Genomic DNA, 72,089 nt, shown 5'->3' with positions numbered 1-72,089 from the left:
CAGGAGGATTTTAAACGGTGTCCAAACGGAATAAAACTTCCAAAAAGATTTTTTCCGGAACAGAAGATACGCACGGGACGTGAGAACCAAGGCAGGGGCAACAGGGGACCCCACAAGCCCCCTAGGCATGGGAGGGGGGCGCGCCTAGCAGGCTTGTGGGCCCCCTATGGCTCGTCTGCCCTACCTCTTCCGCCTATAAATTCCTAAAAATTCCAAAACTGCGAGAGAGATCCACGAAAATACTTTTCCATTGCCGCAAGCTTCTGTCTCCGCAAGATCCCATCTGGGGCACGTTCTGGTGCCCTGCCGGAAGGGGATTCGGATACGGAGGTCTTCTTCATCAACACCATGACCTCTCCGATGATGCGTGAGCAGTTCACCATAGACCTTCGGGTCCATAGCTAGTATCTAGATGGCTTGTTCTCTCTCTTTGATCTTCAATACAAAGTACTGCATGATCTTCATGGAGATCTATCCGATGTAATCTTCTTTTGCGGTGTGTTTGTCGAGATCCGATGAATTGTGGATTTATGTTCAAATTATCTATGAATCTTATTTGAGTTTCTTCTGATCTCTTATATGCATGATTTCATATCCTTGTAATTCTCTTCGAGTTGTGGGTTTTGTTTGGCCAACTTGATCTATGATTCTTGCAATGGGAGAAGTGCTTGGTTTTCGGTTCATACCGTGCGGTGACCTCACCCAGTGACAGAAGGGGTAGCGAGGCACGCATCATGTTGTTGCCATCAAGGGTAAAAAGATGGGGTTTACATCATTGGTTTGGGTTTATCCCTCTACATCATGTCATCTTGCTTAAGGCGTTACTCTGTTCGTCATGAACTCAATACACTAGATGCATGATGCATAGCGGTCGATGTGTGGAGTAATAGTAGTAGATGCGTAAAGTATCGGTCTAGTTGTCTCGGACATGATGCCTATATGTATGATCATTGCCTTAGATATTGTCATGACTTTGCGCAGTTCTATCAATTGCTTGACAGTAATTTGTTCACCCACCGTATTATTTGCTATTTTGAGAGAAGCCTCTAGTGAACACTATGGCCCCCGGGTCTACTTCACACCATATTTTCAGCGTTACACTTTTACTTCGTTGCACTTTCCGCCTTTAGATCTCACTTTGCAATCAATCTTGAAGGGATTGACAACCCCTTTATAACGTTGGGTGCAATCTCTTTTGTGTTTGCGCAGGTACTTTGGACTTCACCTCGATTCTCCTACTGGATTGATACCTTGGTTCTCAAACTGAGGGAAATACTTACTGCTCCTGTGCTGCATCACCCTTTCCTCTTCAAGGGAAAAACCAACGCAAGTTCAAGAGGCAGCAAAAGGATTTCTGGCGCCGTTGCCGGGGAGGATCAAGTCAAGAACTCATCCAAGTAAGTGTCGCAAACTCATCTCTTGCATTTACTTTTTTGCCTGTCGTTTTCCTCTCCCCCACTTCTGAAAAACAAAAATTTACAAAATTTATTGCCTTTTTTGTTTGCCTTTCCTTTGCATGTGTGCTATGTGCCTTCAATATGATTGCATATTTGCTTGCTAAAAATCTATTGATATGGATCCTCACCCATTTGCTAATCTCTTTAAGAGATCCAATTATGTTGAACCATTTGCTAGTGTGTTGAGTGCACTTGACTTTCTCTATGGAGTTTTGCTTGAGATGCGTGAATCTGAAAATCGTGATGAAGAAATTTATGAAGTGATTCACAAGGGCTCCTTGAATGAAAAGCATGATTGCAATGATTTCATTATAAATTCTATTAATGACAATAATGCTAAAAATATGCAAAACCCTTAGCTTGGGGATGCTAGTTTTGCTTTGTCCAATACTTATTGCAATGATCATGATTGGGGTGATAATTTTTCTTATGATCTTGAAAATTTGTTTAACCCTCATGATGATTATGATGTTTGCAATAATATTGAAAGTGCGTTTGGAGAAGTCATGACTTTACTTGATGATAATCCCACTATTTTTTTAAGAACGTCAACTTTGCATGCATGTGGATCATGAAAAGAATATCCTTTGTGATAGATATATTGTTGAATTTTATTATGATCCCACATGTAATTGCTATGAGAGAGGAAAATATTGTGGTAGAAACTTTCATGTTACCAAATCACCTCTCGTTATGTTGAGATTGATATTGTCTCTTTCTTCTTCCTTGCATATGGTAACTATTGGTTGTCTTGACAATCTATTTTCCTATAAAATTCCTATGCATAGGAAGTATGTTAGACTTCGATGTGATTTTCACATGCTTTATGATGCTCTCGTTGTGCTTCAATTCTTGTCTTTTGTGTGAGCATCATTGTATTATCAATGCCTAGCTAAGGGCGTTAAACAATAGCGCTTGTTGGGAGGCAACCCAATGAATTTATCTTTGCTTTTTTCTTTCTGTTTTGTTGCGTCCACACCATGATAATTCTGTTATGATTGTCTCTTTTGTGTTTCTTTTTGTGTTTGAGCCAAGTAAAACCTTTATGACTAGTTTGGTGATGGTTGTTTGATCCTGCTGGAAAAAGACAGAAGCTTTTCTCTGACGAAATTATTTTTCATTTTTATCCAGAAAGTGATTTTGAATTGATTCTTTTTGCTTCTGGTTCATATGCCAATTCCCCAACCTGTCGTACTTTATCAGAATTTTTGAGATACCATAAGTATACGAAGTATACAGATTGCTATAGACTGGTCCGTTTTTAACAAATTCTGTTTTTGTTGTGTTGGTTGCTTCTTTTGATGAAACTATGGATAGTATCGGGGGGTGCTAGTCTTGGAAAAGTGAGACTACAGTAATGTAACACCAATATAAATAGAAATCAAGATTTCTACAGTACCTAAAGAGGTGGTAGTTTGTTTTCTTGTGCTAATGATATCACGAGTTTCTGTTTAAGTTTTGTGTTGTGAAGTTTTCAAGTTTTGGGTGATTATCTCATGGACGAAGGGATAAAGAGTGGAAAGAGCTCAAGCTTTGGGATGCCCAAGGCATCCCAAGCCAAATTCAAGGACACCAAAAAGCCTAAGCTTGGGGATGCCCCGGGAAGGCATCCCCTCTTTCGTCTTCAGTCAATCGGTAACATTACTTGGAGCTATATTTTTATTCACCACATGATATGTGTTTTGCTTGGAGCGTCTTGTATCATAGGAGTCTTTTCTTTTTTTATGTCACAATCATCCTTGCTACACACCTTTTGAGAGAGACATGCACTCATTGTGAATTTGCTAGAATGCTCATTGTGCTTCACTTAGATCTTTTAGAGCACGGCGGTGCGTGACTTGGTATTGGCTTGTGCTATGAAAGTAGTCCCAAAGGTGATAGGTACCCAAAGAGGATACAAAAACGTACATCTTCATGTGCATTGAGTATAAAGAGAAATTTGATTCCTCTCAATTAGTTTTGAGACGTGGATTTGGTAATATTAAGAGTTATGTTAGTAGGGTGTTGTGAATCTAGAAATACTTGCGTTGAAGTTTGTGATTCCCGTAACATGCATGTATGGTGAACCGCTATGTTAGGAAGTCGGAGCATAATTGATCTATTGATTGTAATCCTTTGTGTTGCGGTCGGGATCGCGCGATGGTTAACACCTACCAACCCTTCCACTAGGAGTATGCGTTTAGCACCTTGTTTTGATTACTAATAAAAACTTTCGCAATCAGTATGTGAGTTCTTCATGACTAATGTGAGTCTATGGTATAGATGCACTTTCAGCTTCCACCATTGCTAGCCTCTCTAGTACCATGCAATTTTCGCCTGTGCACAAACCCACCATATGCCTTCCTCAAAACAGCCCCCATACCTACCTACTATGACATTATCATAGCCATTCCGAGATATATTGCCATGCAACTCCCACCGTTTCGTCTCGTGACTTGTGCCGTCACTATCATATTGCCATTGCATGATCGTAAGATAGCTAGCGAGATGTTTCAACGTCATACGCCAAGCTAGATCATTGCACATCCTGGTACACTGCCGGAGGCATTTCCTATAGAGTCATCATCGTTCTCAGCTTTGAGCTGTGAGTAAATAAAAGTGTGATGATCATCATTATTAGAGCATTGTCCCATGTGAGGAAATAAAAAAAAGAGGCCAAAGTTACCCACAATAAAATAAAAATAAGAGAAAAAGAGGCCCAAGAGCCCAAACAAAAAAAGAGAGAGAAAAAGAGAGAAGGGACAATGCTACTATCTTTTCCACACTTGTGCTTCAATATAGCACCATGTTCTTCATGATTGAGAGCCTCTCGTTTTGTCACCACCATATACTAGTGGGAATCTTTATTATATAACTTGGCTTGTATATTCCAATGATGGGCTTCCTCAAAATTGCGCTAGGTCTTCGTGAGCAAGCAAGTTGGATGCACACCCACTAGTTCTCCTTTTGAGCTTTCACATACTTAGAGCTCTAGTGCATCCTTTGTATGGCAATCCCTACTCATTCACATTGATATCTATTAATGGGCATCTCCATAGCCCTTTGATACGCCGAGTCAATGTGACCATCTCCTCCTTTTTGGCTCACAACCACCACCACACTCTATTCCACCATAGTGCTATATCCATGGCTCACGCTCATGTATTGTGTGAGACTTGAAAAAAGTTTGAGAACGTAAGAGTGTGAAAACAATTACTTGGCCAATACTGGGGTTGTGCATGATTTAAATTAGTTGTGTGAGGATGATGGAGCATAGGCGGACTATATGATTTTGTAGGGATAACTTTCTTTGGCCTTGTTATTTCGAAAGTTCATGATTATGTTGCTAGTTTGCTTGAAGTATTATTGTTTTCATGTCAATAGCAAACTATTGTTTTGAATCTTACGAATCTGAACATTCATGTCACATGAAAGAAGTTACAAAGGACAACTATGCTAGGTAGCATTCCACTTCAAAAAGTCAGTCTTTATCACTTCCCTACTCGAGGACGAGCAGGAGTTAAGCTTGGGGATGCTTGATACGTCTCCAACGTATCTATAATTTTTGATGGTTCCATGGTATTATCTTGTCAAACTTTGGATGTTTTGTATGCCTTTTATATCTTTTTTGGACTAACTTATTAACTCAGTGCCAAGTGCCAGTTCCTGTTTTTCCGTGTTTTTGACCCTTTTTAGAGGAGGATTTTAAACGGTGTCCAAACTGAATAAAACTTCCGATTTTATTTAGGAACAGAAGATACGCACGAGACGTGACAACCAAGGCAGGGGCCACCAGGGGACCCCACAAGCCCCCTAGGCGTGGCCAGGGGGCCCGCGCCTAGTAGGCTTGTGGACCCCCTGTGGCTCGTCTGCCCTACCTCTTCCGCCTATAAATTCCTAAAAATTCCAAAACTGCGAGAGAGATCCACAAAAATACTTTTACGCCGCCGCAAGCTTCTGTCTCCGCAAGATCCCATCTGGGGCACGTTCTGGAGCCCTGCCAGAGGGGCGATTCGAATACAGAGGACTTCTTCATCAACACCATGACCTCTCCGATGATGCGTGAGTAGTTCACCATAGACTTTTGGGTCCATAGCTAGTAGCTAGATGGCTTCTTCTCTCTCTTGGAGCTTCAATACAAAGTTTTACATGATCTTCATGGATAACTATCCGATGTAATCTTCTTTTTGGTGTGTTTGTCGAGATCTGATGAATTGTGGATTTATGATCAGATTATCTATGAATCTTATTTGAGTTTCTTGTGATCTCTTATATGCATGATTTCATATCCTTGTAATTCTCTTCAAGTTGTGGGTTTTGTTTGGCCAACTTGATCTATGATTCTTGCAATGGGAGAACTGCTTGGTTTTGGGTTCGTACCGTGCGGTGACCTCACCCAGTGACAGAAGATGTAGCGAGGCACGCATCGTGTTGTTGCCATCAAGGGTAAAAAGATGGGGTTTAGATCATTGGTTTGAGTTTATCCCTCTACATCATGTCATCTTGCTTAAGGCGTTACTCTGTTCGTCGTGAACTCAATACACTAGATGCATGCTGGATAGAGGTCGATGTGTGGAGTAATAGTAGTAGATGCAGAATGTATCGGGCTACTTGTCTCGGACATGATGCATATATGTATGATCATTGCCTTAGATATCGTCATGACTTTGCGCGGTTCTATAAATTGCTCGACAGTAAATTGTTCACCCACCGTATTATTTGCTATTTTGAGAGAAGCCTCTAGTGAACACTATGACCCCCGGGTCTACTTCACACCATATTTTCAGCCTTACACTTTTACTTCGTTGCACTTTCCGCCTTCAGATCTCACTTTGCAATCAATCTTGAAGGGATTGACAGCCCCTTTATAGCGTTGGGTGCAAGCTCTTTTGTGTTTGCGCAGTAACTTTGCACTTGACCTCGATTCTCCTACTGGATTGATACCTTGGTTCTCAAACTGAGGGAAATACTTACTGCTCCTGTGCTGCATCACCCTTTCCTCTTCAAGGGAAAAACCAATGCAAGCTCAAGAGGCAGCATGTAGTAGGGCGCATGAAGTTGTTCCTGTGGATCCTACACCAATTGAAGTGGAAGTTGATGATATTGATCATGAAGCTTCAAGTCAAGTTACTACAAACCTCGTAGGTCGACAAGGTGACGTACTTCTCTAGAGTGGTATGTTAACCCTATCTTGGAGGTCATGTTGTTGGACAACAATGAACCTACGAGCTATGGAGAAGTGATGGTGGGCCTGGATTCCAACTAATGGCTGGACGCTATGAAATCTGAGGTAGGATCCATGTATGAAAACAAAGTGTAGACTTTGGAAGAACTACTTGATGGTCCTAAGGCTATTAGTTATAGATGGATCTTTAAAAGGAAGACGGGCAATGATGGTAAATGTCACCATTAGGAAAGCTTGACTTGTGACAAAGATGTTTCCGACAAGTTCAGAAAGTTGACTATGATGAGACTTTCTCACTCATTGCGATGCTAAAAGTCTGTTGGAATTATGTTAGCAGTTGCTGCATTATTTATGAAATCTTGCAGATAGGATGTCAAAACATTGTTTTCTCAACGGTTTCCTTGAAAAAAGGTTGTATGTGATACAACCAGAAGGTTTTGTCGACCCTAAAGGATGCTAAAAAGTATGCAAGCTCCAGCGATCCTTCTATGGACTGGAGCAAGCATCTCGGAGTTGGATATACCCTTTGATGAGATGATCAAAGTTTTTGGGTTTATACAAGGTTTATGAGAAACTTGTATTTCGAAGAAAGTGATGGGAGCACTATAGAATTTCTGATAAGTATATGGTTAACATAATGTTGATCAGAAATATTGTAGAATTTCTGGAAAACATAAAGGGTTCTTTGAAAGGAGTTTTTCAAAGGAAAACCTGGATTGAGCTACTTGAACATTGAGCATGAAGATATATAGAGATATATCAAAACGCTTAATAGAACTTTCAAATGAATACATACCGTGACAAGATTTTGAAGGAGTTCAAAATATATTAGTCAAATAAAGAGTTCTTGACTGTGTTATAATGTGTGAGTATTGAGTAAAGACTCAAAACTCGACCACGGCAGAAGAAAGAGAAAGGACGAAGGTCGTCCCATATGCATTAGCCATAGGCTCTATAGTATGCTATGATGTGTACGGCACCTGATGTGTGCCTTGCCATGAATATGTCAAGGGGTACAAAAGTGGTCCAGGAATGGATTACTGGACAGCAGGTGAAAAGTTATCCTTAGTAACTAGTGGGCTAAGGATATATTTTTTCTCGATTATGGAGGTGATAAAAGAGTTCGCCGTAAAGGGTTACGTTGATGCAAGCTTTGACACTAATCCGGATAACTGTGAGTAGTAAACCGGATTCGATAGTGGAGCAGTCATTTGGAATAGTTCCAAATGACGCGTGGTAGCAGCATCTATAGGATGACATAGAGATTTGTAAAGAACACATGGATCTGAAAGATTCAGACCCATTGACTAAAAACCTCTCTCACAAGCAAGATATGATCAAACCCCATGGGTCTTAGATTCATTACAATCACATAGTGATGTGAACTAGATTATTGACTCTAGTGCAAGTGGGAGACTGTTGGAAATATGCCCTAGAGGCAATAATAAATTGGTTATTATTATATTTCCTTATTCATGATAATCGTTTATTATCCATCCTAAATTTGTATTGATTGGAAACTCAAATACATGTGTGGATACATAGACAACACACTGTCCCTAGTGAGCCTCTAGTCGACTAGCTCATAGATCAAGGATGGTCAAGGTTTCCTGGCCATAGACAAGTGTTGTCACTTGATAACGGGATCACATCATTAGGAGAATGATGTGATGGACAAGACCCAAATTATGAACGTAGCATATTATTGTTTTAGTTTATTGCTACTTTATTCTGCATGTCAATGTATCTGTTCCTTTGACCATGAGATCATGCAACTCCCAGACATCGAAGGAATACCTTGTGTGTATCAAACGTCGCAACGTAACTGGGTGACTATAAAGGTGCTCTACAGGTACCTCCGAAGGTGTCTATTGGGTTGGCGTGAATCGAGACTGGGTTTTGTCACTCCGTATGACGGAGAGGCATCTCGGGGCCCACTCGGTAACACAACATCACAATAAGCCTTGCAAGCAATGTGACTAAGGATTTAGTCCCGGAATCTTGTATTATGGAACGAGTAAAGAGACTTGCCGATAAGGAGATTGAACTAGGTATGGAGATACCGACGATCAAATCTCGGGCAAGTAGCATACCGATGGACAAAAGGAAAAACATACAGGATTAACTGAATCCTTGACAAAGAGGTTCAACCGATAAAGATCTTCGCAGAATATGTAGGAGACAATATGGGCATATAGGTCCCTCTTTTGGTTATTAACCATAGAGTGTCTCACGTCATGTCTACATAGTTCTCAAACCCATAGGGTCTGCACACTCAAGGTTCGGTGACGTTTCGATATAGTTGAACTATTGATGTTGGTAACAGAAAGTTGTTCGGAGTACCGGATGAGATCCCGGACATCATGAGGGTTTCCGAATTGGTCCAGAGACGAAAAATGATATATAGGAAGTATCTGTTTGGCTTCCAGTAGGTTTTCGAGCATTACCTGTAAAGTACCGGGAGTGACAAATGGGTTCCGGAGTTCCACGGGAGGGGCCACCCACTCATGAGTGAACCAAAGAGGCCCAAGGGTGGCACACGAGCTCTTAATGGGCTAGTGTACAGCCCAAAGGAGGCCTATTTCAGCTAAGGGAGAAAAGGAAAGGAGAGTGGTGCAAAACCGAATTTGGGACGGACGACTCCTCCTTCCAAGTTGTATTGCAGGAGGACTCGTCCTCCTCCTCTTGGTTCGGCCGAACCCTAGGGCCTTTCCCTAGGGTACCACCCCTCCCCTCCCTCCAATATATAGTGGAGGTGAGAGAGGCTTTTGGCACCTCAAGCAAAGGCGCAACCCTCTCTCCCTTCACCACTTCGTGGCACCCCGTAGCTAGTTCCGTGCGGTACTGTGAAGCCTTGCCAGAGTAGCTCCCCCACCATCGCCGCCACGACGCCGTGCTTCCGGAGAATTCAGCTACCTCTTCGTCTCTCTTGCTGGATCAAGAAGGCGGAGATCATCATCGAGATGCACGTGTGCTGAGCTCGGAGGTGCCGTCTGTTCGGCAATAGATCGGGATGGATCGCGATGGGACCGCAGGACGGTTCGTGATGAGATCGCGGGACGGACTGCAATTTGGATCAGGAAGAAGTTCGACTACATCAACCGCATTATATACACTTCCGCTTAGTGATCTACAAGGGTATGTGGATCCAAACTCCCCCCTCGTAGATGATCATCACCATGGATAGGTCTTGCGTGTGCGTAGATTTTTTTTGTTTCCCATGCAATGTTCCCCAACAGCGCCTTCCTCACGTATGGTCTGTCGGGGACTGGACAGATGATGATGACGAGCTATAGGTGTTGGATGCACCACCGACCACTCAGGGTCGTCGCCGCAGAGGGAGCATGGAGCTGCCGATTGGAGGTTGGTTGGCTATCACCCAAACGGCCCATCACCAGAAGGCAGAGGAACGCCATCGCGAGAAGCGGCCGGCCGATGGCTCGGCAGGCGGCCCGGTTACCAAGAAGAAGCGGTCAGTGGCCTTGCCGGCCGGCACCCCTCTGCCAGCGTGGAGGAGGCTAAGGCGCGGGCCCTGTGTGATCCCCTTCGGTAGGTTTTTCTTCAGGCTCGTGCCTTATTTTTTTCATTTCTTGGTTGATGCGCGGCGTTTGAGCTCGTGCCCATATATTATGTCTTGCAGTGTTGCTATTGAGATGCCGAAGGCCGAGACATCGGCCCTCGAAGCCGAGAAGGTTGCGTCACTCGCCGCGGAGCACGCGGTGACGGCACGGCTCGAGCGGGAGCGGTGCGCGAAGGCTAAGGCCGCGCCAACTATGCCAGCCAACAACGACGGCTCCTCGGCTGAGGCTACGAGGGACGCCATGACGCCGTCGCTGTCCGAGGCTCCTGACGCGAGGACCTCGACCGCGCCCGTGGATACCCATCCGGAGCTGCCTCCGGAGGTGGTGGCCCTGCCGGCTACCCAAGAGGTGGTCTTCTCACGTCCGACTGAGGGCAGCGGCCAGATACAAGGCTGATGCCCCTGGCGATGCCGATCGAGCCATCGTTGTTTCAACGGTGCACGTGACCCCGACCACGCCGGCTGCGGGCAGTAGCAGCAGCGCCGGACCCGTTCGTTGTCTGAGGTGATGGCTGTGTGGGAGCAGCTGCATAGTGCCCCGACCGTGACCGGGACGGGCTCCCGGGTAGGTCGTGTCGATGTCGCGAGCGTCGAGCATGATGCCATGCTATAAGAACAACATGGTCAGATTCGCCCAGTCGGTGGTGGCCAACCTCAAGACTCTAGAGAAGGCGCTGGAGGTAAGCTTCTCACCTAAATTTTCTCTTCTATTTGTTCAGTGGTGAGTGTTGATACGTCTCCATCGTATCTACTTTTCCAAACTCTTTTGCCCTTGTTTTGGACTCTAATTTGCATGATTTGAATGGAACTAACCCGGACTGACGCTGTTTTCAGCAGAATTGCCATGCTGTTGTTTTTGCGCAGAAATAAAAGTTCTCGCAATGACCTGGAAATTTACGAGGATTTTTTGTGGAATATATGAAAAATACTGGCGCAAGAATCAACTGGAGACGTGGAGTGATAACCCACAAGTATAGGGGATCGCAACAGTTTTCGAGGGTAGAGTATTCAACCCAAATTTGTTGATTCGACACAAGGGGAAGCCAAAGAATATTCTCGAGTATTAGCAGTTGAGTTGTCAATTCAACCACACCTAAAAGACTTAGTATCTTTAGCAAAGTATTAGTAGAAAAGTAGTGTGATAGCAACAGTAGCAACGGTAACAGTAGCAGTAGTGACAGCAGTAGCAGTAACAATAGCAGTAGTGACAACAGTAGCGGTAACAGTAGCAGCAGTGACGGCAGTAGCGGCAAAGTAACGTAGCAAGGACCAGTAGGAAAAGCTCGTAGGCATTGGATCGGTGATGGATACTTATGTCGGATGACATTCATCATGCAACAATTATAACATGGGGAGATATATAACTAGCTCTAGTTCATCAATGTCATGTAGGCTTGCATTCCGTATGTAGTCATACGTGCTTAGGGAAAAGAACTTGCATGACATCTATTTTCCATCCCTCCCGTGGCAGTAGGGTCCTAATGGAAACTACGGGATATTAAGGTTCTCCTTTTAATAGAGAACCGCAAAGCATTAGCACTTAGTGAATACATGAACTCCTCATACTATGGTCATCTCCGGGAGTGGTTCCGGCTATTGTCACTCCGGGGTTGTCGGGTCATAACACATAGTAGGTGACTACAACTTGCAAGATAGGATCAAGAACACACATATATTTACGAGAACATAATAGGTTCAGATCTGAAATCATGGCGCTCGGGTCCTAGTGACAAGCATTAAGCATGGCAAAGTAGTAGCAACATCAATCTCAGAACATAGTGGATACTAGGGATCAATCCCCATCAAAACTAACTCGATTACATGATAGATCTCATCCAACCCATCACCGTCTAGCAAGACTACGATGAGATTACTCACGAACGATGAAGAGCATCATGGAATTTGCGATGAAAGAAGGTTGGTGATGACGACGGCGACGATCTCCCCTCTCCGGAGCCTAGAACGGACTCCAGATCTGCCCTCCAGAGGAAGAAGAGGTGGTGGCGGCGGCTCCGTATCGTAAAACATGATGAACTCTCCTCCTTGATTTTTTCTGGACGAAAGGGACTAAATAGAGCTGGAGTTGGAGGCGGCGGAGCCCCGAGGGTCCCACAAGCCTGCTAGGCGCGGCCAGGGGGACGCGCCTCCTGGGCTTGTGGGCTGCTCACTCCACTCCTCTGGTTGATTCTTGCGCAAGTATTTTTTATATATTCCACAAAAAATCCTCGTAAATTTCCAGGTCATTCCGAGAACTTTTATTTCTGCGCAAAAACAACACCATGGCAATTCTGCTGAAAACAGCGTTAGTCCGGGTTTGTTCCATTCAAATCATGCAAACTAGAGTCCAAAACAAGGGCAAAAGAGTTTGGAAAAGTAGATACGACGGAGACATATCAACTCCCCCAAGCTTAAAGCCTTGCTTGCCCTCAAGCAATTCAGTTTACAAACTAAAAGAAACAAAAGAAAAACTTTTACGAACTCTGTTTGACCTTGTTGTTGTAATTATGTCTAACTCATATTCAAATTTTCAGCAAGATCATAAGCTAACCATATAAGCAATGACATTTAGGTCTCATGAGGAACTCATATCAATGGCATAATCAACTAGCGAGCAATAATAATAAGTTTCAAACGTCAACACTTCAATCAAAACAATCATGAAGCAATATGAACAGATGGTATCTCGCTAGCTCTTTCTGAGACCGCAAAACATAAATGCAGAGCACCTTCAAAGACCAAGGGCTGACTGAACATTGTAATTCATGGCAAAGAATATCCAGTCACATTCATACTCAATCTCAATTAAAAGCAAAGCATAAAAATGATAGAGGTGCTCTCTAATTGGTGCTTTTATAAGAAGAGGATGACTCAACAGAAACATAAATAGATAGGCCCTTCGCAGAGGGAAGCATTGATTTGTAGAGGTGCCAGAGCTCAAGCTCTAAAGACAGAGATAAATAATTTTGGGTGGCATGCTTTCATTGTCAACGCGATGACCAAGAATTTTCACCATCTTCCATGCTACACATACTATAGGCGGTTCCCAAATAGAAAATTAAAGTTTTGACTCCCCCACCACCGATCAATCACACTCCACGACTAGCCGAATACTCGGGTGCCGTCCATACCAACAACAATCCAGGGGGAGTTTTGTTTGCAATTATCTTTTCGATTTGAGCATGGAACTTAGCATTCCAATTACCGTCCCCTTTCTCGTGAATGATAGTGAATGAACACGTATCGAGGATAACACGCCTAGCATGGAAGATACTGATCGCCCCTTGTCACCACATGAGCAGTTCGGGCATGCAAAACAAATTATTACTTGAAAGTTTAGAGAGTGGCACATGCAAATTTACTTGGAACGGCAGGTAGATACCACATACAGGTAGGTATGGTGGACTCATATGGAACAACTTTGGGTTTATGGAAGTGGATGCACAAGCAGTATTCCCGCTTAGTACAAGTGAAGGCTAGCAAAAGACTGGGAAGCGACCAACTAGAGAGCGACAACAACCATCAATATGCATTGAGATTAACCAACATTGAGTGCAAGCATGAGTAGGACATAAATCACCATAAACATGAATATCATAGAGGCTATGTTGATCTTGTTTCAACTACATGCGTAAACATGCTCCAAGTCAAGCCACTTGAATAATTCAAAGGAGGATACCATCCTATCATACTACATCATAATCATCTCAAAATTCATGTTGGCATCCAAGACAAACCATTATAGGCTCCTAGCTAATTAAGCATGGCATCAGAAACTATGATCTCTAAGTTGTCATTGCAAACATGTTTCTCTCACAACAAAGCTGAATTAGGAACGATGAGCTAGTCATATTTACAAAAACAAAATAGATCGAGTTCATACCAGCTTTTCCAGGCTCAGTCACTTCATCATATATCGTCATTATTGCCTTTCACTTGCACGACTGAATGATGTGAACAATAATAAGAGTGTTCGTGCATTGGACTACGCTGGAATCTGCAAGCAAACACAAAGGAGAAGACAAAGTAATATCGCTCTTTGACAGATAAACAGATATGCATGCAAGAGCAACCAACATTGTAACCATGGTCTTCTACCTTGACCCAAAGAAAAACAAAAGTATTTACACGGGAACGCTCCCAACAAGCAAAAGAAGAACGAGAAATCTTTTTGGGTTTTCTCAAACTAGATAAACACACGAGAAGAAAGCGAGAAAAAGAAATAAACTGGCATGGATGATACAGTGGCAAAGTGTGAACACCGACTAACAAAGTGAAAGCGTGAGCAAGAATATAAAGTCGGTGAGAAACACGTACTCCCCCAAGCTTAGGTTTTTTGGCCTAAGTTGGTCTACTCCCAAGGTGGGAAGTAACCGTCTCTAGGGTACTCCGGAGTGTACTAAGGGTGCCACTGCTTGGTGAGCTCCTAGATTCATCCATCTCAATGGGGATGTGCATATCCCCAACAAGTAAATCATACTTCATCTTGACAGTAGGTATAGGGCATTCAAAGCTCCCAATAAGGATTGATGAAGTTTTTTCAATAGCATTGATGCAATGTACTCGATATTGTTTCTTTGGAAAGAGCATTGTATGCTCATTACCATTGACATGGAAAGTGACATTGCCTTTGTTGCAATCAATAACAGCCCCTGCAGTGTTTAAAAAGGGTCTTCCAAGGATGACCGCCATGGCATCATCCTCGGGAATATCCAGAATAACAAAGTCTGTTAAGATAGTAACGTTAGCAACCACAACAGGCACATCCTCGCAAATGCCGATAGGGAAAGCAGTTGATTTGTCGACCATTTGCAAGGAGATTTCAGTGGGTGTTGACTTCTCCAATTCAAGTCTACGATAAAGAGAAAGAGGCATAACACTAACACATGCTCCAAGATCGCATAAAGCAGTTCTAACGTAGTTTCCTTTAATGGAGCTAGGTATAGTGGGCACTCCAGGATCACCTAGTTTCTTAGGAGTTCCACCCTTGAAGGTATAATTAGCGAGCATGGTGGAAATCTCAACCTCGGGTATCCTCCTCTTATTAGTAACATTATCCTTCATGTACTTAGCATAAGGAGACATTTTGAGCATATCTGTCAAATGCATTTGCAGAAAGACAGGTCTAATCATTTCAACAAAGCGCTCAAAATCCTCATCATCCTTTTTCTTGGATGGTTTGGGAGGAAAGGGCATGGGTTTCTAAACCCATGGTTCTCGTTCTTTACCATTCTTCCTAGCAACGAAATCGTTCTTATCGTATCTCCTATTCTTAGGTTGTGGGTTATCAAGATCAACAGGTTCAATCTCCACATCCTTATCATTGCTAGGTTGAGCATCAACATGAACATCACTATCGATATTATCACTAGGCTCATGTTCATCACCAGATTGTGTTTCGGCATCAGAAACAGAGACATCGTTTGGATTCTGAGGTGTAACAGCAACAGGGTTGCTAGCGTGCAAGTTCCTATCATCTTTATTTTTCTTTCTAGGATGACTAGGTGCCTCAGTGCTAACTCCTTGAGAATCTTGTTCAATTCTCTTAGGATGACCCTCACGATACAAAGGTTCTTGGGTCATTCTACCACCTCTAGTGACGACTCGGACAGAATTGTCATTCAACTCATTGAGCAAGTCATTTTGAGCCTTAAGTACTTGTTCTACTTGAGTAGTAACCATAGAGGCATGTTTACTCAAAAGCTTAAGATCATTGACGTTTCTATCCACACAAGCACTTAAATGACTAAGCATACGAGCATTCTGTTCCAATTGTCTGCTAACATAATCATTGAAACTTTGTTGTTTGGCAACAAAGTTATCAAATTCATCTAGGCATAAGCTAGCAGGTTTATCAAAAGGAATATCACTCTCATTGAATCTACGAAGAGAATTTACCTCTACTACCTGTGTCGGGTTATCAAGACCATGGATCTCTTCGATAGGTGGTAGATTTTTGACATCTTCACATTTAATGCCTTTCTCTTTCATAGATTGCTTAGCTTCTTGCATATCTTCAGGACTAAGGAATAGAATACATCTTTTCGTCGGAGTTGGCTTCGGAGGCGGTTCGGGAATAGTCCAAGCATTCTCATTGCACAAGATATTATTCAATAAAATCTCAGCTTGTTCCACAGTTCGTTCCCTGAAAACAAAACCAGCACAACTATCAAGGTGGTCTCTAGAAGCATCGGTTAGTCCATTATAGAAGATATCAAGTATTTCATTCTTCTCAAGAGGGTGATCGGGCAAATCATTCAGCAGCTGGACAAGCCTCCCCCAAGCTTGTGGGAGACTCTCTTCTTCAACTTGCACAAAGTTATATATTTCCTGCAAGGCAGCTTGCTTCTTATGGGCAGGAAAATATTTCTTAGAGAAGTAGTAGATCATATCCTCGGGACTACGCACACAACCAGGAGCAAGAGAAGTGAACCAAGTCTTAGCATCATCCTTTAGCGAGAAAGGAAACTGCTTAAGGATATAGTAGTGGCGAATATTTTCCTCACTCGTGAATAGGGTGGCTATATCGTTCAGCTTAGTAAGATGTGCTACAACCGTTTCAGACTCATAACCATGAAAAGGATTAGATTCAACCAAAGTGATTAACTCAGGGTCGACAGAAAATTCATAATCCTTATCGGTCACAAAGATAGGCGAAGTAGCAAACTTAGGATCGTGTTTCATCCTAGCGTTCAAAGATCTCTGAATGCTAGGATGAAATACGATCCTAAGTTTGCTACTTCACCCATCTTTGTAACTCATAAGTATTATGAATTCTCTGTCGATCCTGAGTTAATCACTTTGGTCGGATCTGATCCTTTTCATGGTTATGAGTCTGAAACGGTTGTAGCACATCTTACCAAGTTGAATGATATAGCCACCCTATTCACGAGTGAGGAAAATATTCGCCACTACTATATCCTTAAGATGTTTCCTTTCTCGCTAAAGGATGACGCTAAGACTTGGTTCACTTCCCTTGCTCCTGGTTGTGTGCGTAGTCCCGAGGATATGATCTACTACTTCTCTAAGAAATATTTTCCTGCCCATAAGAAGCAAGCTGCCTTGCAGGAAATATATAACTTTGTGCAAGTTGAAGAAGAGAGTCTCCCACAAGCTTGGGGGAGGCTTGTCCAGCTGTTGAATGATTTGCCTGAGCACCCTCTTGAGAAGAATGAAATACTTGATATCTTCTATAATGGACTAACCGATTCTTCTAGGGACCACCTAGATAGTTGTGTTGGTTTTGTTTTCTGGGAACGAACTGTGGAACAAGCTGAGATTTTATTGAATAATATCTTGTGCAATGAGAATGCTTGGACTATTCCCGAACCGCCTCCGAAGCCAACTCCGAAGAAAAGATGTATTCTATTCCTCAGTCCTGAAGATATGCAAGAAGCTAAGAAATCTATGAAAGAGAAAGGCATTAAATGTGAAGATGTCAAAAATCTACCACCTATCGAAGAGATCCATGGTCTTGATAACCCGACACAGGTAGTAGAGGTAAATTCTCTTCGTAGATTCAATGAGAGTGATATTCCTTTTGATAAACCTGCTAGCTTATGCCTAGATGAATTTGATAACTTTGTTGCCAAACAACAAAGTTTCAATGATTATGTTAGCAGACAATTGGAACAGAATGCTCGTATGCTTAGTCATTTAAGTGCTTGTGTGGATAGAAACGTCAATGATCTTAAGCTTTTGAGTAAACATGCCTCTATGGTTACTACTCAAGTAGAACAAGTACTTAAGGCTCAAAATGACTTGCTCAATGAGTTGAATGACAATTCTGTCAGACTCGTCACTAGAGGTGGTAGAATGACCCAGGAACCTTTGTATCCTGACTGTCATCCTAAGAGAATTGAACAAGATTCTCAAGGAGTGAGCACCGAGGCACCTAGTCATCCTAGAAAGAAAAAGAAAGATGATAGGAACTTGCACGCTAGCAACCCTGTTGCTGTTACACCTGAGAATCCAAACGATGTCTCTATTTCTGATGCCGAAACACAATCTCGTGATGAACATGAGTGTAGTGATAATATCTATAGTGATGTTCATGTTGATGCTCAACCTAGCAATGATAAGGATGTAGAGATTGAACATGTTGATCTTGATAACCCACAACCTAATATTAGGAGATACGATAAGAACGACTTCATTGCTAGGAAGCATGGTAAAGAAAGAGAACCATGAGTTCAGAAACCCATGCCTTTTCCTCCCAAACCATCCAAGAAAAAGGATGATGAGGACTTTGAGCGCTTTGTTGAAATGATTGGACCTGTCTTTCTGCAAATGTGTTTCACAGATATGCTCAAAATGTCTCCTTATGCTAAGTACATGAAAGATATTGTGACTAACAGAAGGAAGATACCTGAGGTTGAGATTTCCACCATGCTTGCCAATTACACCTTCAAGGGTGGAAGTCCTAAGAAACTAGGTGATCCCGGAGTGCCCACTATACCTTGCTCCATTAAAGGAAACTACGTTAGAACATCTTTATGCAATCTTGGAGCTGGTGTTAGTGTTATGCCTCTCTCCCTTTACCGTAGACTTGAATTGAATAAGTTGACACCCACTTAAATCTCCTTGCAAATGACCGACAAATCAACTGCTTTCCCTATCGGCATTTGCAAGGATGTGCCTGTTGTGGTTGCTAACGTTACTATCTTGACGGACTTTGTTATTCTGGATATTCCCGAGGATGATGCCATGGCGGTCATCCTTGGAAGACCCTTTTTAAACATTGCAGGGGCTGTTATTGATTACAACAAAGGCAATGCCACTTCCCATGTTAATGGTAATGAGCACACGGTGCACTTTCCGAAGAAACAATATCGAGTACATTGCATCAATGCCATTGAAAAAACTTCATCGATTCTTATTGGGAGCTTTGAATGCCCTATACCTACTATCAAGAAGAAGTATGATTTACTTGTTGGGGATATGCACATCCCCGTTGAGGTAACCTAGTGATTATTCGAAAATTCTCCGGTTTATGTGATTCGAAAAAAGTTTGTCAAGGACACTTGATCAACCTCATTGACATATTTCTTTTGATGACCATGATATGGATGAATCTAGGAGCCACAACCTTCTGTTACGAACTTTTACTTTCTATTGTTTAGAACAAAAGTGATAAATTTAGCTTTATTTTCCTATTTTCCGCGTTTCGCGTTCTTCTTTTGCTTGTTCGGAGTTTTCCCGTCTAAATAGTTTTCTTTTTCTTTGGGTCAAGGTAGAAGACCATGGTTAAAATGTTTAGTGACTCTCACATGCATATATGTTTATCCGTCAAAGAGCCATATTACTTTGTCTTCTCCTTTGTGTTTGCTTGCAGATTCCAGCTTAGTCCAATGCACGAACACTCTCATTATTATTCACATCATTCGGTCGTGCAAGTGAAAGGAAATAATGATGATATATGATGAAGTGACTGAGCCTGGAAAAGCCGGTATGAACTCGATCTATTTTGTTTTTGTATATATGACTAGCTCATCGTTCCTAATTCAGCTTTGTTATGAGAGAAACATGTTTGCAATGACAACTCAGAGATCATAGTTTCTGATGCCATGCTTAATTAGCTAGGAGCTTATAATGGTTTGTCTTGATTGCCAACATGAATTTCAAGATGATTATGATGTAGTATGATAGGATGGTATCCTCCTCTGAATGATTCAAGTGGCTTGACTTGGCGCATGTTTATGCATGTAGTTGAAACAAAATCAACATAGCCTCTATGATATTCATGTTTATGGTGATTTATGTCCTACCCATGCTTGCACTCAATGTTGGTTAATTTCAATGCATATTGATAACTATTATCGCTCTCTAGTTGGTCGCTTGCCTTCACTTGTACTAAGCGGGAATACTTCTTGTGCATCCACTTCCATAAACCCAAAGTTGTTCCATATGAGTCCACCATACCTACCTATATGCGGTATCTACCTGCCGTTCCTTGTAAATTTGCATGTGTCACTCTCTAAACCTTCAAGTAATAATCTGTTTTGCATGCCCGAACCGCTCTTGTGGTGACAAGGGGCGGTCAGTATCTTCCCTGTTAGGCGTGTTATCCTCGATGCGTGTTTATTCACTATCATTCACGAGAAAGGGGTCAGTAATTGGAATGCCCAGTTCCATGCTCAAATCGAAAAGATAATTGCAAACAAAACTCCCCCTGGATTGTTGTTTCTACGGACGGCACCCGAGTATTCGGCTAGTCGTGGAGTGTGATTGATCGGTGGTGGGGGAGTCAAAACTTTAGTTTTCTGTTTGGGAATTTCCTATAGCATGTGTAGCATGGAAAATGGTGAAAACTCTTGGTCATCGCATTGACAATGAAAGCATGCCACCCAAAATTATTTATCTTTCTTTTAAAAGATTGAGCTCTGGCACCTCTGCAAATCAATGCTTCCCTCTACGAAGGGCCTATCTATCTATGTTTCTGTTGAGTCATCCTCTTCTTTCAAGAAAGCACCAATTAGAGAGCACCTCCGTCATTTTTATGCTTTTCTATTAATTGATATTGAGTATGACTGTGACTGGATCTTCTTTGCCATGAATTACAATGTTCAGTCAGCCCTTGGTCTTTGAAGGTGCTCTGCATTTATGTTTTGCTGTCTCAGAAAGAGCTAGCGAGATACCACCTGTTCATATTGCTTCGTGATTGTTTTGGTTGAAGTGTTGACGTTTGAAACTTATTATTATTGCTCGCTAGTTGATTTTGCCAGTGATATGAGTTTACCATGAGACCTAAATGTTATTGCTTATGTGGTTAGCTTATGATCTTGCTGAAAATCTGAATATGAATTAGACATAATTACAACAAGATCAAACAGAATTCGTAAAAGTTTTTCTTTTGTCTCTTTCAGTTTGTCAACTGAATTGCTTGAGGACAAGCAAGGGTTTAAGCTTGGGGGAGTTGATACATCTCCATCGTGTCTACTTTTCCAAACTCTTTTGCCCTTGTTTTGGACTCTAATTAGCATGATTTGAATGGAACTAACCCGGACGGACGCTGTTTTCAGCTGAATTGCCGTGGTGTTGTTTTTGCGCAGAAATAAAAGTTCTCGGAATGACCTGGAAATTTACTAGGATTTTTTGTGGAATATATAAAAAAATACTGGCGGAAGAATCAAGTGGAGACGTGGAGCCAGGAGCCCACAAGCCCAGGAGGTGCCCCCTTGGCCCGGAAAAAAAATTCAAAGAGAAGAGTTCATCGCGTTTTACGATACGGAGCCGCCGCCACCACCTGTACTTCCTCTGGAGGGCAGATCTGGAGACCGCTTTGGGGTCCGGAGAGGGGGAATCGACACCTTCGTCATCATCAACCATCCTTCATCGCCAATTCCATGATGCTCTTCACCGTTCGTGAGTAATCTCATCGTAGGCTTGCTGGACGGTGATGGGTTGGATGAGATCTATCATGTAATCGAGTTAGTTTTGATGGGGATTGATCCCTAGTATCCACTATGTTCTGAGATTGATGTTGCTACTACTTTGCTATGCTTAATGCTTGTCACTAGGGCCCGAGTGCCATGATTTCAGATTTGAACCTATTATGTTTTCATCAATATATGTGTGTTCTTGATCCTATCTTGCAAGTCATAGTCACCTACTATGTGTTATGACCCGGCAACCCTGGAGTGACAATAGCCGGAACCACTCCCGGGGATGACCATAGTATGAGGAGTTCATGTATTCACTATGTGTTAATGCTTTGTTCTGGTTCTCTATTAAAAGGAGAACCTTAATATCCCTTAGTTTCCATTAGGACCCTGCTGCCACACGAGGGATGGACAATAGATGTCATGCAAGTTCTTTTCCTTAAGCACGTATGACTATATACGGAATGCATGCCTACATTACATTGACGAACTGGAGCTAGTTACATATCTCCCCATGTTATAACTGTTACATGATGAATGTCATTCGGCAAAATTATCCATCACTGATCCAATGCCTACGAGTTTTTCCTACTGGTCCTTGCTACGTTACTTTGCCACTACTACTGTCACACGTGCTACTGTTACCGCTGATGTTGTCACTGCTGCTACTGTTACCGTTGCTACTGTTGCTATCACACTACTTTGCTACTGAAACTTTGTTGCAGATACTAAGTCTTTCAGGTGTGGTTGAATTGACAACTCAACTGCTAATACTCGAGAATATTCTTTGGCTTCCGCTTGTGTCGAATCAACAAATTTGGGTTGAATACTCTACCCTCGAAAACTATTGCGATCCCCTATACTTGTGGGTTATCAAGTGTGTGCGAGCGCACCCACTGGTTGTAGTCCCCGATATTCAGGTCGGCTACGCGGCTTCGTGGCAGCTGGGCCAAATCTTATCTTTTCTCCATCTTGCCCTTTTAGGTCGAGCAGGCGCAGCGCGAGGCGATCTTCCGGGATGCTGTAGACGTCTGCCGCTACACCAAGAACTTCTACCACAAGGTCTACACGGATCTCACAACTCGGATGGCTGAGTTGGAGGCGGCCAAGGCCGAGATGGAGGCGGCTAAGGGTAATTCTCCCCCTATTTTTGTTGGTGGGTGCGCGAGAGCACACACACTAGGTGTAGTCCCCGAGAGTCGGGCTAGCTGTGCGGCTTAGCAGCAGCCGGGCCAAATCTTATTGCTTCGTGTTGTTGTAGTGTATCCGGCTACTAACTTTTTCTTGTGCAGCGGCGGCCATTCCCGTGGCCCAGGTGGAGGAGCTGCGCCAATCGCTCGCCGAGGTCCAGGCCAAGCGCGACAAGGTCGCCGGGGAGCACGACCGGCTGCAGAAGGACCTCAGCATGGAGCAGGTAGCCATGGCATAGAAAAAGGCAGAGGTGGAGCTGCTCGGCAGCACGCTGCAGGCGGCAGAGGCGGCAACGGACGCGGCACAGCACGCGGCGGCCGCCACTGATGGGGCGGCGGCAACCCTTCGGGATGAGGTGGCTCATCTCGGGGAGGCTACGTGCCCGGCCAAGGATCTCAAAAGGGGAGAGGGCCGGGAGGCGGCTAGCGCGTTCGGCCTTCTTCGCGGGGTAGATGGCATCCTTGCTTGTATGCCTCGGTGCCCTTGCACGTCATGTTTGGCCGACCTTCCCCTTGTTTCTTATTTTCTTTCTACGGGCCAGTTCATTTCCCAGAGACGCAGGCACAGGCGGGGGGCGTCGTGGAGGTGCACCGGGAAATGCATTGTCGAGCCGGCCGCGAGCCGGGCGAGGCTGCCGAGTGGTCGATAGTGGATGTGGCGCACGCTTGCGACGGCCGGGTAGTTTACCATCGACTCCTCTGGGACCAGCTCCTGTGGGTGGGCTAGGGTGTCGTGCAAGCCCTTTGGCCCGACCGGGCGGAGGGAGTTCATGAAAGTCGTGTCACGATGTGGCTCGGGCACGCCGCGGAACTCTTTGATGCGTGGAGGGCATTGGCGGCAAGGGACGGCACCAGGATCGCCTTGACCTTCGCCATCTCTTGGTACTCCGGCATTAATATGGACCGGATGAGCACCTTGAGGGCGGCGTCGCAGGCAGACCTGGCGCAGCGCGAGGTGGATATCGGGTTCCGAGCCCACGAGCTCGGCAACTACGTGGCGCTAGACACCTACTTCCCTGAGCTGGGTGAAGACGGCGTGCCCGTCCTAGAGGACGACTACGGTGTTCCCATCGTTGACGGCAAGGAAGAGTTGGCGTCCAGCTCAGAGGAGACCGATGGTGATGGAGGAGCTGTCAAGACGGTTGCCGAGGGTGCAGCCGAGTCTTCCGCCCAAGGGAAGCAGCCGCCTGCCGGGGACACGGAGCTGCCGCCGGCTGGCGACACGGAGGCACCACCGACTGGCGAGGCGGAGGCCAGCAAGGAAGCATCATCGTCTCCCTAGACGAGCAAGACGTCCATGCCGACTGAGGCCGGGAGGCGGCACTGTCGTAGCCGGCCTTTATCTTCCCTGTTTTCCTTTAGCATCTAAAGTTATTATGAACAAGTCCACCCACTGGGGGTGAATTGTAAAGTACTCTAGGCCTTGTGCCCTTATCTCGCTATCTCTGCATTGCAATTTTAGCGTTAACTTGCTATCGTTTGTCCTTTTGTTCGTTATCTCTCTTGTTGTGAATCCTTTTTCCCATGTGCCCCGCTCCTTTGCCTTCTTTCATGTCGACCAGCCTGATTGCGGATTGTGGCTGAGCAAGGAGTGGGCTGCAGAGGCGGGGTGTTTGTACTTTAGATTTTTTGCAAGTTTTATTTTCGAACAGACTAGACAGCACGTCTGGTCCCGGCCCGCCCCTTGTCAATTTTACCCATATGTCCCGCCTCCCTTTGCTTGTGCGCCTGTTGGCCAGACAGCCAAGTTGTGGTCCATAGACTGCTATGGTTAGGCCGTCAAGGAGGAGGAGCTATGGTACTTTCCCGAGATGGGGTGGGGGTTGGATGAGCCGGTAGTACCTGGTTCGGCCGAGCCGACTCGGGGGCAGCCGGCGCGAAGGAAAAAACTTCATAGTTAAGATAGAAAGGCAGTCCCCGAGTCCTGCTCTCGGGTGCCGACTGTTCATTGATTGAAAGTAGGGCAGATACATACGTACACATCTAACCGTAAAACGGGCGGAGGAGCTCTGCATTCCATGGCTGCTCTATCTCGAAGACGGAGGCGTCCTTCTTGTTCTTTCTGGCCTTCTGAGCATCGATCAGATAGTAGGCATTGTTGCTCACGGCTTTGCTAATGATGAACAGGCCCTCCCATGCGGCACACAGCTTGTGCTGGTCGGCTGTCCATTGGATTAGCCAGAGCACCAGGTCGCCCTCTCGAATGAGAGTGGCTTGACCCGCCGATTATGCTAGAGGCACAGGCCCTGCTGGTAAATGGTTTTCCTGGACATCGCCAGTTCTTGTGCCTCCTAGAGGAGGTCAACGCCGTCTTCTCTGGCCTCCTTGGTGTCGGCCTCAGTGTATAGGGTGACCCGAGGTGAATCAAACTCCACATAGGTGGGGATGATAGCCTCGGCCCCATACACTAAGAAGAATGGCGTGAAACTAGTCGATCTATTCGGCCTGGTTCATAGGCTCTATAGCACAACCAGCAGTTCCTCGACCTAGGCGCCGAACAAGCGCTCCAGCGGCTCGACCAGCCTGGGCTTGAGGCCCGCGAGGATGAAGTCATTGCCCGCTCGGCCTGGCCTGATTGCGGGTGGGCCACGGACGTGAGATCCATCCGGACTTCGTCTCGCTGTAGTAACGTGCGAGCGCACCCTTGGTGAAGTTGCTGCCGTCGTCGGTGATGATGCTGTTGGGGAGGCCGTAGCAGACGGATATGTCCTTGATGAAAGTGACGGTTGTCGGGCCATCGAGCTTCTTGATCGGCCGGGCCTCGATCCACTTTGTAAATTTGTCGACGGCCACCAGAAGATTTGTCACGCCGCCCCGGGCGGTTTTGAACAATCCCACCATGTCCAGGCCCCACATGGAAAACGGCCATGTGAGGGGGTGGTTTGCAGAGCCACAGTCGGGTGGTGGTTGTGCGCCTTGAAGCGCTGGCAGCCATTGCACTTGTCGACCAGCTCCTTGGCGTCCGTTATATAATTTGGCCAGTAGAACCCATGGCGGAATGCCTTCGCCACAAAGGAACGTGAGGTAGCATGGTGTCCGCACTCGTCCTGGTGGATGTCGTGGAGGATCTCGCAGCCTTTGTCCAGCTCGATGCAGTGCTGGAAGACTCCACACACGCAGCGCTTCATGAGCTCATTGTTGATTATGGTGTAGGCGGTGGAGCGCCTTTAGATCTGTCGGGCATCGACCTCGTTAGCAGGAAGAGTGCCGCTTTCGAGGTACTAGAGGAACGGTTGTCGCCAGGATGGGGCCGTGACCACGGCGAGCACGGTCGTTGTGGCATGTGCGTGGGCAGGGGCAGCAGGCGGGAGGGTTGGCAGCCCTGGGGCCGGCTGGGGTAAGCGATGGACCATCTGGTGCATGCGGTGGGCCGGCAGGCCGGCTGGGGTCTCATCCTGCAGCCCCCTAGTCGGCCTCGACGGTCCCCGAGACCGATGGCGCGGTCCCCGGGTCTGCCGGGACGAAGATGGACTCGGACTATGGATAAGGTGTGATGGAGGGCTTGTGCGGGTGCTCCAGGGACATGCCGGCTTGGATGGGCTGCCTGGTGGAGCCGATCTTTGCCAGCATGTCGGCAGCCTCATTGCCGGCTCATAGATGTGGTGGAACTCACAGCCTTCAAAGCCGCCGGTCAGTTGTTCGACCAGGAAGCGATAGTTGGCCATGTTCACGTCTTTGGCGTCCCATTCGCCAGTGACTTGCTGCAGCACCAAGTCAGAGTCGCCGAAGGAGAGGATGCATCAGACGTCGATCACCTTTGCCAGCCGGAGGCCATGGGTGAGCACCTCGTACTCTACCACGTTGTTGGAAGCGGCGAAGTGGATGTGCAGGATGTACTGCAGCCGGTCTCCCTTAGGGAGGAGAGTACGATGTCGGCTCCGAGGCCGGTGCGCATCTTCGAGCCGTCGAAGTGCATGCGCCAATGGGTGGAGTCGGGAGGCGGCGGCAGGTACTCCGTCTCTGCCCAGTCGATGAGGAAGTCCGCCAATGCTTGTGACTTGACGGCACTGCGGGACTCGTACCTGATGTCATGGTCGGCCAGCTGAAGGAACCACATGGCGATGCGGCCTGATACGTCTCCAACGTATCTATAATTTTTTATTGTTCCATGCTATTATATTATCTATTTTGAATATTTTATATGCATTTATATGTTGTTTTATATTATTTTTGGGACTAACCTATTAATCCAGAGCCTAGTGTCAGTTTCTGTTTTTCCACTTTTTGAGTATTGTAGATAAGGAATATTAAAGGGAGTCCAAACGGAATAAAATCTCCAAAAATATTTTTCTTGGACCAGAAGACACGCAACAGGCTTGGAGTAGGGGCAACGCAGTTGCCGGGAGGCCACAAGCCTGCAGGGCGCGCCCTGGGGGTGGTCGCGTCCCTTGGCTTGTGGGGCCCCTGTAGATCTCCTAACCCTAATTCTTGGCCTATAAATTCCCAAATATTCCCGTATCGCCAAAAATAGCCACGAAATACTTCTAAACTATGGGGAGCCTGTTCCCGAGAGATCCAATCTGGGAGCGTTTTCCGGTAATCTATTGGAGAGGGAATTGATCACGGAGCGCATCTACATCAACTCCATTGCCCCTCCCATGATGTGTGAGTAGTTCACCACAGACCTACGGTTCCATGACTAGTACCTAGATGGCTTCTTCTCTCTCTTTGATCTTCTATACCATGTTGTTCATGATCTTCATGGAGATCTATCCAATGTAATAATCTTTTGTGGTCTGTTTGTCGAGATCCGATGAATTTTGAGTTTATGTTCAGATTATCCGTGAATATTATTTGAGTCTCTTCTGAATTCTTATATGCATTATTTCATATCTTTGCAAGTCTCTTCAAATTATTTGCTTGGTTTGGCCAGCTAGATTGGTTATTCTTGCAGTGGGACAAGTGCTTAGTTTTGGGTTCAATCTTGTAGTGTCCTCACCCAGTGACATGGTAGGGGTAGCGAGGCACGTATTGTATTGTTGCCATTAAGGATAAAAGATGGGATTTTCATCATATTGGTTGAGTTTATCCCTCTACATCATGTCATCTTACTTAATGCGTTACTCTGTTCTTCATGAACTTAATACTCTAGATGCAGGCAGGAGTCGATCGATGTTTGGGGTAATAGTAGTAGATGGCAAATCGTTTCGGTATACTTGACACGGTTTTGGTCCTTATATGCATAATCATTGCCTTGGATATGTTCATAATTATTCGATTTTCTATCAATTGCTCGACAGTAATTTGTTCACCCACCGTATTATTTTCCTTTATGAGAGAAGCCTCTATTGAAACCTATGGCCCCCGCGTCTATTTTCCATATTATATTTTCATATCTATAAACCAAAAATAGTTTGCTGCAATTTTTTACTTTTGTTATTCTTTCAGATCTATCATTATTTTATACCTATCTCTATCAGATCTCATCCTTGCAAATAACTCTGAAGGGATTGACAACCCCTTTATAGGGTTGGGTGCAAGTGTTTGATTATTTGTGTAGGTACTACTATTGGAGCCTTGCTTGTTCCTCCTAGTGAATTGATACCTTGGTTCTCAACAAAATGAGGGAAATACTTATGTACTTTGCTGCATCACCCTTTCCTCTTCACGGGAAAAACAATGCAAGATCAAGAGGTAGCAAGAAGGATTTCTGGCGCTATTGTCGGGGAGGATACATAGCAAGCTCACGCTTACCAAGTACCCATCACAAGCTCATCTCTTGCATTTACTTTATTTTCCATTTGCCTCTTGTTTTCCTCTCCCACACTTCTAAAACGATTTTCAGAAAATACCAAAAAGATTTGCCTTTTTATTCGCCCTTTTCCGTTCGTCTTTTTCGTTTGCTCGTTTCCATGGCTCAACCCCAAAGTTTTGATCCGCATCTTGAGAAGTTAGAAGATATTGAAAATAATGCTAAGGGGTTTATGTCAATTCAATTTGACCATAATATTTTATTTAGGAACGAGCTTAAAGAACAAAAATCGATGCTTGATTTCACAAATAAAGAGCTTGATGCTATGCCCAAGGAATTTTATGGTTTGAAATCTCAGTTCACTCACCTCGAGAATTTATTACGACAGATTTCTGACAAACAAGCCACTTTAGTTAATAAAATGGTCGCGAAGCCAGAATTTTTAAGCATTGATGAAGATCTAAAAGTGATTGCTGTTACACCTATTGAATCCTTATTTTCTAGCATAAATCTTGAAAACGATGGGACTCGAGATGAGTCAACTTTAGCTAAAAGGCACCCCAATGATTCGGAGTTCATAGATCTTAGTGATAAGATTGATAAAAGTGGGACAGAAGAGGTCAAAACTTTAAATAGCAATGAACCCACTCTTTCAAATATTAAGGATTTTATTTATGATAGTTTATCTTTAGTTGATTGTGTTTCCTTGTTGCAATCCATGTTGAATTCTCCGCATGCTTATAGTCAAAATAAAGCCTTTACTAAACATATTGTGGATGCCATGATGAAATAGTTTGAAGAGAAACTTGAGTTGGAAGTCTGTATACCTAGAAACCTTCATGATGAGTGGGAACCTACCATTAAGATTAAAATTAAAGATTATGAGTGCCATGCTTTGTGTGATTTGGGTGCTAGCGTCTCCACAGTTCCAAAAACTTTATGTGATGTATTAGGATTCCGTGAATTTTATGATTGTTCTCTAAATGTGCATCTAGCGGATTCTACAATTAAGAAACCTGCGGGAAAGATTAATGATGTTCTTATTGTTGCTAATAGGAATTATGTGCCCATGGATTTCATTGTTCTTGATATAGAAAGTAATCCTACATGTCCTATTATCCTTGGTAGACCCTTCCTTAGAACAATTGGTGCAATTATTGACATGAAAGAAGGTAATATTAGATTCCAGTTTCCATTAAGGAAAGGCATGGAGCAATTTCCTATAAAGAAAATAGGATTACCTTATGAATCAACTATGATAGCTACCTATGGATTGCATACCAAAGATGATAATACCTAGATCTATTGCATTATGCCTAGCTAGGGGCGTTAAACAATAGCGCTTGTTGGGAGGCAACCAATTTTATTTGTTTTTATTTTGCTTTTGTTTATGTTTTTAAGTGTTGCACATATTATTACCTCTATAATAATTGTGTTTTCTTGTTTTAATTAGTGTTTGATCCAAGTAAGACCTTTGTGATAGTTTATGGTGTTTGCAAGTTGATTTTGGTGAAAAATAGAAACTTTCTCTCTCAGTCCAGGAATTTTATAAATTCACTGGAACGTGCTTTTGATCTGAATTTTTTTACAAAAGGTTGGATCGCAAATTTCTCAGACTTTACTAAGTTTTCAGAATTTTTGGAGTTACATAAGTATTCGAGGTAAACATATTGCTACAGACTGTTTTGTTTTTGACAGATTCTGTTTTCTTTGTGTTGTTTGCTCATTTTGATGAATCTATGGTTTGTATCGGGGGTATTGACCATGGAGAAGTTGGAATACAGTAAATATTACATCAATATAAATAAATGATGAATTCACAACAGTACCTAAAGTGGTGATTTATTTTTCTTATACTAACGGATCTCATGAGTTTTCTGCTGAGTTTTGTGTTGTGAAGTTTTCAAGTTTTGGGTAAAGATTTGATGGACTATGGAATAAGGAGTGGCAAAAGCCTAAGCTATGGGATTCCCAAGGCACCCCAAGTCATATTTAATGATACCAAAGAGCCTAAGCTTGGGGATGCCCCGGAAGGCATCCCCTCTTTCGTCTTCAATCCATCGGTAATTTACTTGAGGCTATATTTTTATTCACCACATGATATGTGTTTTGCTAGGAGCGTCTTGTATGATATGAGTCTTCAATTTTTAGTTTTCCACAATCATCCTTGCTGCACACATCTTTTGAGAGACAGATACACACTGAATCGTGAATTTATTAGAATACTCTTTATGCTTCACTTATATCTTTTGAGCTAGGCAATGTTGCTCTAGTACTTCACTTATATCTTTTAGAGCACGCCGGTTTTCGAAAATTATTAAACTCTCGTAACTCACTTATATTATTTTGAGAGTTCTTTCAACATCATAATAATTGGTTTAGGTTATGAATTTAGTCCTAATATAATAGGCATCCAATAGGGATATAATAAAAACTTTCATATCAAGTGCATTGAATATGATGAGAAGTTTGATTCCTTGCATATAGTTTTGAGATGTGCAGATGGTAATATGAGAGTCATGCTAATAAGTAATTGTGAATTATAAAAAATACTTGCGTGGAAGCTTGGGATTCCCGTAGCATGCACGTATGGTGAATCGTTATGTGATGAAGTCGGAGCATGACTTGTTTAATGATTGTCAACCTTTGTGTGGAGGTTGGGATCGCACGATGGTTAAGTACTACTAACCCTTCCCCTACGAGCATGCATCTAATACTTTGCTTCGATAACTAATAGGCTTTTGCAACAAGTATGTGAGTTCTTTATGACTAATGTTGAGTTCATGGATTATACGCACTCTCACCCTTCCACCTTTGCTAGCCTCTCTATTACCGCGTGTAACGACCCGAACCTGATAAGATTTGATGTCTCTGTGCTTACTGTGCTATTCCCTGGATCAATAGCTAGCACACACAGTACAAGATGTAATATCAAGAATAAACCACATGTCATAATATTACATCGTAGATCCAGAATTTAATATAATACATACCTCATAGCTCGTGGATACCATACAAACAAAATACAGCGGAAAATCAAATAAATCTTCATGAATCCATCAACACCACATGCAATTGTTGAGTATAGACCTCGTAACCCTACATCGTATCACTCGCTCGTCGCATAAAATCTGCAACATCATAAGTTACAACCACAAGGGTCGGTATGTTGAATGTACTGGCAAGTCACACAAGGAAATTATATAACAAACCTACATCTACATGCAAGGTATATCAAGAGGAATGATTGTGGTTGTTTTGCAGAAAAGCTAATCTTTCCCTAATAACTACCTAGGAGTCAAATTTTACTCTTCTTTCTGCAATTAATACGTATGGTTGAATTGGGCAATCCAATTCCAACCTATACCCATTATTAAGTTTCCCACTCAGTTTCATTAAGGTGTATCATCTGTCAAGATCATCCAACAACGTAATGGTCTAGCTGCTCAAAATCGTCCATAATCAGGGACACGGCTAATCATGATTAGTTTTTTTACACTCTGCAGAGGTTAGTACGTTGTACCCACTGGACCCAACCCGAAGATTGAGACGAAGTCTTTTAGAAGCAGTAACCTAGTCCAACAGGAGGCCCATCCCAACTATCATAACTACATCTGTTGGCATGTCCGGGTAAGGTTCCCACAACTGAAAGACAAAGCCAGAGCCCATATAGATAGTGGTCGCACATCGAATCTACTAGTCACTAAGCATGTCTGATTTTTTTGAACCTCGGCGGCATTCCACTTACATTCAGAGGGTCAAAACCATGATGCGCTTGAAACCACCCAGCAATACCACATCCACCCAGAGGTGAATTATATATATTAAGTTTTAACACAAGTTATATAATAGTCCTCACATAATCTCAATGAATACACGAACCAATCTCCGTCTACATAACATAGCAAGAATACACTACCACGATCTACATAAGGCTCTACTAAGCTGGATCTCAATGGCAATAACATACTACCATAGTATTCCTACACATGAATTATATAGTAATGTGATATAGAACTACATGCATTGAAAAATAGGATAAAGGATGATCAAGGTGTAACTTGCCTTATACATTGTTGTTGTAGTCAGACGCACTCACAATCCTGGCAATGCTAGTATTCGCACTCCAGATAATCTACACGATTCAAACAAAGTACCGATAAATAGGCAATCACTCAATAACAACAAACAGCAAGAAATCATTTTAAAATCCAAACAACAGTATAATATCAGGAGGTATTTATCATCTACAACCTAATAGGATCACAATGCAAAAAGAATCAACGGAATTGGATAAACGGTTTGAAAGATATGGTCTCCGTAAGGTGGAATTCAAATTTGAACAAATTCAAATTTAATACTGCAAAGTTGTGGAATTTTGGTTCTAATGGATTCTCCTGATCAATGCGAGTACGTAGGAAAAAGAATCAATGAATTTGGGTGTACGGATCAAGAGATATGACTAAACAAAAATTGCACTAAAATCTGCCAAAAATATTGAGCTGCGGCTGCTGTCACTGTAGCGTAGCCACGTGGTTGTCCACGATTCGATGAGGGGTGTTTGCTGTGGTGGCTAACCAACGGACCACCAAGAAATAATAGAAAAACAGTTCGGCCTTAAAGAAAGAAAATGAGATGTAATCCTGACCATTGGAGAGAGATCGAACGGTTGGGAAACTCTCACGGGAGACACACTCACGGGAGACACAACAGAGGGAGGTTGCTGGAGTTGGAGATGGAGGCCATGGGCGAGACTGGATCAATGGCTTTGAGGCTCACCGGGGCTCTTGAAGTTTACATATGGATGAGCAGGTTCACGGCGAATGCGTAGGTGACCTCAATGGTGTTGGGGACGGCACAGATCAAGCCATGGTGCTAGGATTCAACTCAGGGGATTTGCTCACCGCATCAGAGAAGACGACCGTGACAGAGCTCTCAGCGTGGTCGGACTGGCTCCTCCAATGGACTGAGGCCACTGTAGTGTGGTCCGGAGGGTGCGGATTTCAATGTAGATCTCACAGACGTATTCGTCTGTACCCGGGACGGTCTCTAGATGTAGGGGTGCTTAATTGTGTTGCGGTAGTGGAAGCTTCCTTCGGGCGAGGATGGGGAGCTCGACATGTTCCTCTGCGATTGGAGGAAAAGGTTCAGAGAGAGGAAGAGCAAAGATCGATAAAGTAAGAAGCAAACACAGATCGTCGGGGTATCTGTAGGTGACGAAATCGACCGGCGAAGCATGGTGGCAGTGCAGAGTTTGATGAGATCCGTGTGCACAAAATCGAGGCGGATCTTGAGTGGCAGGTGCGGGAATCAAACAAAGGGATCGGGTAGGGTTGCCCTGTGTCCATGGATTGGATAATAGAGCAAGGGGCCATGCGAATGGTGGAGTTCGCTTCCACTGGGGAGGCGCTGTCGTGCGAGAGCAGGCTGTCGTGCGAGACCGACACGGGGAGGAAGAAGAACTGCGGTCCCGCCTGTCATGGGAAGAGAGGGAGTAGAGGGGCAGGCAGGTGGGCGCGACACTTCGCGGGAGAGCAGCCTCGGTGAGGCGGGCTCGCGTGCTGGCTCTTGCTGGCTTGGTGGGCCGTCGCGCTGATGATGGGGATGCTGGGTCTGCTCAGTTGCATTTAGGATTAGGAATAGGTTTTCATGTTGCATATTTACAGAAACTGATTTTCGATGCAAGAGTGATACAAGGCATTTTAGAAATAATACCAGAACATTTTCAAAAGTATATATACTAATATAGGAAATAGTGAATATTCTTCTCAAACGAAAACTTCAGAGAAAATACATATAGTACTTTAAAATACTATTCGGGGCTTTATAAATGTCCCTAAAATGATTTTCAACTCCAAATAAATATCCAAATTAGCTTTGAAACATTTTCAACTCTTTTCATCCCGAAGGAGTCTTATTACCTTCAATCTTTTGATTAGTTTTTGAGTTGGCCATGTTTCAAATATTGAAATCCAAATAAAAGAATATTTGATTACCTTCCAATTTAATTATTGAGGAAGTCATGTCATCCTCTCTCATATTTGAATTGAAATTATTAGTATTAATTTTCAATACTCTCAAAATCCAAAATAAGATCCAAAGGAGTATTTAGGAAAATCATTTTATTCCTCTCATTTTAATATTCATTTTAACACCAAAATTTTCAATTCTAGTCAAAATTTAGCAACACTCAAGCAACACAAATAAATTTTAATGAACTCTATTTAATTAATTAACATTCCAAATTTTAGAATTTTGGGATGTTACACCGCGCAACTTTCGCCGGTACATTAAACCCACCTTCCTCAAAACAGCCACCACATATTTTCTTCAAAACTGACACCATACCTATCTATTATGGCATTTTCATACCCATTCCGAGATATATATTGCCATGCAACACCATCGTCCCGGGTTTTTTTATGACACGCACCATCACTTCCAAATTGCTTATAAAGTCATACTTCGTTCTAGATATCGAGTTGTAATCTATGAGTTGTAAGTAAATAAAAGTGTGATGATTTGTATTATTAAAGCATTGTCCCGTGTGAGAAAAGGATGATGGAAGCTATAATTCCCTCACAAGTTGGGATGAGTATCCGGACTTTACAAAAAAATATAAGAAAAGAGGTCGCCCATAAAAAAATAAAAGAGGCCAAAGAAGCCCACACAAAAAATAGAAAAGGAAGAAAGAAAACAAAGGAGGAAAAGAAAAAAAATGAGAGAAAGAGAGAAGGGACAATGCTACTATATTTTTCCACACTTGTGCTTCAAAGTAGCACCATGTTCTTCATAGAGGGTCTCCTATTTTGTCACTTTCATATAACTAGTGGAATTACATCTTTTGCACCACCACTTAGTTTTTTTTGAGCTTTCATACACTTATAGCTCTAGTACATTTGTTGCATGGCAATCCCTACTCACGCACATTAATATCTATTGATGGGCATCTCCATAGCCCGTTGATATGCCTAGTTGATGTGAGACTATCTTCTCCTTTTTCTTTTGCAACCTCCACCATATTCTATTTCACCTATAGTGTTATATCCATGGCTCACGCTCATGTATTGCGTGAGAGTTGAAAAGGTTTGAGAATATAAAAAGTGTGAAACAATTGCTTGATTTTCATCAGGGTTGTGCATAATTTAGATACTTTGTGTGGTGAAGATGGAGCATAGCAAGACCATATGATTTTGTAGGGATAACTTTCTAAGACCATGCTATTTCGAAAGGAAGCAATTACCTTATTAGTATGCTTGAAGTATTATTGTTTTTATGTCAATATAGACTTTTGTTTTGAGTCTTATGGATCTGAATATTCATGCCACAATAGAGAATATTACATGGATAAATATCTTAGGTAGCATTCCAAATCAAAAATTCTTTTATTATTATTTACCTACTCGAGGACGAGCAGGAATTAAGCTTGGGATAATTGATACGTCTCCAATGTATCTATAATTTTTGATTGTTCCATGCTATTATATTATCTGTTTTGGATGTTTTATATGCATTTATATGTTGTTTTATATTATTTTTGGGACTAACCTATTAATCCAGAGCCTAGTGCAAGTTTCTGTTTTTCCATGTTTTTGAGTATTGCACATAAGGAATATTAAACGGAGTCCAAAGGAAATAAAATCTCCGAAAAGATTTTTCTTGGACCAGAAGACACGCAACAGGCTTGGAGTAGGGGGCAAGGAAGTTGTCGGGAGGCCACAAGCCTGCAGGGCGCGCCCTGGGAGGTGGCCCCGCCCCTGGCTTGTGGGCCCCCTGCAGGTCTCCTAACCCTAATTCTTGGCCTATAAATTCCCAAATATTCCTGTATCGCCAAAAAGATCAACCAAATACTTTTACGCCGCTGGGAGCCTCTGTTCCCGAGAGATTCAATCTGGGAGCCTTTTTCGGTAATCTGTCGGAGAGGGAATTGATCATGGAGGGCATCTACATCAACTCCATTGCCCCTCCGATGATGTGTGAGTAGTTCACCACACACCTACGGGTCCATAGCTAGTAGCTAGATGGTTACATCTCTCTTTTTGATCTTCAATACCATATTCTTCATGATCTTCATGGAGATCTATCTAATGTAATACTCTTTTGCGGTGTGTTTGTCGAGATCCGATGAATTGTGAGTTTATGTTCAGATTATCCATGAATATTATTTGAGTCTCTTCTGAATTCTTATATGCATGATTTCATATCTTTGCAAGTCTCTTTAAATTATTTGTTTGGTTTGGCCAACTAGATTGGCAATTATTGCAATGGGAGAAGTGCTTAGTATTGGGTTCAATCTTGCGGTGTCCTCACCCAATGACATAGTAGGGGTAGCCAGGCACGTATTGTATTGTTGCCATCAAGAATAAAAAGATGGGGTTTTCGTCATATTGCTTGAGTTTATCCATCTACATCATATCATCTTACTTAATGTGTTACTCTGTTCTTCATGAACTTAATACTCTAGATGCAGGCAGGAGTCGGTCGATGTGTGGAGTAATAGTAGTAGGTGCACAATCGTTTCGGTCTACTTGACACGGATGTGATGCTTATATGCATAATCATTGCCTTCGATATGTTCATAATTTTTCTCTTTTTTATCAATTTCTCGAGAGTAATTTGTTCACCCACCGTATTATTTTCCTTTATGAGAGAAGCCTCTAGTGAAACCTATGGCTCCCGGGTCTATTTTCCATATTATATTTTCAGATCTGTAGATCAAAAGTACTTTGCTGCTATTTATTTACTTTTGTTTTACTTTCAGATCTATGATTATTTTATACCTATCTCTAGCAGATCTCATCCTTGCAAATAACTCTGAAGGTATTGACAACCGTTGTATAGCATTGGGTGCAAGTGTTTGATTATTTGTGTAGATACTACTATTGGAGCCTTGCTTGTTCCTCTACTGGATTGATACCTTGGTTCTCAACAAACTGAGGGAAATACTTATCTACTTTGCTGCATCACCCTTTCCTCTTCAAGGGAAAACCAACGCAAGCTCAACGGGTAGCACGGCCGGCCGCAACCCTGTGGCCCATGATCTCCCCGAGGGGAGCGGTGCTCACCACCGTGACCTGGTGCTCCCGAAAGTAGGGCTTGAGCTTTCGGGCCGCCAGGAATACATCGTAGCACATCTTCTGGTAGTGCGGGTAGTTCTGCTTTGAGGCAGATATCACCTCACTCAAGTAGTAGACCGATCGTTGGACCGGCTGGGCTCGGCCCGACTCCGAACGCTCGATAGCCATGACGATGCTGACGACGCGGCTGGTTGTCGCAATGTAGAGCAGCATCGGTTCTTTGCCGCCGGCGCGGCAAGCACCGGCACGGTGGTCAGTGGGCACTTGAGTCCGGCCAGAGCCTCGTCGGCTTCGTCACCCCAGACGAAGTCGTCTGCCTTCTTGAGCAGACGGTAGAGTGGGAGGGCCTTCTCTCCCAGCCAACTGATGAAGCGGCTGAGGGAGGCAAGGCAGCCGGTGACCTTCTCGACGCGTGCCAGGTTAGTCGGTCGGGCCATTCGCTCGATGGCCCGAATCTTCTCCGGGTTGGCCTCGATCCCCCGTTTGGAAACAAGGAAGCCGAGGAGATATCCGGACGGCACGCCGAACACGCACTTCTCCGTGTTCAGCCGGATCTCGAACTCGCATAGCCTCGCGAACGTCTCCTTGAGATCGTCCAGGAGGGTGCGGCTTTCTTTGGTTTTGACCACAACGTAGTCCACGTAGACATGTATGTTGCGGTCAAGCTGCATGTAGAGGCATCACTGCATGCAACACTTGAACGTGCCGACATTTTTCAGCCCAAACGTCATCGTAATGTAGCAAAATGCCTCGAAGGGTGTAATGAAAGATGTCTTCAACCGATCGGCTGGATTTAGCTTCATCTGATGGTAGCCTGAGTAGGCGTCCAGGAAGGACAACAGCTCGGAGTCGGCTGTCGAGTCGATCACTTGATCGATACAGAGCAAAGCAAATGGATCCTTGGGGCATGCCTTGTTTAGGCTCGTGTAGTCGATACACATGCGCCAAGTCTTATTTTTCTTCAGCATCGGGACAGGGTTCGACAACCAGTCCGGGTGGAAGACTTGCATGATGAAGCCAGCTGCCAGCAGCCAGGCAACTTCTTCACCGATGGTTTTCCGCTTGGCCTCTCAGAAGCGGCTCAAGGGTTGCTTGACCGGTTTTGCGCCTGTCCGGATGTGGAGAAAGTGCTTGGCGAACTTCCTCGGGACTCCTGGCATGTCCTTTGGGGACCATGCAAAGATGTCCCGATTCTCAGGGAGGAAATCAATGAGCTTGCCTTCCTATTTGGCACCGAGGCTCCCGCCAGGACATACTTGCCGGTGGGGTTGACCGGGTCCAAAGGGATCCTCTTAGTGTCCTTGCCGGTGGCTGGCTAGAACTGAGCCTTTGCAGCTGACTGCTTCAGTTTGAGCTCAGTCATGGCGGTCGGTGATGACCCACAAGTATAGGGGGTCTATCATAGTCCTTTCGATAAGTAAGAGTGTCGAACCAAACGAGGAGCAGAAGGATCTGATAAGTGGTTTTCAGCAAGGTATTCTCTGCAAGCACTGGAATTATCGGTAACAGATAGTTGTGTGATAAGATAATTCGTAGAAAGTAGCAAGTAACAATAGTAACAACGGTGCAGCAAAGTGGCCCAATCCCTTTTGTAGCAAGGGACAAGCCTGGACTAACTCTTATAGGAGGTAAAGCGATCCCGAGGACACATGGGAATTTCTGTCAAGCTAGTTTTCATCATGTTCATATGATTCGCGTTCGCTACTTTGATAGTTTGATATGTGGGTGGACCGGCGCTTGGGTACGGCCCTTACTTAGACAAGCATCCCACTTATGATTAACCCCTCTCGCAAGCATCTGCAACTACGAAATAAGAATTAAGACAAAGTCTAACCATAGCATTAAACTAGTGGATCCAAATCAGCCCCTTACGAAGCAACACATAAACTAGGGTTTAAGCTTCTGTCACTCTAGCAACCCATCATCTACTTATTACTTCCCAATGCCTTCCTATAGGCCCAAATAATGGGGAAGTATTATGTAGTCCACGTTCACATAACACCACTAGAGGAAAAACAACATACAACACATCAAAATATCGAACGAATACCAAATTCACATGACTACTTATAGCATGACTTATCCCATGTCCTCAGGAACAAAAGTGACTACTCACAAAGCATAATCATATTCATGACCAGAGAGGTAATGAGTAGCATCAAGGATCTGAACATATAATCTTCCACCAAGTAATCCAACTAGCATCAACTACAAAGAGTAATTAACACTACTAGCAACCTTATGAGTACCAATCGGAGTCGCGAGACGGAGATTGGTTACAAGAGATGAACTAAGGTTTGGAGATGAGATGGTGCTGATGAAGATGTTGATGGTGATGAGTCCCCTTCGATGAGAGGAGTATTGGTGATGACGATGGCGACGATTTCCCCCTCCGGGAGGGAAGTTTCCCCGGCAGGATCGTCCTGCCGGAGCTCTAGATTGGTTCTGCTCAAGTTCCGCCTCGTGGCGGCGGCGAATCCTCCGAAAAGACTCCTCTAGATTTTTTCTGGAACGAAACCCTTCTTGTAGCAAAAGAGGGGGGCTAGAGGGACAGCTGGGAGCCCACAAGCCCCCTAGGCGCGGCCAGGGGGGAGGTCGCACCTAGCAGGCTTGTGGCCTCCTGCTGGCGCCCCTCTCGTACTTCTTCAGCCCAGTATTTCTTATAAAATCCAAAATAAATCCTCGTTGATTTTCACGGCTTTTGGAGTTGCGCAGAATGGGTATCTCAAACTTGCTCCTTTTCAGGCCAGAATTCCAGTTGCCGGCATTCTCCCTCTTCATGTAAACCTTGCAAAATAAGAGAGAAAAGGCATAAGTATTGTACCGTGAAGTGTAATAACAGCCCAAAAAGCGATAAATATCAACATGAAAGCATGATGCAAAATGGACGTATCAACTCCCCCAAGCTTAGACCTCGCTTGTCCTCAAGCGAAAGCCGAGATCAATAAATATGCACACATGTTTAGAGAGACAGGTGTCGACAAACAAGATACGGACATGCAGGCATCATGATCATATTTAGAACAACAATATCATCATATCATCTCTTTTGCTAAAGTGACAATTCCTTCACAAGGTAAAGTATGGATCAAGAGCCTTACCGAGAATTAACAACTGATAGCCTTTAGTCATTGAAGCAATTGCAATTTATCACAACATCGGAAAGAGTCAAATAAGAGCTTGTAAAGCAAATCCACATACTCAATCATCCTTTTGTCTTCTACAATTGCTACAACTCACGTGGTACTCCCGAGATTAAAGTTTCAGCTGAACACAGAGAAAGATAGGGGCTTATAGTTTTGCCTCCCAACCATTTACCTCAAGGGTAATGTCAAGAATAATAATTCATGAATACTTACCTCCAAGTTGACATATGTATATAGATCTTTCCCTAGCATATGACGTTAGCCAAGATAAAGGCAAAATAAGGAATTGGTGTAGATCACCATGCCTCTTTCAAGGGCAGAAAGTAAAGGTACAAGATAGGCCCTTCGCAAAGGGAAGCAGAGGTTGTCATGCGCTTTTGAGGTTTGGATGTGTGTCCTCTTAGTGTGGAGGAACGTCACTTTATATTGCCTCTTGTGATAAAGAACTTTATTATGCAGTCTGTCGCTTTTATGTCTTCCTCATCACGGGTTCGTACAAAGCTTGTTTTCCACACACTAATAGACCATACATATTAGGGAGCAATTTGTATTGCTTGCACCGATGACAACTTACTTGAGGGATCTTATTCAATCCATAGGTAGGTATGGTGGACTCTCATGGGAAAACTGGGTTGAAGGTTTATGGATGCACAAGTAGTATCTCTACTTGGAGCGGGAGTTTTGGCTAATAAGAGGTGAAAGCAATCGTCACATGCTAAGGGATCTCTAGTCATATAACATTGTTCGGAACCAAGCAAACACAATTCATTATGTTGTCTTCCTTGTCCAACATCTACTTCTAAGCATGCAATAGTTTATTGAGTGATCACAATCATAGATGGTGTCAAAGATGATATATTTATATGTCAACTTCTCCTTCTATATCACTTCCTATTAATTGCAACAATTACCAAGGTCTACGTTTGTCTAACCTCAACAAGTTTTAATCAACATTCTTTTATATGTGAAGCCATCACTTCCCATAAGATCATTACATGATCTTTCATGCTTTTGTTCTTTTCTCATTCTCTTGATCATGGCATGAGGCAAGGCCCTTAACTAAGACACTCTTTATTATATGGCTCACGAGCTCGAATACATCAGGGGTGACACAAAGCAAAAATCAAGCCTAAAACACTAAGAACTTTAATTCTACTAGAGAAAGAGAAAACTGAAAAGGAACAAACTAAAACAAAGGTAAAGGCAAAAGATGTGATGCTGATACGATACCGGGGCAACTCCCCCAAGCTTGGCACCAGCCAAGGGGATTGCCCATACCCATGCTTAGTTGTATTCCTTTGGAGGTGATGGTGGTGGAGTTGTTTTGTCCTTTGATTCCAAAAGGGCCATCAATATTTGATTTATACCCTGGAGCTCTGTGATATGTACTTCACGAGTGAGAAAAGTATTGTGAACACGAGTTGTTTCACAAAACCTTAAGAGTTCAATCAAGGATGGAGATAGTAGGTGGAGGTAGGGTTGAAGAAAATCCACTTCTTCAACTTCTTCCTTGTTGAACACAGATTGCCCTTCGTCCCACACCTGATTCTCCTCCTTAGTTTTGCCCTTGGTTTCTTTAGGTAGCCTTTCCTTGGCCTCCATGACCTCCATTCTTTTCAGGTGAGCATTTACTTCTCCATAGACTTGAGGGAGATCGTTCTCCCCACAGATTCCTGAGACGACATCTTGCTCTAAATCTGCGGCAGAAAACAGACTCGAAACGAAAACAGAGGGAAATTGCGTGATACGAGGGTCAGACCTTTCGGGAGAATATATAATGATTTTTTCCGACCAGAAGGAGTACTCCGCAAGAAAACGGAGTCCGGGAGGCACACGAGTTGGTCACAAGCCCCCCAGGCGCGGCCAGGGGGTGGCCCGCGCCTGGCAGGCTTGTGGCCTCCTGGTGCGCTTTCCGGACTGCTTTAAATTTTTCTATTTTTTCAAAAATTCTAAAACGGAAAAAAATTCCTACTGGAAAAGTTTTGGAGTCTATTTACTTACCGAATCACATACCTCTTTGCTTTTAGAATCTGAAATAGGCTGATAAATATCCCCTAGGTACTCCTCCGGAGTTATGGTATTGATAATATTGCTTTCAACATTTATGCGAGTACCTGAGATATAATGCTTGATTCTCTGCCCATTTACCACTCTCGGAAAATTACCTTCTGTGTTGTTGATCTTGATGGCACCGGAACGATATACTTCCTCAACAATGTAAGGACCTTCCCATTTAGAGAGAAGATTGCCTGCAAAAAATCTTAAACGAGAATTGTATAGCAAGACATAATCACCTACATTGAACTCACGTTTCTGTATCCTTTTATCATGCCACCTCTTAACTTTTTCTTTGAACAACTTCGCATTCTCATATGCCTGAGCTCTCCATTCATCAAGTGAGCTAATATCAAATAACCTCTTCTCACCGGCAAGTTTGAAATCAAAGTTGAGCTCTTTGATTGCCCAATAAGCCTTATGCTCTAGCTCAAGAGGTAAATGACATGCTATACCGTATACCATTTTGTACGAAGACATGCCCATGGGATTCTTATAGGTAGTTCTATAAGCCCACAGTGCATCATCGAGCTTCTTAGGCCAATTCTTTCTAGACCTATTGACAGTTTTTTTGCAGAATTAGTTTAATCTCTCTATTACTTAGCTCTACTTGACCACTGGACTGAGGGTGATAGGGAGACACAATTCTATGGTTGACATCATACTTAGCAAGCGTTTTATGGAAAGCACCATGAATGAAATTTGAACCACCGTCGGTCATTAGATATCTAGGGATTCCAAATCTAGGGAAAATAACTTCTTTAAGCATCCTGATAGAGGTGTTGTGATCATCGCTACTAGTCGGGATAGCTTCTACCCACTTAGTAACGTAATCAACAGCAACTAGGATATGAGTATACCCGTTGGATTTTGGAAAAGGTCCCATATAATCAAAGCCCCAAACATCAAATGGTTCAATGACAAGTGAATAATTCATAGGCATTTCCTGACGTTTACCGATATTACCTATTCTTTGACATTTGTCACAATACAAGACAAACTTACGGGCATCCTTGAAGAGAGTGGGCCAATAAAAACCTGATTGCAATACCTTGTGTGCAGTTCTATCTCCGTAGGCCTCGGAGTGACAGTTCTGTAGGATTTGTCCCTGTTCATGTTCAGGTACACAACGTCTAATAACACCATCTACTCCTTCCTTATAAAGGTGAGGATCATCCCAGAAGTAATGTCTCAAATCAAAGAAGAATTTCTTCTTTTGCTGGTATGTGAAACTAGGTGGTATATATTTGGCAACGATATAGTTTGCAAAATCAGCATACCAAGGTGCACTACGTGAAGCATTGATGACATTCAACTTCTCATCAGGAAAGCTATCATCAATAGGTTGTGGGTCATCAAGAACATTCTCCAACCTAGACAAGTTATCTGCTACTGGGTTATCAGCACCCTTTATGTCGACAACATGCAAATCAAATTCTTGTAGCAAGAGAACCCATCTGATAAGTCTAGGTTTAGCATCTTTCTTCTCCATGAGGTACTTAATAGCAGTGTGATCAGTGTGAACAGTGACTTTGGAATCAACTATGTAAGACCTGAACTTTTCACATGCGAACACGACTGCTAAAAATTCCTGTTCCGTAGTAGCATAGTTTCTTTTGGCACTGTCTAGAGTTTTACTAGCATAGTGAATAACATTCAACTTCTTATCAACTCTTTGTCCTAGGACATCGCCAACAACATAATCACTAGCATCACACATGATTTCAAAAGGTAGGTTCCAATCAGGTGGTTGAACAATAGGCGCAGTTATCAAGGCCTTCTTAAGTATTTCGAAGGCTTCCTCATAGTCATCGTCAAAAACAAAAGGAATATCCTTTTGCAAGAGATTGGTAAGAGGCCTAGAAATATTAGAGAAGTCTTTAATAAACCTTTTATAGAAACCAGCATGACCAAGGAAACTTCTTATACCTTTGATATTTGTGGGGCATGGCATTTTCTCGATTGCATCAACCTTAGCCTTATCGACTTCAATACCTCTTTCAGAAATTTTATGTCCTAAGACGATGCCTTCAGTAACCACAAAGTGGCACTTCTCCCAATTCAAGACAAGATTGGTGTCTTTACATCTCTGCAAGACTCGATCAAGGTTGTTGGGGCAATCATCAAAAGAAGACCCGTAAACGGAGAAGTCATCCATGAAAAACTCAACAATCTTTTCACAAAAGTCAGAGAATATAGCCATCATACATCTTTGAAAGGTAGCAGGTGCATTACATAAGCCAAAAGGCATACGTCTATAAGCAAAGGTACCGAAAGGGCAGGTGAAAGTGGTTTTCTCCTGATGAGATTGTGCAACTGGTATTTGGGAGAAACTAGAATAACCGTCTAGAAAGCAGAAGTGAGTGTGTTTAGACAGTCTTTCTAGCATTTGGTCGATAAAAGGCAAAGGGTAATGATCTTTCCTAGTGGCCTTATTCAATTTCCTAAAATCGATCACCATCCTATAGCCAGTAATAATCCTCTGTGGGGTCAATTCATCCTTATCATTAGGGACAACAGTAATACCTCCCTTCTTAGGGACGCAATGCACCGGACTCACCCAATCGCTATGAGCAACAGGATAAATAATACATGCTTCCAGGAGCTTTAGTATTTCTTTTCTTACTACCTCTTTCATCTTAGGATTTAATCTCCTTTGATGATCAGCAACTGGTTTGGAATCAGGATCAGTTTTAATCTTTTGCTGGCATAGAGTGGGACTAATGCCCTTAAGATCATCAAGAGTGTATCCAATAGCAGCACGATGCTTCCTCAGAGTTTTTAGTAACTTCTTTTCTTCATGCTCTGAGAGGCTAGCACTAATAATAACAGGATATATCTCTTTTTCATCAAGATAAGCATACTTAAGAGTATCAGGCAACTGTTTAAGCTCGAACACAGGATCACCCTTTGGTGGGGGTGGATCTCCAAGCAGTTCAACAGGCAAATTATTCTCAAGGATAGGATATTGTTCTAAGACAACTCTATCTATCTCATCCCTTTCATCCATATGCATATCATTTTCATGCTCAAGCAGGTATTGCTCTAAAGGATCATTAGGAGGCACAGCAATAGAATCTAAGACAATAGTTTCATCCTTACTAGGCAACTCTTTTCCATGAGGTTGTCTACCCAACTTGGAGAAATTGAACTCATGTGACACACCTTCAAAACCAACAGTGACAGTTTGCTTCTCACAGTCAATATGAGCATTGACGGTATTGTGGAAGGGTCTGCCAAATATGATGGGACAAAAGCTATCTTGGGTGGTAGCAAGAACGAGGAAATCAACAGGATACTACATTTTACCACACAGGACTTCAACATCCGAGAGTTGTAAATGGGCAGAGAATCAAGCATTATATCTCAGGTACTCCCATAAATGTTGAAAGCAATATCATCAATACCATAACTCCGGAAGAGTACCTAAGGGATATTTATCAGCCTGTTTCAGACTCCAAAAATGAAGAGGTGTCTGATTCGGTAAGAAAACATAGTCCAAAACTTTTCCAGTAGGAAATTTTCTCTGTTTTGGAATATTTGAAAACATACAAAAATTGGAAGTAGTCCGGAAAGTGCGCGAGGAGGCGACAAGCCTACCCGGCATGGGCCCACCCCCTGGCCGCGCCGGGAGGGCTTGTGGCCACCTCATGCGCCTTCCGGACTCCGTTTTCGTGCGGAGTACTCCTTCTGGTCTAGAAAAAATCAATATATATTCTCCCGTTTGGTCTGACCCTTGTATCACGTAGATTTCCTCTGTTTTTTGTTTCAAGCCTGTTTTCCGTCGCAGATCTAGGTCAAGATGTCTTCTCGGGATTCAGAGGGGGAGAGTTATGTGGCTGATTACCTCGCTAACCCCAAGGTCTATGGGGACTTGGATCCTTATGGTTGGACCACTGATGAGGAAGAAGATTATGACCCCAAGGGGAAGGAACAAACAAGCTCCGATGAAGAGGAGGCTCCTCTACCTCAACTAGGACACACCCATGTGGAGTTCAAGAAGTCGAGCCTCCCTGACTTGAGGAAGAAGCCTAAAACTTTGTTTATCCCTTCTCATTTCTTGCAGGAGAGCAAGCAGGAATTATGCCAAAGGGTGTTGAAGCTTGAAGAGGAAATCGATGATCTGAGGGAGCAGAATTTTATGCTCAGGTGGAAATTAAACAAGCTCAAGACCTCTGCAACAACTCCACCACCATCACCACCAAAGGAAGACAACTGAGCATGGGTATGGGCAATCCCCTTGGCTTATGCCAAGCTTGGGGGAGTTGCCCTGGTATCGTATCACCATCACATATTTTGCCTTTACCTTTGTTTTAGTTTGTTCCTTTTCAGTTTTCTTTCTTTTTCTCTTGTAGTTTAAAAGTCTTAGTGTTTTAGTCTTGAGTTTTGCTTTGTGTCACCCCCGATGTATTCGAGCTCGTGAGCCATATAATAAATAGTGTCGTAGTTGAAGGGCTTTGCCTCTTGCCATGATCAATAGAGTGAGAAAAGAACAAAATCATGAAAGATCATGTAATGATCTTATGGGAAGTGATGGCTTCACATATAAAAGGGATGATGATTGAAACTTGTTGAGGATAGACAAACGTAGACCTTGGTCATTGTTGCAATTAATAGGAAGTGATAAAGAAGGAGAGGTACACATATAAATATATCATATTTGGCACCATCTATGATTGTGAACACTCACTAAACTATTGCATGCCTAGAAGTAGATGTTGGACAAGGAAGACAACATAATGAATTGTGTTTGCTTGGCTCCGAACAATGTTATATGATTAGAGATCCCTTAGCTTGTGACGATTGCTTCCACCTCACATTAGCCAAACCTCCCGCACTAAGTAGAGATACTACTTGTGCATCCATAAACCATCAACCCGGTTTTGCCATGTGAGTCCACCATACCTACCTATGGATTGAATAAGATCCCTCAAGTAAGTTGTCATCGGTGCAAGCAATAAAAATTGCTCTCTAATATGTATGATCTATTAGTGTGTGTAAAATAAGCTTTATACGAACCTGTATGAGGAAGACATAAAAGCGACAGACTGCATAATAAAGTTCTTTATCATAGGAGGCAATATAAAGTGACGTTCCTCCACACTAAGAGGACACGCATACAAACCTCAAAAGCGCATGACACCCTCTGCTTCCCTCTACGAAGGGCCTATCTTGTACCTTTACTTTTTGCCCTTGAAAGAGTCATGGTGATCTTCACCAATTCCCTATTTCGCCTTTATCTTGGCTACCGTCACATGCTTGGGAAAGATCTATATTCATATGTCAACTTGGAAGTAAGTATTCATGAATTATTATTGTTGACATTACCCTTGAGGTAAGCAGTTGGGAGGCAAAACTGTAAGCCCCTATCTTTCTCTGTGTCGAGCTGAAACTTTGATCTCATGAGTACCACGTGAGTTGTAGCAATTGTAGAGAACGAAAGAATGATTGAGTATGTGGATTTGCTTTACAAGCTCTTATTTGACTCTTTCTGATGTTGTGGTAAATTGCAATTGCTTCAATGACTAAAGGCTACCGGTTGTTACTTCTCGGTAAGGTTCTTGATCCATGCTTTACTTTGTGAAGGAATTATCACTTTAGCATGAGAGATTATATGTTGGTATGGTTGTTCTGATCATGATCATGATGCATGCATGTTCGCATCTTGTTTTGTCGACACCTCTCTCCCTAAACATGTGGACATATTTATTGAGCTAGGCTTTCGCTTGAGGACAAGCGAGGTCTAAGCTTGGGGGAGTTGATACGTCCATTTTGCATCATGTTTTCATGTTGATATTTATCGCTTCTTGGGCTGTTATTTCACTTCACGGTACAAAAGCGATAAATATCAACATGAAAGCATGATGCAAAATGTACGTATCAGCCGGCTCGCGAGCAAGGGCCACGCCGGTCAATGTGTCGCGGCTCCTCGGCGATGACGAGCGACTCGGCCAGCTTGGAGCTGGCCGGAGCGCACTCGGGTGACTTCTTGTAATTGCCCGCAACGGTGATGATCCCGTGCGGGGCAGGTAGCTTCATCTTCAAATAGGTGTAATGCGGGACCGCCATGAACTTGGCCTGGGTCGGCCGGCCCAAGATGGCCTGGTAGGAGCTGGTGAGGTTGACGACCTCTAACCAGATGGCTCACGGCGGGAATTCTTCAGCATGCCGAACAACACGTCCAGCCGGACCCTGCTGATCAGCAAGCAGGAATGACCAGGGACGATGCCGTGGAACACCGTCCAAGTCGGCTGGATCTCGGACTCCAAGATGTCGAGCTTCTGCATGGTGTCGCAGTAGAGGATGTTGATGCTGCTACAGTCATCAATGAGCACCCGAGTGAAGCGGCAAGTGCTCTGTCGGGAGACGAAGGTGGGATCCAACACCAGCGCATAGCCGCCTGGAGTCGGCATCACAGCCGGATGGTCCTTGCAGCCCCAGGTGATGGGTTTGTCCGACTAGTGCATGTACTGGGGGACCAGCGGGACGAAGGTGTTGACCTCCATCGCGCGCTTGCGCTGGCTGTGCTTGTTGTTAGGCTCGCTGGTGAAGATGACGTAGATGGCTTCATGTTGAGGGTATATGTCACCGGCCCGGCCCGCTCCTGAAGCGGAAGGCGGCAGAGGCAGTGGCAACGCACGCGGCAGAGCCTCGCCACGCGCGATCTTAGTGAACCAGCTACATTATTGAGCGATGTGTGTTGTCGGCTTGGCCCCGCTGTGGAACTTGCAGGGACCGTTGAGCATGGCCTTGAAGGTGTATTTGGCCTGCCATGGCTGCTTACCTTCGTTGGTGCATCGGCGCCGGCTGGGGGCTTGGTCGTCTGCCATGCGGCCATCCTTGATGGCTGCGACCTGTCAGTTACCCTGGTGGGTGTCCAGCTAGTCAGTCTTGCGCTTGCCCTGATCCTTCTAGGATCGGTCGGCTGCCGGGGTGGCAGCCAGCTTGGGCATGGTTGGCTTTCCGGTCGTGTTGACGAGCACGGGGAGCTTCATGGAAGACTCGGCCATGGTGTACTGGTCGACAACAGCCATCAGCTGCGCGAGGGTGGAAGGTTCCCGACACATGAGCTTGTGCTTGAGTAGGGTGTCATCTCGACGGTCGTTGATGAAGTACTGGATGGCCTACACCTCATGGATGCCCTTGCAAGAGTTTTGGAGCTCGTTCCACCGCGTGAGGTAGTTGCGGAGTGGCTCGGCCGGGCCCTATACGCACAGGGCGAGCTGTCAGGGCCGACCAGGGCGCTTGTATGTGTCGGTGAAGTTCCACACAAACGCCTCCTAGAAGTTGAGCCAGCCGTTCACAGTGGCAGCCGGCAGGTTGTTAACCTGATCTCGGTCGAACGGAGCAGCATGAGGGGCGCATAGTGGATGGCTATGCGCTTGTTGCCGACGTCGATGGTGTAGTCGGTCAACCAGTCCTCGGGCTTGGTTGAGCCATTGTGTGACAGCCCGAGACCGACGCTCCAGAAGATTCCCCTTTTATTCCCTTGTCACCATGTGTCTTATTTTTTTTGTTGCATTCATCATGTCATCATGCCATCACGTCGTTTTTTTGCAACCCAAATGCATAAATGGTACGGATCCTTGGTCCATTTAAATCAAGGGAATTCACATGGTGAATTCTCTATATAACATATCCTCCCAATATCATTAGGGGGCTATAATGAAATATTATAATCATAACACACTTGCAATTTAACTACATTCTTTTCTATCTTAATTCTTGCCTTCAACTTTGCCCATAATTCTTTTGCTTAAGGTCCAGCCACCCTCTTAAATTCCCCCATCCATAGTTCATTTAAAAGGGAGTTTGAATTCAAGCATAACGAATTTAATTCTGTATGTTTGGTCTTGTTTTTACTTCCTTCAGAAATGTTCATCTTGTTCCCATAAATCATATTAATTATGTAGGGCGACCCTCCTAAATTTCTTCCCTTTTGACATTGGTCTGGTCAGGTTTTAAATTCACGCAAGCATGAGTTAATTCAAACTTGTGTAAATTTATTTCCTGAAAAATCTCCAAACCGATTTTATAAAATAGAGTACATTTTTATGGGTCCAAAAAAATATTTATCCAACTCTATTTCTCTCTCTACCTCTCGTTTTCTTTTCTCCAAATCTGTTCATTGAATTAATGGCTAGGAATATATAACAGAGCAGGCCCACTCTTACCTGGTTGACCCGAGCCCATTAAGCCCACCACCCCTTCTTCTTCCTACGTCACCTCCTTGTACGAACCCATGGAGAACCGTCTGATCTCCTTGGCTCCGTTCCGATTGTTGCCGTACCGCCCCTTCCTCCTCTTAGCCACCCCTAGGGTGCCCGTGCAACCCTAGCTTCCTCCCTTTCCCCCTCTCCGCCGCCATCTCCCTCTCCCCTCCATTTTCCCCCTTCTCCTCGATCTTCTTCTTCGTCAGGTAGGTAGGCGTGAGGTTCAGAGAAGAGTCCGAGGTTCAGAGCCTCCCCCCCTCGCGTCGTGGTGGGGACTGGTCGTGATGGTTAGGCCAGGTGCTCGAGGGCGTCTGCGCCGTTCCATTCCTGCCCTAGGGTGGCCAGAGCACCTTCAACGCCTCGGCCTCTACCTCGTCTCCGCCCGCGCCGGCAGCCGCTCCCCTGCGACTCAAGCTCGTGTAGATCGGCCTCCTCGCCCGATCTCCTCTCCGATCCCTCCGGTGAGCCCTCCCCTTGCCCGTGAGTGTATGCCTATGCGTAGTCCTTGCCGGTAGTCAGAGTAGATGCCTCGCATCACAGGTTAGGAGCGAGCCCTGCTCGAGCTCGACGCCTCCGTCGTGCCCAGCTCCTTAGAGCCTCGTATCCCCGGGAATGGAACCCCCTAGGGTTCCCGCACCCCCGTCGGTAGTACCTCGCCGCCGTTGTTGCCTCACCACTCGCCGGCGTCGAACCCTCTTATCCTCTGTACTTCCAGTCTGGAGGTAGAAGAAGGGTGCCCGTGTTGTTAGCTTATTCCGAGCCGATCCTGTTTCAGTTCAGAATCCCCCACCTAGTCCGACTGGTTTGAGCGCCGCGCAGAGACTGTGAGGTCTCGGGTTCGAGACCCCAGCGCCCCATTTTTATCTCTGCGATTTTTGTTCTCCTGTGCTAGCTGCATACCTGCATTTCTTTCCCTGTTCTAGCAGTAGCAGTTCACCATCGTAGTGGCAACCGAGCCACTGCAGCGCCAGTAGGTCGAGGGTTCGAGCCCTCGCGCGCCCCTTTTTATTGGGTTTTATTTTAACCTGTTGCACTGCCTGCATAGATAGCTTAGGTAGTTTACTCCCCCTGTCAGGGCAGTGAGCTGAGCCTAGCTCAGTGGTGTTTGCCCTGATGTGTTGCAAATAGGTAGTGGGTTCGAGTCCCCTACTCCCAGGTTATTTTTCACCTTGTGTTTTTTTAGTTGCTTGCTGTAGTGTGCCACTGTCAGTGGGTACAGAGCCCACATGCCATACTAGGGGCCCTGGTGTGTATGACCAGTGGGATCCCCTGAGGATTAAATTAATTTTGTTTGTTTAGTTTTGAGTTGTATATCCAAATCTGGAATATTCCAGAAGAGGAATATGCCAAATCTGGCATATCAAGAACATCCTCTGTTCTTGTTATTAACGGAGTTTGATCGTGTGTAGTTTTTCCTTTGTTGTTTCTGGTGTTTTCCGCATGCATATATAGCAGTGTAATATATGGATTTGGGGTAGAAGAACCCAGTAAATCCAATGGAGGTAGTAGTTTCCAATTTTGGGTAGTCCTGCTGAAGTGTCAACTCATGATGAGGTGGCACTTGTTTACCGATGTAGGATGGTTTAAGTGCATCATTAGGTGTTGGGCATCCATGCATCATATTGGATAGTGCATCCGGTTGTGCATGTGCTGTGGTGTATATTGTGTGTTGATTCTTGTTTCCATTTGCTTCGTCTCGTTAGAGTTCCGCAAGCGTGTCGGAAAAGTGAGGATCCGTTCGACTATGTCGGTTCGTCTGCTTCACGGAGGCATTCTTCTTCTAATCGGGATCTCAGGCAAGATGACCATTTCCCCAGATACCATTACTATCATTGCCATGCTAGTTTACCGCTTCTATCGTTATGTCTCGTTGCCTACCACATGTTAAATTACAGCCTCTCAATCATGCCATGATAACCTTCAACCCGTTCGACCTAGCAAACCACTGATTGGCTATGTTACCGCTTGCTTAACCCTGTTGATAGCGTTGCTAGTTGCAGATGCAGATACTTCCATGTGAAAACATGGGTTCTTTGTTATATCACCATATATAAATGCTATTTAATTTAATGCACCTATATACTTGGTAAAAGGTGGAAGGCTTGGCCTTTCTAGCCTGGTGTTTTGTTCCACCTTTGCCCCCTTAGTTTGGGCTACCGGTGTTATGTTCCATAAACAAGCGCTCCTAACACGATCGGGGTTGTTATGGGGACCCCCTTGATAATTCGTTTTAGATTAAAGCCGGTCTAGCAAGGCCCAACATTGGTACTACATTTTCCCAACATAATAACTTTCTTAATACTGAAAGCATAGGGCGTCATGAACCCGAGGAGTAATTTCACATAATACAGGGAGGGCCAGTGCTGATGGTGCTGGTCCAAAACAGAGCACTGTGCGGGGCCACCGCGAGGAAACTCGAGGTTTGGCACTCGTACGCGTCGCTTATCCGTCGTGTCCTGAGAACGAGATACGCGGCTCCTATCAGGATCGTCGACACGCCGGGCGGCCTTGCTGGATTAGTTTTACCTTTGACGAGATATCTTGTGCATCGGAATTCCGGTGATGCTTTGGGTAATCTTAGAGCTAAGGTTTTCCACTAGGGAATCCGACGAGGTCGCGAGCTTCGTGATTGAGGATTTCTATGCGGCTTGTGGTAATTTGTGATGGACTAATTGGAGCACCCCTGCAGGGTTAAATCTTTTCGGAAAGTCGTGCCCGCGGTTATGTGGCAACGTGGAAACTTTTTTTAACACTGGTTCTAGATAACTTGAAGTTAACTTAACTAAAACTTGCCAACTGTGTGCGTAACCATGACTGTCTCTTTCGTGAGTTCTTTCTCCGATCGAGGACACGGTGGGGTTATGTCTGACGTAGGTAGGTGTTCAGGATCATTCTTTTGATCATCAGTAGTTCACGTCCGTTATGCGTAGATCTTCCCCCTCTTAATTCTTGTACTCGTAAGTTAGCCACCATATATATATGCTTAGTCGCTGCTGCAACCTCACCACTTAACCATGCCTCACCCATTAAGCCTTGCTAGTCTTGATACCTTTGGAAATGAGATTGTTGAGTCCCCTGTGGCTCACAGATTACTACAACACCAGTTGCAGGTACAGGTAAAGGTTACTTGACGCGAGCGCGTTGATTGTTCATTTGGAGTTGCTTCTTCTTCTTCTTCTTCTTCATCGATCTAGGATGGGTTCCAGGCTGGCAGCCTGGGATAGCAAGGTACCGCCGACCGGACACGCTCCTCGCGTATGCCGCTCCGTGCCGACTGGTGGTCGCCTTGGCCAGTCGGCACCCGTGCACGGCTGTCGATGGCAGACGGGCTACTGTCCTATCGGCTGCGGCTGCCCACCTGCTGGCTGTCGCGGCGGTGTGGGTGTTGGTAGGCGAAGATGCCTAATTCGTATCTCACCGACCGGATACGGGCTGGCTAGCATTAGTGTAGGTCCTTGAGAGGGAGCCGGCCAGGTTGTGGGTCAACTCAGCCTGGTGCGCATTGGCAGCCTCAATGAGGACGCGAATGTGTTCCTGCTGCGCATCGCGAGCCGGACCATCGAGGCCCTCCCGCTCGTCGATGGCGGCCTGCGCGGCCCGCATGTTCTTGATTGGGGTGTCGTAGACGGGACGGTCACCGGCCAGTGACTATCCGACTGCGCCTCCTCGGTGCCGCACGCGCTTCAGCTGGTTGGGCCCGGGGGCAGCCGGCGTGAGGCCATGGTCTGCATTGAACTCGCGCAGAGTAGCCTCCAGCGCTTCCGCCTCGTGGAATAGATGCTGGCGGTGGCCATCGAGCACTTGGGTGGCGACCGCGAGGTCGGCCACATGAGGGATGGGGCTGCGGAGCATGTCCATCACCGCGTCGATCGAGGTTCGGTACCCAGATGCACCGCCATGCGAGGTGACGGTGAGCACCTCCACACGGTCGTATAGGTCATCGATGTTGCGAGAGAGGTTGTCGTCGCCAGTCGGTGGCACATCGTTGCAACTGAGCACATCGGTGGGGTAGGTATCGACAACGACCGCGACGTAGACGCAGTGTGAGCCGAAGGAGATGATCAAGCCATCAACGGGGAAGTACGCATCCTCTAGACGGCGGGCATTGTTGTTGACGCAGTCGACCATGCTGTAGCGCATGACCAGGCCGTGCGCCACGCGCTCGCCTGAAGGGGTGAAGGGTCCCGCGCGGAACGTCACTCCAGCCGGCGTCGCTGCTCACCCCAAGGTGGGTGCCAACTCTCGTGGTATTTTCCGGGATAGATGTCACGGGGTGGCTTAACTCGTGGTTGGAGGCTGATGGGCACCGACGGCGTCTGGGAACGGGTGTAGGCGCAACACACATGACGTCGGTTTACCCAGGTTCACGACCCTCCGATGAGGTAATACCCCTAGTCCTGCCTGTGTGACTATATGGGAATCACAATACAAAGGTTGCTCCTTGAGCTGTTCATGAGGAGTGAGACGGAGCACTCGCTGTCAGTCTCGCTGCCTCAAATGGCGTTCTACATGTGTCTGGTGAGTAGTTGTGTGTGTGTGAATCGTTGTCGACCGTCTAAACCTGCCTCTCTCGATGGGCAGGGATGAGGCTTTATAGTGCAGCCAGGCGATACAGTGGTAACGATAGGGTATGAGGTGTGGGCCGGCTGCCATCTTCTTGGGCCGACCACGGGGCCCACCTGCGGTTGAATCTTGTCGCGGGCCTATCGGTCGTCTGCTTCAGCGGCCGGCGAGATGAGCCATCAGGGCGCGGGCGGCAGAGGGGAACGTGGCTACGGGACTGTCTCGTCCGGTTAGGGTCGGGGTCCCTGTAGCCTCGCTGACCCTCCCATCATCGCGCTGCAGCAGGGCCGTATATGTCAGCATGTACTGCTGTCGTGATAGCCTCTGATCATTTGTCTTGTCTTGTCTGCATACGACGATACGGCTGGATGGGATGGGAGCCGACCATACGGCTGGCGGCAGGCGAGCCGGCCGGCCGAGCCCCGCCAGGCGGTCGGGCATTCGTTGAGTAGGTGGCCGGCTATCACTAGCCGACTAAGTATGTGCGGGCCAAAGGGGTCTGCTATAGCCAGCCGGTCGGACCTGTGTTGGCCGAAGGGGTCGGCTATTGCCAGCCTACCGGACTCGTTGACCGAACAGGCCGGCCATCGCCAATCGGCCGGACTCGTTGGCCGAACGGGCCGGCTATCGCCAGCCGGCCTGGGGGGCAGGCAGGCCCCCAAATGTCATGGAGACAGCTAATCTTCACTCTTGGTATACCCAGGGATAGTATCCCGGTGAGGTGGAGTGGCTAATACATGGTGATAAAAATACATACTTCTTCCACCTTCGTGCAAGTAGACACGGGTGGAAAATCAAATAAAAACATTGCAACACTCGGATGGTTAGATGACGGATGACGTGCTTGAGATGGAGTCGTTAACCACTTCTTTCAACAAATAGTTGTATACATTAAAAGGGGTTAACAATATGGACCAGATCCTTGACACAGTGCCTACAAAAGGTTAATCATATGATGAACGATTCCTTGAATTCTCCATATACTCAAAAAGAGGTCAAGACGGCTCTCTAACAAATGTTCCCCGCAAAGGCGTCGGGACTAGATGGGTACCCAGCACATTTCTTCCAGAGGTCACTCGGGTGTGTGTGGTAGCAAGGTTAGTAATGTTATCCTAAACATAGTTAATGGCATGGAGTCGGCGGCATGAATCAATGAAAATGTTCTAGTATTGATCCCAAAGGTAAAAAATCCTACACTGCTGTCACAATTTTGACCAATAAGTTTGTGTAACGTGCCCTATAAAATTGCTTCCAAAGTGATATCTAATATACTAAAGGTAGTTTTCAATGCCTACATTTTATGAAGTGCAACAGAGCGAATAAACACCATTCATGTGTTTTAAAACTGGATATGATGAAGGCCTATGATAGAATTGAGTGGCCTTATCTCAAAGCTATCATGATAAAATTGGGCTTTACTGATAGATGGGTATATATTAGTATGAACCTTGTTACTACACTAAAGTTTTCAGTTATGTTTAATGGATGAAAATTTGAGTAATTTGAACCATCTCATGGAGTCAGACAAGGGGGCCTGGTATCTCCATACTTGTTCTTGTGAGCAGCAGAGGGCCTATCGTGCCTACTTAAATCAAAAGGACACTCATCCAATATGCATGGTCTACAAGTGGCACCCGCGGTGCCACCAATAAACCATCTTTTATTCGTTGGTGACAACCTATTGATTTTTAAGGCTATAAGTGGCGGAGCTATAGAGATGAACCAAGTTCTGGATAGATATTGTCAAGCATTGGGGCAGCGGATTAACTTCTCAAAATCTTCTATATTCTTGGTAATGGGGTGCCAGAGAGCACTAGGCTGGAAATAAAAGGTATGCTAAATGTGCTCAATGAAACACTAAATGAGAAGTATCTTGGCATGCCATATGATATTGGAGGGTCAAAGAATGGTGCATTCAGATATCTCAAAGACCGTCTATGGAGCAAAGTACAGGGGTGGCTTGAGAGCACCCTATCGACGGCTGGAAAGGAGGTCCTAGTTAAATTTGTGGCCCAGGCAGTGCCAGTCTTCTCTATTAATTGCTTCAAATTGCCAAGAGGGTTGTGCAAACACTTGAACATACTTATAAGGAAATTCTAGTGGGGAAGCAAGATTGCGAAACAAAAACCACACTAGGTTTCCTGGAAGACAATGACACACCCCAAAGGGATGGGTGGTCTTGGGTTTAAGGACTTAGAGCTCTTCAACATGGCAATGCTTGCCATACACGCATGGCGCTTACTACAAAACCCAGAGACTTTGAGTGCACGACTTCTTAAGAGCATCTGCTATCCTGATTCTCAATCTTGCAAGCTAACTTATGAGAACACCCTAGCCAAATCTGGAGGGCCATTATTGAAGGACGTGATACACTCAAGTTATGATTGATAAAACGGATAGGCAATAGTGCATCCACAGATACATGGAATTGTTCATGGTGTCCAACAGAGGAGAATATGATACCTTACGGCTGTCGTGTTACAAACCATCCGGTCATAGTATCTGAGTTGATTGATCATACCACCGCTACATGGGACAGGGCTTGTGTGGAGGAGGTGTTCATGCCAATGGACTCGCGAGTCATCCTGGGGATCCCGTTGTGTACACAATCCACCTAGGATTTTTGGAGCGGGCATTTTGACAAGCATGGTGCATTCACTGTAAAGTCTGGGTACAATTTGTTAGTGGCAATCAAACAGCAAAAGGAAGCCTGGTTGGAAGGGACTTCGGGCACCTCAAGTATGTCCGTAGACTCAAGTTCTTGGAAGAAACTTTGGAAAACAAACATACCGGCTAAAGTTAGAATGTTTCTTTAGAGGTTGTCTAAACATTCTCAACCCACGGAAGACATCAGATCACAGATACATATGGCCAGTTCTTTTGCATGTGGTCTTTGCGGTTCTACCGACTCATGGGAACACTCTTTGACCCTTTTTACCACGTCCAGATGCACTTGGGCCCTATTTAAGGAAGATATATCTCAAACTTTGGTCTCTACAACAGAACCAAGTGCTAAACAATGGTTGTTCACTATGATGGATTCTCTAGAGCATGACAAGTTTTTTCTCCCATAGGTCATTCTATGGGCAATTTGGATAGCTCGTCGTAAGGCCATACATGTGAGTATCTTGCAATCTACACAAGCTACTTTCTCATTCATTAATAGATTCATAGGAGAGTTGGAGGTTATCAAGGATCCATCTTCAACCGGGCAACCGCAAGCACCATTGGCCGAAGGCACCACCCTATGGGTTTGTTAAAATCCATGTCGATGCGGGAGTGCGGAAGGGAAGAGGAGGTTCGACAACTTCAGTTTGCGGGGTAGAAATGGGCAATTCTTGGTGAGCTCGACACTTGTTATTAGTGGAATCGACGACCATGCGGCCCTTGAAGCCCTTGCATGCAGGGAAGGATTGGTCCTAGCTAGAGATCTCAATGTTCGCAATATCATCATCGCATGTGACTCAGAGCAAGTCGTCTTAGATATTGTCAATTGTAGCAAAGGTAATTTTGGATCCATAGTTAATGAGATTAATCTCAAGTCAGCTCGGTTTCAATGTAAGTTTGAGAGCCGTGCTTTCAATTTTGAAGCACATAGTTTAGCCCAGTTCTCTCTTACATTAGGTCTTGGGCGTTACATGTGGTTTGGCCAACCCCACCACCTAAATTGTATCCCACACGTTATGGACTTTGATGAATAAAGTGGTTTTTAACCGTTAAAAAAATCTTCGGAAACCATCCAAAAGGTTCTCTCACCAAATATTTTCTTTCTTTCTTGTTTTTTCACACCTTTTTTCCTTTTTGTTTCCTTTACTTTTCTCCAGCTTTCCTTTTTTTCCTTTTTATTCTTATCATTTTTGTTTGTTTTTGAAAATAATAGATAAGAAACTGATTTCCAAAAATTCTCCGTCCTTTACAAGAGATATTCAAGAATTTTCAAAATATTCCCGTTTCCAAATAAAGTTTAAAATTTCAACATTTGTTTGCATTATTTAAAAAATAAAGTTTAACATTTTAACATTTGTTTGCATTAGTATTAATAAAAATATATTTAAAAGTTTCAAAATTATTTACATTTCACAACATGTTTGCATTATACAAAATTGTCACTTTTCCCAAAAATGGAATTTAATAAAATTGTTCATATCTTCAACTTTGTTTGTGCTTTTTAACACATGTTCGAACAAACAAGTATACAATTTAAACTTCCATTTTATTTTAAACACAAGTATTTATGAATTTTTTATTTTTTATTTGAAAATTATAATAGTTTTTAAAATGTGGAACAAAATTTAAAAACGCAAATATCTTTTTAAAATGTGAAAATATTTTTTAAATGATTTTTAAGTATTAACAATTTTTAAAATTGTATACATTTTTTTCAAAAGGAAACAAACTTTAAAAAATTAAACATCGCAACAGAAATACAAAACCCAGTAAAGACAGCAAACATTAAAAATGGTTCTACCGTAAAAATGTGTGGTATAATACCTCCGCCCGTTACAAACCAACATGTGATTGGTTTGCTAGACGGACAATGGTATCTCGAGTCCACTAGGGTTCAAGCCCTAGTGCTTGCATTATTTCTTAATTTATTTCATAATTTTTGCAATATGCTTTCAGTGGAAGGAGACGTTTCTATCGACGACGAGGTGCCTATTGTAACTTTGTAAAATCTCAAGATGATATGTCTCCTCAGTCTTACGGAGGTGCTCATAAGAATAGGATGTGCGTGTATGTGTTCATAAGGGTGAGTGTATACATGTATATACGAACACTTGTGTTTGTAGTGTGTCAAAAAAACAATAGTTAGCGCATTCAAACTGTCATATGCGTCACGCCCCTATTGTCGTAACGAGATCTATAGCTCTATGCAATCTTTACCTAATACTAAAGTGGCTATCGTTTCTGTGAGAAAACCCGTCGCAGCATTTTTACAAAAACACTCGTGCAGTTTTATGTATTCAACCCATAGTCCTTATGTAAGTAGATCTGGAAAAATGTTTTGATTTTACAAATTAACCCCTATGTTATGTAATAATTCCGCCCATGCTCCTAATCCAGTGGTGGAGAAGGTTGAAGGGGTGCAGGCGTGAGGAGGTCCATGGCGACGCAAGGGGCGGTAGCCATCCATGGCGGCCTCTGTCAAACGGAGGACGAGAAGGCCAACGTCGTGGGCGCGTGCTTAGGTAAGGGAGGCCACCCTTGCTGCGCTCGTGGCACCCTCCACCATGCCTCACTGCGCGCCGCCGTTCGCCGTCGCGCCCTGCCGCACGCCGCTACGACCGTTACGAAGGACGAGAAGGACACCGCCATGCTGTTCGCGCGAGAGGATGGAGGTCCCCTCACGAGGGTCATGAACGGGTGAGGGGTGGCGTCCTTTTCGGCAGCGGCGAGGGCTACAGACGCGTCGGACGACGAGAAGGCGACCAATCCCATGGAGCATCACAAAAAAAAAAGATCCCTCTTCTCTCTCCCTACCATCGGTAGATTCATCGCTGTTGTTGAATGGATCTAGGTGTTGTTGAGCGGATGCACCTGGTAGCTGTTGGATCCGTATTTCCCTTGGATCCAGCAGCTCGACGCAAACATGTCGTCCACCATAGCGAGTTGGCAACCAGCAAGGGGCTTCCCTTGGCGTTCGGTCGTCTCCGTACAGCGGTGTCATGTCGGCGACCGTGCCCAGCTCTATGGTCTCCGCCGTCGGCCGCGTCCATCATGTCACCCAGCTCCCGCCACTCTTACTCCTTCGAGATCGATTTCAACTCCAGCTTGCTCTAGCATGGATGGATCTTTAGTCCCTTGGCGTACGTGTTGTTCGTGTTGTGCTCCCATCACTGGTTGTGTGTGTGGCGTGACGTGCTCTATTGGCGGAGAAAGCGGGCGGTTGCAGGCACAGAAAAGCGGCTTGCTACTTGCAGACAAAGATTAAGATTGCATAGCACGATTAGAATATCTCACTTTTGTTTTGGTGTGGATGAGTAAACTGTCAATTAGTATTTATTTCTTGGTGCACCAGCTTCAGGGCAACATGGCCAGGCTTCACGCCAACACATTCTATGGTTTTCTTCCCAAATCTTAAGTTATTTATGTATGAAATGTTGACAATTTGATTGCAGCAGGGACTAACAAATAAATTGCAGTGCCTATCGTTGCATATATATTCAGGCCAACATCAAAATTCAGTATGAAGAGCAGGCATGGAGCTTCATGTATCATTGGATGTGAGAATTGTGTACTATTGTGAATTGTTTCTGTTTCTTGGAGACATTAGTTGTACATTCTTATTAGTGCCTAGCATGGTGAAAGAGCTATATTATTGTTTCTTTTTTGGATTCAGATTCTTCTATTCCACATGGTCATAGAAAACTTGAGAGTATTTCACAAGTTCATGTCTCGCCAAAATAAGGATGACTACAATATTACAACATGAGGAATTGGCGAGCATTTAATTGTAGCAGTCTGTCCTGTATGTATTTTTATACATGACAAATATTTGGACATGAGTCAATTGCATTGATTGTAGCAGCAGTTAGCGCTAAGCGTGATGTGGTATTGTCGTCGTAGTGTATTTATTGGCGCTATTTACAGAATAACTACACAGAAGACATTGTTGTTATTTTAAAGGTAAATGATGCACCTAACATTGTAATATGAATTGTACACCTAATTCTAAAAAAATACTAATTGTACATACACAGGGTCATGTGTAGTCATTAATTGATTTTTCAAGGAGTACAAATGTGGGTTTTTATACGTTTATTCGTGACTACATCACACCGTAATTCCATTCCTTAAATGGACTCTCATCAACTATATCTCCCGTTGCAACGCACACGTATTTTTGCTAGTACAAATATCAAGTCGATTGCATACCAAGATTTGCTATTGCTGCAGCCAAACGGACGAAGGGAATCGCTCGAGCACACAAAGCGGTCGACCGGTTTTACAATGTTCTACAAGGTTCCTCACTGATTTTCGGGAACCTTTTATATGTTTCATAAACCAGACTTTCTATTGGCTTCCGGTTTCCTTTTTGAGTTTCTTTACATTTTTGGCCTTTTTCCTCATTATTTTGTTCCTTTCGCAAAAAATCATAACTATGAAAAAATATTCAAAAAATCTTGCTTTTCAGAAGAAAAAAGAGTTTGGGATTTCAACATTTGAACATGTTTTAAAAATATTAAAAATTTAATAAATGTTCACAATTTTAAAAAATATTGGATTTTTTAAAACATCTCGAGTCTCAAAAAAAATTCAAAAATTTCAAATAGTAGAAATTTGTGAAATATGTAAAAATAATAATTCATGATTAATTTGCAAATTTGTGAAAAAATTAAATACATGAACATAATTGAAATTCAAAAACACTGTTGTGAAATTCGGCAATAATTTTTGAATTCGTGAACATTTTTTCAGTTTATCAAAACTAATTGGAATTCACAAACATTATTGAACTAGTGAACACTTCTTGAATTACGAAAAAATAGCCATGGACAAGAGTGCGTGTAAGCCTGCTATTCATGGTCCACAACCATGACTGATTGCATGCTCTTATGTGTGTCACCTCTAGTCTATTTCAACTTGTTTCGGATTAAAGGCTTTGTTGTTGTTGTTGTTGTTGAACATTCCTTGAATTCATAAATATTTTTTGGATTCAAAAACATTTTTTGAATTTGTGAACACATCATTTTTTCCAAATTTGCAAACATTTTTATTAAACTCACAAACATTTTACTGAATTTGTAAAAATATGAATTAATGAACATTTTTAGAAAAATAAACAAAATCAACTGGAATTTATAAAAAAATGTTGTGAAAAAATAAAATAAAATAATGTTTGTGCGAGCATTCCCTCATGGCGTGCTGGGCCAGCCCATGTAGAGAGATACATATCACCTGCCCCTCCCATTGTTTGCCACACCATGTGGCAAATAGGATTCGTGATAAGGCACTCCTCTACCTCGATTGGCCGGCTAGAGCGTTTGTCGGTCGTGTGCTGACCGCTTGATCTGGACGTGCGTGCTTGTCACATCTCCCTCCCCCTTGCCCCCATGACTTGCACACCTCCCATATCTGAGTCTACAACTTCAAACCGCTCCTATCTTATCCGCATCTCCTCTTGCCCGAGCGCGTCGTCGATGATATAGTTGGGTGCAACAACGCAAGCCTTCTCCCAATGTAGGAGTGCACACGCAACATCCAAAAATCTAGTTCCATCACTTGTCACTGGCAGTTGCACCATCGCATCGCCATAGCGTACAAGCTCTCCACTCGCAAAATTACCGTCGTAGCACCAGCCACCACTATTTCCACCATTTCCTAGCTTGGTTACAACGTCGATGACTTTTTGCAACTTCGGCTCCTACCTGTCCCAACACCAATTACCACTAGTTCTAGCATCGGTGACAAATGGTGGTAGTACCACCTAGTTCCAGCATCGGCATCTAATGGTGGGACATGTGTGCACTCTCATAAGAGTAAAAGGGTAACCCCCAAGTCACCACTAGAAAATACCTTATAGGTAGAGGATTAACAGTAGTGTGGGGTAATGGACCGGGGCCGTTGCTAATTAGGAGTATCAATGGCCAAATACGGGAGCTCCTACCTGTTGTTCAATACGGCAGGCAGCCCTGCGCCGCACATGGGGCCCGATTCGGTCGGCCCAGTTTTGTTTCTTTTTTTCTGTTACTTTTTTCTTTCTCTGTTTATTTTCTTTTTTTTGTTTTTTATTTCCTTTCTCCTTCTCTTTTTTTATTTGAAGAAAAAACATTTTTTGAATTTGAATAACAAAATCTTGAGAAATTTGGAAGGATGAACGATTTTTTAAAGCACAAAAAATTTTATAAATCTTGAGAACAAAATCTTGAAAACCCCCAAACAAATTTGAAAGCGCAAACAAATTTTTTAAGCACGAACATTTTTTGAATTTTGAGAACAAATTTTGAAAATGAGAACAATTTTAAAAAAACATGAAAAATTTGGAAGCGTGAACAATTTTTTAAAGCATGAACATTTTTTAAATCTTGAGCACAAAATTTGGAAAAGGAGAACAATTTTGAAAAAACACCGAACAAATTTGAGAGCACGTATTTTTTTTGAAAGCATGAACATTTTTGGAATTTTGAGAACAAATATTGAAACTGAGTACAATTTTTAAAAAAGTGAACAAATTTGGAAGCACGGACAATTTTTTAAAGCATGAATTTGTTTTGAATCTTGAGAACAAAAATTTGGAAAGGAGAACAATCTTGAAAAACCCCAAATAAATTTGAAAACGCAAACAAAATTTTAAAGCACGAACATTTTTTGCATTTTGAGAACAAATTTAGAAACCAAGAAAATTTTAGAAAAAATGTGAACACATTTGGAAGCGTGAACAATTTTTTAAATACACGAACATTTCTTGAATCTTGATAACAAAATTTTGGAAAGGAGATCAATTTTGAAAAAGAACAATTTTTTAAAGAACAAACATTTTTAAAATTTTGAGAACAATTTCTAAAACTGAGAACATTTTTTTAAAACGTGAACGAATTTGGAAGCACGAACAATTTTTTAAATACACAATTATTTTTGGAAAACATAAACAATTTCTTATTCTATAAACAAATTTGAAAACAGAAGCATTTTACAAACATAGAAAAATTTCTTTGTAAGAAAGAACATTTTTTGAAATTTGTGAACAATTTTAGAAACGGGAAGATTTTTTGAACTTATGTACAATTTTTAAAACAGGAACATTTTTTGAACTTATGTACATTTTTTGACACGGTAATTATTTTATAGAAAATGAAGACTATTTTCTAAACTTTCGGTATATTTTAAAATCATGAATAATTTTATAATTGGCGAACAAAATTTGTACAACTTTTCAATTTGTGAACTAATTTTCAAAAAAGAGAAACATTTTTCGTAAAACAGGAACATTTTTTATAAAAACGTGAAAAGAAGAATCTTCTTTTAGAATTTTGAACAATTTATGACAAAAGGAACATTTTTTGAAAAATCATCCAGTTTTTTGAATACGAGAACATTTTTTGAAATACAAACATTTTTCAAAAGATGAACACATTTTGAAGGCAGGAACATTTTTGAAAGCACGGTCATTTAAATATAGATTGTGAATATGAGAGCATTTTTTGAAATTCAAAAAGAAAAATTATAAGAGTCAAACAGAGAAATAGGAAATGGAAAAAGGAACAAAAGTGAAGGAAAAAAACAATAACATTTTTTTGAAAGAAGGAACCTTTTTTTAAAATGGCGAACACATTTTCAAAGAGTCGAACATTTTTCTAAAATCCCGAACATTTTTTGAAGCTACAAATATTTTGGACAAAATGGCAAATATTTAAAATTTAGAACATTTTTATAAAATCAAGAACATATTTTGAATTTCATGAAAAAAATCAAATATAAAATTAAGTTAAACATTAGACATAGAAAAAAGGGGAAAATAAAGAGAAGCAGAAAAAAGAAAAAAAAAGAAAAAACAAAACAGAAAAAAAAGATTAAAAATGAAGCAGAAACCGAAACTGCGTGCACAGGGAGATGGGCCGGTCCAGTTTGTCATGCATGTGTGCCTTTGCCGGACTATTTGACGCAAAGAGTGTCAAATAGGATTTTTCACCAAATACATCGTAACAAGTACATGTTACTAGCAGTGCGGGCCTTGGTGAGCCATGCTACTTCTACATGGCCCTCGCCGCATTCCCTAGTGCTATCTATAGTAGCAGTGCGACCCTATAACACAAACTACAACTAAGATTTTGGTTGTAGCGCTTGGTTTTGGATCCGGCGCTACTACTGTTTACACTCCGACCTAGCTTTGAGGCACCTCGTAGTAGTAACGCTCGATATGTGCGTGACAATACTACCAGTGGCACCTTATGCACACCCCGTGCGCCCGTTCTTGTCTCCCTCACTCTCCCCCTCACACTCTCGTCTTCTTTGTCGCCACTGTCGCCTGCCGTAGCCGTCGCCCACCACCGCCATCGCCCGCTCCTCCTCGACCGAGGTAATCTCTCTCCTCCCTCTATCACTCCCTCCGACCCTCCTCCCTCCTTACATGTTGCTTAGATGGATGGATTGATGTTGCTGGATTTGTTAGATGTATCGATGGATTGATTGTGGATGTTGCTACTTTTTTTCAAGTTCTAGGTCTAGATGGAGATGATGTGGTAAATGGTCCCTAGATGGCAAATACTAGCTTCGATCGATGGGTTTCGACGTGGCAAGTTTTCATAGATGTTTTTATAGATGTAGTAGTAGTAGATGAGCACCTATAAAAAATATGAAGCTAGTATTTTTATATGAAAATATGAAGCTAATTTTTTATATGATAATAGATTTGGATAGAATTTTTTCAACAACTTGAACATTTCTATATGAAAAAAGAACTTAACTATGTTCATGCTTAAAATGTGAAGGTATTGTTGTTGTTGCTAGTTTGAATGCTCATGTGTGACTTCTCATGTGGTGCAAGGTAGATCATCGACGAACCGAATAACGACGGCTGGTAGATCACTAATACGTCACAAATTTATCGATAATTTACGAAGTATCCTTGCCATATTTTCCTATGTTTACAATACTTTTATATGGTTGTGATGCACTTTATATGATTTTTTGGAACTAACCCAAACTCATGTTGTTTTTAGCAAAATTACCCTGGTGTGGTTTTCGTGCAAAAAATTAAAGTTCATGGAATCGCACGAAACATTTTTATGATTTTTTCTAGGGAAAATAAGAAATATCGGAGAGAAGAACCACCAGAGGGGAGCCACATGTGAGCCACAAGCTAACACGACGCGCCCACCCCCTGGGCGCGTCCTAATTGCTTGTGGGGCCCATGTGGCTCCGTTTGGCATGATTCCAATGTTGAAAAATGCTATATATACCAAAACCCTAAGAAATAAACAAAGAACTTCCGTTTCACTGCCGCAACTCTCTATATTGAAGAAAACATCATCTAGAGCCTTCCGAGTACCTTGTCGGAGGAGGATATGATCTCGAGTGGCCATCTTCATCATCTCGGTGGAGGCCATTATGAGGAGGGAGTAGTTCACCCTTGGGGATGAGGGTATGTACCAGTAGCTATGTGTTTGATTTCTCTCTCTCTCTTTCTCTCTCTCTCTCTCTCTCTATCGTGTTCTTGAGATGACACGATCTTGATGCATCATGGGCTTTGTTAATATAGTTGGATCGTATGGCGTTTGTCCATTGCTATATTATTGTGATGGATTGAGTCCTTCCCTTTGAGATCTTGTTATGTTGGATTGAATATTAGATTTGAGAACACTTGATGTATGTCTTGGTACTCAACTTGGAGATTCCTGTGGTGACAATGGGGTAATCTATGCATAGAGGTTGATACACGTTCATGTCTTACCTTCTCCATTAGAAATCTTGGGGTACTCTTTGAAGTTCTTTGCGTTGGATTTAATATGATGAATCTTAAATTATTTGATGCATGTCGAATAATTAACCCATAGATACTTGAGGTGACGTTGGAGTATCTAGGTAACATTAGGGTTGATTTGATATATATCATAAGTTTTATTCTAGTACGGACTCCAGGGTTGTTTGCGACAACTATAGGAATAGACAAAAAGATTGATAGGAAAGAATAGCTTTGAGGTGGTTCGCTTCCTACAACAACTTTTTATTATGTTCGTCTCTAATAGGAACTTTGGAGTGATTCTTTGTTGCATGTTGAGGAATGGTCATATGATTATACTATGTTAGGATTGTTGAGAGATTGCACTAGTGAAAGTATAAACACTAGGCCTTGTTTCGAAGCATTAATATACCATTTTGCTCGTTGTTTAATAATTGTTACCTCGCTGATTTTATATATTTAGATTATAAAAAATTATTTATACTATCCATACTACACTTGTATCACCATCTCTTCGCCGAACTAGTGCACCTATACAATTTTCCATTGTATTGAGTGTGTTGGGGACACAAGAGATATCTTATATTTAATTGTAGGGTTGCTTGAGAGAGACCATTTTCATCCTACACCTCCATAGATTGATAAACCTTAGGCCATCCACTTGAGGGAAATTTGATGCTGTCCTACAAAACTCTACACTTGAAGGCCCAACAACATCTATAAGAATAAAGTTGCGTAGTAGGCATCAAGATCTTTTCTGGCGCCGTTGTCGGCATCAAAACCGACAAATCTTGGGTAGGGGGTCCCGGACTATGGAGCTTAGATTGATGGGTTGCAGGAAAGAGGGAGTGATGATGTTTACCCACGTTCGGGCCCTCTCGAGGAGGTAAAACCCTACGTCCTGCTTGATTATATTGATGGGGAACGATGATTACAGAGTTGATCTACCTCGAGATCGTACGAGCTAAACCTAGATGAGATAACCTAGCTCTACACATAAGAACCTCTGGTTTATATAGACACAAGGGCCCATAGGGTTACATGTTACCAACTTTAATCGGGGGTAGATGGGCCGAACTGGTCCTTCTGCCTTGGAGTGCACGCCTAGCCTTCAGAGCTTTCCATCTTAATTACGCAGTTGTCAGATAATCTTGTCTTCAATGACGTAACCCATATAATCGGCCTATAAGGGACAACCCGACCGCCCGAGGAGCCCTTAATCTGGAACTCCCTTAGTAGCCCCGAACTACCCTTCAATGCTGATGTGTATGGTCTTCGGCAACCGAACACATAGACAAATCATCTTGCACGGTGAGTTGCCCCCTATTCGGCTGGTATCGGTTTAGTCGCTCCAATGACATCGTATTATCGAAAACAACATCATTAAATCTACAGGATTTTAAAGGCCCAAATGTGAATAGTCATCCATCTGACCATTCTTCTCACAAAATGTCATGATAAAAAATAATGAGAAAAACTTGAATCGCGGCTCGAGGCCACGTTCCCCGGGGCACGCTCTATCAACAAAAGAGATCTTGTCCCGCATTTAAGGGGATTCGAATTAATGACCCAAGCCAACCTACGCACGTTTCAACGGTGCGGTTGTTTCGGGAAGTGGCGGAGCTGGTGGCGCAATAAGCAGAAACCCTTGGTTCGGGACCTCCCTTAAAAGGGGAAAAGATCCAAAGACCATCACAGGCATGACAAACCCTTTCTCCTTCTCCTTCTAAGCTCGAGCGCCCAGATCCATTCCATCTCCCACCCTTTCCATTCGCCCTCCGTTCCAAGCTTTCCAATGGTTGGCTCAGGCTCTTAGGGCAAATGGGAGATCTTCGTGTCTCCGAAGGGGACATCCAGGAGCTGAAGCGTTGTGGCTATATTGCAGCCGACGCCCACCGAGCACCAGTAAAGGGCCAGGTGGTACCTACGCCAAGGCCCCGGGAGCAAGTGGTCTTCTTCCCCCACTTCCTCCAGGGGCTGGGCTTCCCGCTTCACCCGTTCGTCAGGGGTCTGATGTTTTATAATGGGTTAGATTTCCATGACCTTCCCCTGAATTCCATTATGCACATCTCCATCTTCATCACTGTTTGTGAGGCCTTCCTCCAATTTCATCCGCACTTCAGTCTTTGGCTCAAAGTTTTCAATGTCAAGCCAAAGTCAGTCAGCAGCTAGCACGCCTACTACGGCGGGGCCGTGATAAGCAAGATATGCCATGTGCCATGGCCGGAGGGCACACTGATCGACACCATTAAGAACTGGTATAAGGAGTGGTTCTATATCACAGAACCCCGAGAAGAAAACTGGACGATGCCCGCCGAGTTCAGGTCTGGTCCCCCGATGAGGCTGACCTCATGGGTCAGGAAAGGTCTGGACTAGGGCTCGACTTCGGATGTGAAGCTTCTGCAAAAATGCATCAAGCAGATGGTGGCGTCCAACATACGGCTGACAGCATCGGGACAACCCGATGTGGTCTCACAAGGCCGACGGGCCTTTTACGGTGCTCGAGTTCTACCGCATCACTCATGAAGATCTGTGGCGGATACTGCTCAAACCACAACATGAGTGGCCAGCCGAGGATGAAGACACCGGCTTGGACGACAATACTCCCCCTTGGAGGTACGTCCAAGCTCTTATACTTACTCGGAGTCTTTATTTCATTGAAGGTCTTACTATCCCTCCTTCTTTGCACGATTGGCTGGAATTGGCCAAGAACATAAACGACCCAGCTCCCCTGCCCGAGGAACCCCGGACTCCTCTACTGGATTTGATGCTGGTATAGGCGTCGTACATGGCGCCGGACAATAAGAAGAAGGAGACCCACGGGGGTCTACGTTTGAGGGATCCACCAGATACAAAGTCCAAGGACACTCATGCCTCCTCCACCCACGAGGGGACGATGCAGATGAGGAGGAAGAGAAAGATTCTCTTTAGGCGAGGAAGAGGGAGGCACGGGAGGGGGCCGAGGAGGGACTACCTCCCCGGGCTCTGAAGAAACCTTGCAAGAGCAAGGTCGCCCTTCTCGGTGCCGGCGCAGACTCTGACGATGAGGTGGGAGCCTCCATAGCGATTCCTCACTGAACCCCTAGGGTCAAGCCCCTGACACGAAGGTATGGTATCTACTCCTTAAATTAATAGAGCTATACCAATTTTTTATCAATAATGAGAACTGAGCTATTTCCTATCACAACGCGGTCTGAGATCTTCCGATGGATTAGGTGTTGAAGGAGGGTTCGCTTCCCGCCAAGCTGGCGGAGAGTGGGAACGTGTCCCATAATACCCCTCCACAGTCCTCAGATGAGATGGCCGAGGTGATGTCCCATCAGGCCCCGCCGCCCAATATCGAGGTGGTGATGGTCGAGGCGGATACATCGAACGCCAAGGATTGAGAGGTCCCGGACGAAGTCGATACACCAGCCTCCGAGGACCAAGAGGTTCCGGCTGGTGTTGATACACCGGTCACAGAAGGCGAGGAGATTTTGGCCGAGGTCCATACCTTGGTCATTGGGACCCAGGGGGCTCGTTGCTTCAACGCAAGTGGAGAAAAGAATAAAATTCTCTCGGAGCATTGCCCGGAGAAAGCTTCCGGGGGACCTAATGCTCCAGTGTCTTCAGTGCCGCCCCTAGCGCCGCCCACAGTAGAACAAGCTATGGCTGGGTGGCCGACCATAATGGAGGATGCCTTGACCGGCTCCTCTATTGCTGAAGAACATTGCACCCTTATTGGTGTGGTCTTAAAAAGTATTCAGTCCGTTAACAGCGGACTTAACGAAGCCTTCAATGGCTTGCTGGCGGGTTTTAAGGTAAGCCGTGTAATCTTTCAAATTTCATTTACAAAGTAATATATGACTTTATGGGTATAACAGCCCCGACCGAGGAGTAAGTTTGACAAGCTTATCCGTGGCTCAGAATAACTCCTAGGCAGGAAGAGAATCCTATATTTTCCAATTGTAACAACATTCTGAAGTAACTCTGGCCAAATGCCTTGTATGTAAATAACTCGTAGTCGTTGAAATTCATAGTTCTTTCATGCAGGCTTCATGCTCCAATGTGAATGCCAACGCGCTGGAGATAGCCGAGCTAAACAGGAAAGTGAAGTTTTCCAATGAGGAGCTCAATCGTGTGAATGTTCGGCTTGATCACAAGCAGGCTGAGTTGCGAGTACTATTGTAAATAG

Source organism: Hordeum vulgare, chromosome 4H (genome assembly GCF_904849725.1).
Source record: "Hordeum vulgare subsp. vulgare chromosome 4H, MorexV3_pseudomolecules_assembly, whole genome shotgun sequence".
Lineage (NCBI taxonomy): Eukaryota > Viridiplantae > Streptophyta > Magnoliopsida > Poales > Poaceae > Hordeum > Hordeum vulgare.
The sequence above is the reverse complement of the archived record's forward strand: the minus strand, read 5'-3'. Positions refer to the sequence as shown.